The sequence below is a fragment of the Emydura macquarii genome, unplaced genomic scaffold (assembly GCF_026122565.2).
Source record: "Emydura macquarii macquarii isolate MOO-44397 ecotype Brisbane River unplaced genomic scaffold, CSIRO-AGI_Emac_v2 contig_3451, whole genome shotgun sequence".
Taxonomy (NCBI): Eukaryota; Metazoa; Chordata; order Testudines; family Chelidae; genus Emydura; species Emydura macquarii.
The window spans coordinates 850,587-922,675 of NW_027133588.1; the positions used below are offsets into that span (position 1 = coordinate 850,587).

Below are 72,089 nucleotides of genomic sequence, written 5' to 3' on the forward strand. Positions count from 1 at the left end.
ATAACATTAGCTTTAATAAAATGTTTATATCAATAGAGACCTAACAGAATTTGGAACCTGGGTTGTACTGAACTGAAGCCACACTGCCTTCACACTCTGCTTTACTTGGAGTCATTCTGCTGCCAGTTCGTTAGCAAGGTTAAAAAGGAGCAAAGGGGGCAAATTGCAGGGGGGGCAAGGTCTGAGCAGGGGGTAGAATTTTACTGGCCTGGGGTGTCAAGCAGCTGGAAGCAGATGCAGGAGCGGGGCTGAGGAGCATACCTAGGGGGTATGAGCCAGGGTTTAGCCCAGGGGTGAGGTGCTGCCAGCCAGTGGCAGATGGCAAAACCCCAGCACAGGTAGGGGCAAAGGAGGTAACAGTTACCCCGATTGGCCAAGCCTCCTTTAATTTTACTTAACAAAGGATTGGCTAGCAGTGTCATCTTTTGGGTAGGATGCAAACTCTGCTGTGACATCCTGCACCTTATAGTATAATTGTGTATTGTTTAATGCAAAGTATGTCATATAAGATGTCTTTTCCAGAGGGGTAGCCGTGTTAGTCTGTATACAGCAGAAACAATGAGAGTCCTGTAGCACCTTAAAGACTAACACATTTCTGCGGGCATAAGCTTTCGTGGGCTGCAACCCATTTCATAAGATGTCTTGGGTATGCTCATCATGAGGTACTGATCATTATTGTTATGTTAATATGTTTGTTGCAATTTCATGTGTATGGTTATGACTGAGGCGTCACTATGTAATATTCCCAAAGATGTGTCCTCATGGCTTGAAATGTGTCCAGGCAAAACTCTCCAGGAGCGGAGGGACAGTTCACACTTCATCAAGGCGTGTATAGGATAAACCCAGCTCAGACTTCCAAGAACAAAGGACGGGCTTGGTTCAGTTGGACTCTTGAGCAAGTTACCTCCCTTCCGTTGGTCATTTTGGAACCATTATGAGGTAGTGCTCCTGACTCAGGACATGGATGAGTCCATATAAGGACATTGTTTGTCACCTGACCCTGAGGAGAGGTGGTCAGGTGGGTCTTACTGGGGATCCCCGATAAGATAAGAAATATTATAAGAAGGGGAGACATTTATTATTGCCAATGCCATGCTCTCTGTTCTACCTCCAGTCCTCCATCTACAAACACCACCAAGGAACTGAAGTGCTGACGAAAGGGGGGAGCCTGGCTGAAGGCAAAATAACCAGCCTGTGGTGAGAATCACCTAAGTTTGTAAGTTTGCTGATAGTGTTAAGCTTAGTTTAGAGTGTGTTTTGCCTTTGTTTCTCTTGAGTAACTGTGATTTTTTATGCTTTCACTTATATTTACTTAAAATCCTTTTGTAATTAATACATTTGTTTGTTTGTTTTACCTAAAGCCATGTGTTTGGTTTGAAATGTGCTAGAGACTGCACTGTATGGTTACTTTCTGCTTAGAATCATAGAATAGAATCATAGAATCATAGAATATTAGAGTTGGAAGGGACCTCAGGAGGTCATCTAGTCCAACCCCCTGCTCAAAGCAGGACTAACCTCAGCTATATCATCCCAGCCAGGGCTTTGTCAAGCTTCAGCTTATAAACCTCTAAAGATGGAGATTCCATCACCTCTCTAGGTAACCCATTCCAGTGCTTCACCACCCTCCTAGTGAAAAACTTTTTCCTAATGTCCAACCTAGACCTCCCCCCTTGCAATTTGAGACCGTTGCTCCTTGTTCTGTCATCTGCCACCACCGAGAACAGCCTAGCCCCATCCTCCCTGGAACCCCCTTTCAGGTAGTTAAAGGCCGCTATCAAATCCCCCCTCATTCTTCTCTTTTGCAGACTAAACAAGCCCAGTTCCCTCAGCCTCTCCTCATAAGTCCTGTGCTCCAGCCCCCTAATCATTTTGGTTGCCCTCCGCTGCACTCTCTCCAACTTGTCCACATCCTTTTTGTAGTGGGGGGCCCAAAACTGGACACAATATTATAAATGCGGCCTCACCAATGCCGAATAGAGGGGAATAATCACTTCCCGCGACCTGCTGGTAATGCCCCTCCTAATGCAGCCCAATATGCTATTAGCCTTCTTGACAACCAGGGCACACTGCTGACTCATATCCAGCTTTTTATCCACTGTTACCCCCAGGTCCTTTTCTGCAGAGCTGCTGCCTAGCTCATCGGTCCCCAGTCTATAGCTGTGCATGGGATTCTTCCTTCCTAAGTGGAGGACTCTGCACTTTTCTTTGTTGAACCTCATTAGATTTCTTTTGGCCCAATCCTCCAGTTTGTTTAGGTCACTCTGTATCCTATCCCTACCTTCCAGGGTATCTACCACTCCCCCCAGCTTAGTGTCATCCGCAAACTTGCTGAGGGTACAATCTACCCCTTCCTCCAGATCATTAATGAAGATATTGAACAAAACCGGCCCCAGGACCGACCCCTGGGGAACTCCGCTTGTGACCGGTTGCCAGCTAGACATGGAGCCATTGATCACTACTCGTTGAGCCCTATGCTCTAGCCAGTTCTCTATCCATTTTATAGTCCATTCATCCAACCCATACTTCTTTAACTTGCTGATAAGAATACTGTGAGAGACAGTATCAAAAGCTTTGCTAAAGTCAAGGTATATCACATCCACCGCCTTCCCTACATCCACAGAGCCAGTCACCTCATCATAGAAAGCAATCAGGTTGGTCAGGCATGACTTTCCCTTGGTGAATCCATGTTGACTGTTCCTGATCACCTTCCTCTCTTCCAAGTGCCTTAAAATGGATTCCTTAAGGACCTGCTCCATGATTTTTCCAGGGATTGAAGTGAGGCTGACCAGTCTGTAGTTCCCTGGATCCTCTTTCTTCCCTTTTTTGAAGATGGGCACTATATTTGCTTTTTTCCAGTCCTCAGGGACCTCCCCCTGTTGCCACGAGCTTTCAAAGATAATAGCCAATGGTTCTAAAATCACCCCAGCCAACTCCCTCAGCACCCTCGGGTGCATTGCATCCGGCCCCATGGACTTGTGTATGTCTAATCCTTCTAAATAGTCTTGAACCCGTTCCTTCAGCACTGCGGGATGTTCGCCTCCTTCCCATTCTGTGCCACCCAGTACAGTAGTCTGGGAGCTGATCTTGTCTGTGAAGACAGAGGCAAAAAAGGCATTGAGTACCTCAGCTTTCTCCACATCCTCCGTCACTAGGTCGCCTCCCTCATTCTGTAAGGGGCCCACACTTTCCCTAATCTTCCTCTTGTTGGCAACATGCCTGTAGAAACCCTTCTTGTTCCCCTTCACGTCCCTTGCTAGCTGCAACTCCAATTGTGCTTTGGCCTTCCTGATTTCATTCCTGCATGTTCGAGCAGTGTTTTTATAATCCTCTCTAGTCATCTGACCAAGCTTCCACTTCTTGTAAGCTTCTTTTTTGTGTTTCAGTTCGCCAACCTTTCTAAACCTTTTCCATGCCTCTCATCATTATGATACTGAGTGCGTATGTTATATGGCTTTCTTTATTTCAGATTCCTCAGAATTGCAGAAAATTGTTATCGCCAAAAGAGCTGTACTAGGCAAAAATTATCTGTGATCCATATCATTATGGCAGGCAAGGAGTGGGTTTCAATGTATTCTCTTGTTTTCTGAATACATTCTACATTGTCTTAAAACACCCCTGCTTGTTGTTTTTTAATTAACATTTTTTGGCTCTCATATTATTACGAATGTACAATCTTTACAATCTTATAGGTGATCTAATGATTTACAATGACATTTGATCTAAGACTGCCAGAATCGGTAAAACACACATAGCTCTGATTCACTTATGTCTCTCTTGTGATTGGCCTCATAATGATGCTTTGTACATATTGGCTTACCCTGCTTATATGTCTGCAATGCACATGTGCTACCTGATATATAAAGTCTGATTATATGGATAGTTAATTCATGTTTGTAATTCTGCACATGTTAACATTGTTAAATGTTTTCTTCTGTGAACAATACTCAGGGAAATCATTTGAGGAAAAAATTGCACAGGTTTTGGCACATAAGACAAGTAACATATCCAGAAGGAATGAATAAAGGATGCCGATTTAATCTATGTTGATTTTCTGCAAAATTTTCTTTGGAAGGCAAGGAAGTTTTTTTTTAACATGTACTACTCACACACCCACACACACATCACTATGGAATCTTCCACATATAATGGAAAATATCCTTTGCTTCTTATGTATGTGATGCCACAAGTATATTTGTCACTTAACTTACCACTGAATACACATTCGAAATACTACCCAGAACCCCTGTCATGTAGCTTTATTTCTCAAGTATGTTCTCCAGTGTATCCTGCAAACAGCAACAACAATCCATATTTGTTTCCTGAGCAATTATTTCCAGTGTCAAAAAACAAGTCAATCTCAAATTCTCAACATATAGTGACATTCCCTCCCACCTTCAACTGAAGCCGTGACGAAAACATACTGTACACATCTCTTTTATATGCATATGCCTTATAATGAATCAAAATTATATTACTTTAACTGCAACATTTGATGTAATAATCATGTCTCATTCTTTGATTACCAGCAGGAACACTTTTCCATTCCGCAAAAGGAAGAAAGGTTGCAGTTGTGAACACCATGAAAGAAGTCCAACAGCTCTTTCAACACTATCATGACAGTGCACTCGCTGGACATCAAGGAATAATCAAAACAAGAGTTGTGCTCAGCTCAAGATGACAAACAACATTGCAGCTTGGGTACGCAAAGTCATAAAACTAAAGACTGAAGTATGTAATGCACAGTTGTAGCACAGATTAGAATTTTACAGAGCAATGGACGATACGTATACATTTGGTGGGAAAATGTCAACTCTTTTCCCTTGCAATAATATTTTCATACAAGAATGGTAATGTTATCATATTGTTCCGTCCAAACTAGATTGCATGATGTCCGCATTGTCAGAAAGCGAGAAAGGAATTAGATGTGGATACCACTTTGGAACACGTGAAGGTACATTTTGTACAGTGGCACATCTACTACTTTTCTTCAGAAATTCAGAATATTTTCCATGCTTTCCCTTCTCAGTGCCAACAGCTTAGATGTGACACAAAGTCTTCTTCGCTTCCTTAAAAAGCAGTAACAAATGTTTGAAGGATGGTGTCACAGATATTTGTCAAGCATTATCCCTTTTTATTATGGCTGCACGGTGAGGCCTTGATTTCTCTATAACGAGCGCTGTGCGTCCATATGGACACACTGATGCCATTCATTAAGAGAAATGCAACGTATGATTCTCAGGGGTTCTCAACCTTCTTTTGCTGGGACCCCCCCTTTGAAAATATTTCAGGCTGTGACGATCCCCCCCATGCCATCCTTATCAGCATGCAGGGATGCTGACAGCTCGTGACCTTGCAACCTCCTGAGGGGTCACGAGCCCTGTAAAAGCCTGTACCCCTGCCTGGAGGTTGGCCGCCCTGGGAATGGTTGGGCTGGATTTAACAGGGCCATTGCCGGAAACAAAGCCGGGATGCCAGCGTATAACGGTCATGCCCACAGGAGCAAGGCCAGCCACAGCCGGGCGCTGACAGCAGCGCTGCTGCCCTTCCTACATCCCCCTTCCCTGACTTCGCTCTTCCTACAGCTACTGGCAGCGGGGCTTCCCCCGTCACCCTGATGACGTCATGCGGGGCCCTCGTGATGTCACTGCTGTAGGGTGGGGGAGGGGGGCGGGAAAGTCTCGCCTCAGCTACCCCAGGGGGAGGAGCGCGCGCTGCGGGCCCTCAGGCGGGCTGAGGGGAGAACTACATCTCCCACAATGCTCTGCTCGCGGCCGCCTCCGGTCCGGTGCAGGGAGCACTTCCGGCAGTGTGGGGCCCGGCCCACCAGAGCAGCGGGTGAGCCGAGCGGGACGAGGTTTGGGGAGGTGGGGGCGTGACGTCATACAGAGGCTGCCCGCGGGCCCAGCTCGTGACCCTCCCTATCAGGGGGGCGGGGGCCGGGGGCCGGGGGCCGGCTCCGCAACGCTCCGGTAACGACGGGGGTGGGTCGCCGCTCCGCCCTGCCCCTCCCCCGCCCCCGCCGTAGGGCTGGGCCGGCAGAGCAGCGTGTCGGCCCTCCACCCGCGCACACCCTGCGGGGCGACCGCCCAATTTCCGTTATATCCAAATATCCCTCCTTAGCTCTTGGGCATTTCCATACTTCTCCCCCTTTCTGGGCACACGGGGGGCGAGTGAACCCTCCCCGCCCAGTGCGCACCGCAAGTGCTAGGTGCTGGCTAAAAGCAGAGGCCGCCCTGTGCTTTAGCGCTGCTGCCCGCTGGGGTTCCGAACCAGCAGCAGCAATCAGTGACGTGCTGGACGCTGAATGGTCCCCCGAGATCTCCGGGTAAGAATCTGTGTTTAAAGGGATCTAGTCTGAGCACTACAGGAGCCCACGGAAGTGACAAAGAACCACTTGAAGCAGCCTATTATTAAATTGCAAGTTCTTCAGGCTACCGTCTATCCTTTCCTGTGCCGTTCGAGCAGCAGGGAGCACCTTGGGATGCTATCAGAATACAAGTGATGTATAATTATAATGCACACAAGCAGGAGGGGCTGCTGCCCTTTTGCACACAAGTTAAAGATCCGCAATGATTTTTCTTGTCCAACTAGACTGACACTCGGCTGTTTTCTCAATTTGCTTTCTGTTCCACATGTGCCTGCAGTGTACACACCACACGAATAAACAGATGAATGGACACATTTTAAGAAGGCTTGCAAGGATTATTGAAAAAGGTCACAATTCTCTTCTGTGACACCAATGTAATTGCTTTCATGTTGGTGGGGTGGCATGGGTGGAAGTGAAAGCAGAATTTGGCCCAACCTTTTTACATTTATAAATATAGATATAAAGAAAGAGACATTATTTTAAGTTCTGCTGTTGCGGTTTTACTGGTGAATTCAGCCCTGTTGAGAAGAAAGGGTACATGAAACCAGCAGTGTTTCAGATGGAAGAGGATTCATCAGTAACATGAGCACTGTTATTCTGTAACTGGTAATTTAATAACCTCATGGAGAGGGATACCCAGGAAAAATTTTTGCTTGTAATTCCTTAAACAGCTACAGACACCTAATAAAAATAACTTCAAAAGGCATTATGTTTGGACCCAGTTCTGCTTCACTTATTTTATTTCTCTCCTTTTCTTTGAAGAGACTCCCATCCTTAAAAAAATAAAAATGCTATAGTATAATATTGTGATGGTCCCCAAACATTGCAGAAACCAAAATTACATGTATTGTTGTGGAAATTTAGATCCTGATCCTGCAATGAGCTCTATGTAGGCCAACCTCTACACACATATGGAGCCCCACTCAAGTCACTAGATTGCTGCATGGGTTCAGTCTTCCATGGAGCTCATTACAGGATTAGTGCTTTACTGCAAAATATTGTTGTATTTCTTTAATGCATTTTGCACATAGATATTTGTTTAGCAATTTGTCTGTTCCTGCTCTTGTTTTTTAGCATTTCCTAATCTTTGACTAATTGAATTTCTGATTTTAATATTCTTTGAATGTAGTTTTTTATCTGCAGTTTCCTAGGTTTAACACATGCCAGCCCCGAATTCCATTGAACCATATTGAGTTCCCCACCTGCATAGGGCATCAGCATGGGTTCAACCCAAGAGTTTAGATCCACAGCACAGACTTCTACTGCTTGAACTAAAGGAGTAGCAGATAGCAGTAGTTGGTTGCTGTCCTCTGTGTGGACCTACCGTTAGAGGGGAATATGACACATTTTGCCAGTAACTTGCACAGTTATTTGTTAAATATTAGTGGATTGTTGGGAACTGATATTGTGGAATTGCATCCTTGTCTATGGAGATAAGAGAGATCTAAATGCTTACAGAAAGCACAGCCAAGCACATAAGGCATATTTATTCTGAAAGCAACATGGCTAACTGGATGAGATTTTGATCATATGTTTTAGAGACACATGGGACTGTAAACATGTCTCTAAAATGCACCTCCAAATGGGAGTTAGGTGCCTAAATATCTTTGAGGATCTGGCCCACGGTTCTAGTCCCAGCTCTGCCTGAAGTGACCTTGTGCAACCTGTTGGTTTCTCCATCTGTACAATGGGGCGAGTTATACTTGTCTGCCTTCTAAATTAGGGGAATGAGGCCTTGCTCAATAATAATGACTGTGAAGAATATGGAATTATCAACACCAGCTGATGGAATAACTGAGACAAGAACTCCTGGGCTCTTCTGGCTTTTAGTTGAGCATGCCTTCCCGGAGGGCCGTAGGCCAAAGAGACAGCAGCATTTGTATTACAGTGTTGCCTAGAAGACCCAACAGAGATCAGTCCTATTGTGTTAAATGCTGTACAAACACTTACTGAGAGAGTGGGTATGTCTACACTGTGGGACTATAGTGGCATAGCTATGGCTATTGTTAGTTAATGGTGGAGATCCTGCAAGATCCTGAACCCAAGTTGTAGGGGCCACAGACTACTCACATGAGTAAAGTTAAGCAGGTGTTTAAGGGCTTTCCTGGACAAGGGTCAGATTGCTCATCACCTTGCATGATCGAGCCCAAAATTGGGTGACCGACTTTAGGATCTCCTGGGATCCTTCGACTTTTTAATAATATTGATAATTTTGCTTCCGTTAATAACACTGGAAGGGATTCCTTACCTTGTGCCTCTCTGTTAATTGACAATCATATGGGATTCTGCTAAATATTTTGAAATGTTATCTCAAGACTGCCTATTTTACTTCCTGGTAACCTGTAATTACTTTTGCCATCTCACTTTCACCAATTGGGCTATTCCGGATGTGGAAATAATCCCATTTTGCTTCAACGGGAGGTGGATCAGAGTTCCTGGCTGAGGATTTACTTGTTGCAAATGTACCCCACTAGTGCGTGTGTGTTAACTGTATCCCTCCGTGCCCAATCCACAAAGCATGTGTGTCTGTTACATCCCCAAACTACAGAACCTGACTCTTTAGCTCAAGCTGTAGCAACATACCTATTTAGCTATGGATCAATTTCAATCATCCAAAATGGCAGCCATCGTTCACATAACCCTTGGCCACATGCAGTCTCTATTGGTGAATGCACATTGAGTGCTTTAAGCCATAGTACTTCATATTTGTAAAATTGTTCTTTCAGTTAATTTCACCGTTAACCCTGATGCCATCTTTAAAGTAATAGATAACTGCTGGGGAGCAGAATGTTATGGTTACCCTCCCACCTGATTACGGAAAGAAGCGTGGCACTTCATGGATCATTGTATATTGTTCTGAACTGAAGAGTGTTTTGAGGCCTCTTATTGGTGTTCTGTGTAGGGAAGCAAATCAGTAATTTCTCTGCACATCTATCATTGAGTAAATCCAGCCCAGAGTTTGAAGGAGGGCTGGTAAAATCTGTTTTTCCTTGTTTGTAGATAATGGAGCCCCTAACCCTTTCAGAGCCACAGCCTCCTCCACAAACCAACTTGCCCACACCACAAAAGAAGTATCATGTCCTGGTGGGTGTTACTGGAAGTGTGGCTGCCCTGAAGTTGCCTATTCTTGTCTCAGAATTGCTGGAGATTCCTGGGGTGAGTAACTTATGCTGCAGTGAATTAGAAGAGCTACTGTAAAAATGATATCTTCTTTCCTTTTTATCCTCTCTTAATGGAGTGGAGATCAGATTGGGTTAGTTAGAAGTTTAAAGCTGATTCTAGCGGCTGGTTCTGGAGTCTGAAAATCAAGCTGTGCATTCTGCCGCTTTTCCCGTTATCGGTAATAAAGAATTCACAAATTCTGACAGTTTTGTTGATCTCACACAAGACATGATGGAAATCACCTGTGTCTCTCATCACTATATGGGCTTTGCAGGGCTAACTGATGTATTAAACTTAGATGTTAGTAAGTCAGCAAACCTGAATTTATGAGATACATAGAATAAAAAGTGGCATATGCTCTCTAACATGCCAGATCTGTAGTTAAGATCATGCAATCTAAATAAATCTCAGTATCTGAGTTATAGAACTTAAAAGCTGGACATTAGTGTGAGACGGAAGAGGACAAGCTATAAAAATAAAGAAGTGTCTGTATGTGCTTTTAAAAACATTTGTTATTGCCTGGAGTAACTGATTTGTCCAGCAGATGGCAGCATTAGTCAGGAGTGAATAGACATTTCAAAAAAGGTTAAATGCAATGCTTTTGCTTTAAAGTAAAAGGAAAATTCAGAGTAATCTCACATTTCAGAAACGATCCAGTTATCATTGTTCAATGAAAAAAGAGAGGGGAGGAGAGAGAGAATTTGTGGCACCTTCTTTCTTAAACATAGGCCAAATACATAATTCATTTATATTGCCTGGGTTGCTAGATAGCTTTGTTTAATACCTTTTGGATGAATCATATATTTGGGATTCCAGAGCTCCAGGTACCTAATGAGATTTGGACAAAGGAGATGATATTTTGGAAATGTAATTGTGAAACTGATTGGTGGTGGTAATAACAAAACTGGGAAAGGCTGGTGAAGGTACACAGAGCTGTCAGGGTAGCAGCTGTACTGTCCATCTCTCCAGCTGTTGGAAAGAAAGTTCAGCTGTCATGTTAAGGGGGCAGGAAGGGCCTTAATTAAGCTTTTCCGTTCCAGTAACTGAATGAGTGCCAGACCAGACTGAGAGGAGGAGTGCGAGAACGGTCAAAGGAAAGTGATGTAGAGATAGGAAGAAGTCATGTCAGAACCTCAAGTCATGTGTTGTTGCATGTTTGGAATGTAGGTTATGTGGGGATTGTCCATTCACTCATCCCCAACCTTCTGGATTTCCATTTTAGCAACAAGAGATGCCTGAATCAGAGCCCCCAGCATGCTCTCTCTCCCCCTACCCCCACATCCTCAGCTGGTATCCATACAACCTCCACTTTGTAGGTGACAGGAAGAGAGAAAACTACCCATTCTGTGGGAGTCTAGATCAAAGCACATCCCTTTCTCGGGGAATATATTCATAAACAAACATTGCAGCAAACTGGATCTAAATTTGATAGCAAGGCTCCTGGGTTCTGTGATTCTCCTGTGCAGGAGCCTGCACATATTGTGGCAGCTTCATTTACATTTAAAAATAGAGGTTGTCACTGAATGAGATATAAAGAATCCATTCAGTGTAGGAGCCCTGGCTATTTATTTTGGCAATAAATTCAATTTATTTTCTACTGTCTGTATAATTTCAAGGCCTGAGCCAAAGCCCATTGAAGTCAATGGGAATCTTTCAAGTGACTTTAGCGGATGCTAAATCAGGCCCTCGGTTTTCAATTTTGTTCTGACAATGCAGAACTGTCTTACAAAAGTTGCCAGAGGAACTTGGGCAGAAAACAGCTGATGTTTATGGAACCTTAAGAGATGTGACGAGAGGTTTAGGTTTGTAGGATAAGCATGTTAGATAGAAGTTTCTGCTAAAATGATCCACAGTGAAATAGTTGGCAATTTAAATATCAACATTGTAATCAGTAGGTGTTTGATTCAACCACACATTGAGGTGAATGAAGTAGTTGATACATCTCATATACATCAGGTTAGTTTCTTTGCAGACTCAGGAAGTCAACTGTGCATCAGTTAACATTTTAAAGATTTTCTTCACAACCATAAGGACTGTTTAAGTAGAAAAAATGGTGTCTTATCCATGCCACTGGAAAATTCTGATGGTCACTTACGTATTTGCTCAGGGTTACTAATATATGTCAAATCACTGCTTTCTTGACCTTTTAAAATGGCACAAGCAGGTAGACGTGAGCAAAAATAAGGCTGGCAGAGCATTGGCTAGTGGTCTCTATGTAGAGACAGCGAAGCTGGAGGTCCAGACTTAGCCCTGGATGAAGTCTGACACTCCACAAGCCCCTCTGGGTGTTTGCTGAGTCTCCCCATGTAAAACATACACCTTGTGACTCCATCACACTTATTTTACCAAGTGACGTATACATCAGCTTGTTTAGCAGTTAAACAGAGGAGTCACATGCTCTTTTTCTATTTCAGCTGTTATAAAGACAAACAGAGGCTGTTACAGGTATATAGAAAGGAAAGAATACTGATCTCTTTCTATCTCAGGTGGAGGGACATGAAAGTCCTGCTTAGGATGAGTAAGCAACGAACCCATCCTCACAGAAAAAAATTTAATAGTGAGAATAATTAATCACTGTAACAGCTTACCCAGCGATGTGTCAATTTCTCCATCACTCTGAGTTTTTAAATCATGATTGAATATCTTTTATAGCCCATAGGGCTAGCTTGCTTGCTTGCTTGCTAGATTATATCCTTTCTTATGGGTTTGTTGTTTGTTTTATTATAATAGATTTATAGGTTTGTATTAGAGTATTTTTGATAGTAGCACAAAGAACCTACAGACCACATCCTGTATGAGGAGCTAAATCAAGTTATCATACATATGTTTGTGACCTTTGGCATAGATAAATGGCCTACCCATTGTCCTTTATAAACTTAACACATACACCACAAAGAACATGGAAATAACTACGACCAAACTGATTCAGGCCAGAAATAACAGATGTTATTCCACGCAGCTCTGAGCTGCCATGGGTGGCGGAGGAACCCTGAAGCTCTGAGCTGTGACAGGGGGACCCCAGAACTCTGAGCTGCCATGGGGGGACCCCAGAATTCCAAGCTGCTTGGCTCTAATCCTCCTTCACCCCCTTTTCGTCACAGGTTATTTTTAGTAAAAGTCAGGGACAGGTCACGGGTATCCCTGAATTTTTGTTTATTGCCCGTGATCTGTTCCTGATTTTTACGAAAAATAACTGTGACAAAATCTTAGCTTTACCCATAATCAAGTGTATTACTATCCATGTGCCTACACGGAGATTTTCCTCAAATTGTCACACCACCACATCTCCTCTGGTGGAAATAATGGTAGGAGGTGCTAGCATACGCTGGTCACCAGCAATTTTACCCACTGCTCAGAGGAGGTCTCGGTGCTGTGGTAGTAAAAATTCAGCACATGGGCTGTGCTAGAATCCCCATGTCGGGAGTGTTAAACTGTCCTGCAGTGACTCAAAAGCATGAGTACCAACCTCAAGGCAGACTGTTAAAAAGCAGGGCACAAACCCCAAATTGGGGGTGAGTTCTATGCTTAGATTTCACTACCCAATTATCAATGTAAACGCCTCAGGCACTATAACAGCCTTAATGTGTAGTCACTGGCAGCTCCCTTGGATATTCCAATCTTTCTTGCCACCTAGGTAAGTTTACTTTTGTGATAGATGGTTTCTTACACCAACGATCACAGCAACATTCAAGTTATTCCCTTTTCCAAATGATCACTCGCTTACTCCAAGTCAATTGAACTTTAGCTCTCACACCAAAGAATGCTTGTAGCCAATCCTCTAATAAACTACCTAAAAGCTTATTATATAGGAAAAGAAAATGAGAATTATTTAGGAGGTTGAAGTAGGTAAACAAATACACACAAATGGCTTCCACTCTTAAGTTTCAAAAAGTAATAGAAGTGTCTATAATAAGTAAGCTGTATGGGTACACCTACACAGGGATAAAAGACCCGTGGCACGGCCATGGCTGGCCCGGGTCAGCTGACTTGGGCTTGGGCTGCAGGCCTAAAAATTGCTGTGTAGATGTTCGGGCTTGGGCTGGAGCCCACTGGGAGCCTCCATCCTGCCAGAGTCCCAGGGTTTGGACTCCAGCCTGAGCCTGAACATCTATACAGCAATTTTTCAGCCCGAAAGCCTGAGCCCTGCGGGTCCAATCTGCTGACCCAGGCTAGCTGTTGTCTTTTTTATCCCTGTGTAGACATAGCCTATATGTCCCTTAGAGCTAACCCAGGCTAAGCACTGGCATCTTTTGCCTATGCCTAGTAATCCTCTCCCTCCTTCCCTTCCCCCCACTTAGAGTCTAAGCAACATCAAGATTCAGTTCTTCCTTGTTAGAGTTTTTATTCCCTTACCCCCTTCTGCTTTGAGCTGCAAACTCATCTGGCAGGAGGAATTCACTTGCAAGACTCATCTTGGGGGCGGGGAGGAGTAAATAACCAAGTCTTTAAAGTTCCTCTCTAGTCTGTCTGTGGTTGTTCGGCCTTCCTCTTCGACCAGGACGTAAAGCTTTCTGTTGGAGACCAGCACTTTACACTTGTTAACGTCCTTCCCCTGTCTGGTGATTTACACAGTTACAGAGGCATACAATGCAAACACTCTAATATTATCTTATGATATGGGATACAGATGTTACAAGTGAGATGAATGCAGGCCGTAACTTACAAGCATTCCATAAAGTCTAAACACTAAATGCATTTGTATTCTAATACCTATTTTGACGGTACTCATGCACAGACTGATTTCAGACATGTATTTTGAGTATTCAGTTGAGGGATGGGGATCTTGGCATGAGCTGGCACCTGGTCTGCCAGCGTCACACCCCATCATTGGTAGTAAGTGTGGCTCCTCACTGGTGCTAGGACAACCGCGGGAGAATTTGAGCAAAGCCTCCTTGTAGATAAGACCATCGTGTTATACCCATAATCTGCCACAGAAGACAGACGGTTTGCATGCAGTTTGATTGCTAATGCAGCAGGTGCAGTTAGACATAGATGGATGAACAAAAATTCTGTCAGGCAGAAATAACCTTGGGAAACAAAAAGTTTTCTTATGGTGTCTTCTTGTCCATAGCCATTGGGTCCCATGGTTAATGGGGCCTTCCAGAGCCAGGCATTTTCACACCCTGTTTCCATACACATCGCATGATCAAACAGGATCTTGTAGGGAGCTTTGTTTTTCATGGCAGAACTGTTTTCTAAACCACGCCTCTCTTCTGTCTCTTTCGGTCATCTTCACTGGCCCAGCTGCTGGTTGGTTATTTGCATATGCAAGGAACCAAATGACTAAGGCCCAGCCTGCTCATGTGAAGCACTGAAATGAGTATCTGGATTGCATTGCACCTGTTGGTGCCTGACCTTTCAGCAGTGACTGAAAGTGGTTATGCAAATATGAGTTGTAAGGTGAAATCTTCTTGGTGTTGGGGCCTGATATAAAACTCTTTGCCACCCAAGTCCTCCTTCCTTTGCATCCTTAAGGTTTTTATGTTATAAACTGTAACGGTTTGTCTCTCCTCCCTCTTTTCTCTCATTAGCTGGAAGTGCAGGTGGTAACAACCGAGAGGGCAAAACATTTCTACAACCCCCAGGAGATTCCCATAACCCTCTACAGTGATGCTGATGAATGGCAGGTCAGTTTCCCTTCCCCCACCCCATCTGATCCACTCTCCATAATTGCTGGGCACACCTAATTCCCATGCCAGCTCCACTTTTTATATAGGATTTGCCATTCCAGCTCAAACTGTTTCTTCATGCAGTTGGCCTCATCTTTCAGAAATGGCCAATAGCTGATGCGTCAGAGCAAGGCAAACCCCTGCCCCCCCCGCCCCCCCCCATGATGGCCTTGGCCAGTTGTGCAGATGCTGGATGTGAGGTAGTCAGAGAATTCCTTCCTAGTCCCCTGCTAGTGATCAGTTTTTCATCCTGAAGCATGAGGCTGACAGACTGATTTCATTCACTCTTACAGTGCCTTGGAATCCAAGTATGAAATATTAACAACATACAAATAATATGATGTTACCTTCTCTGGGGGGTGATGGTGATATTATTACTGTAGTGCTTAATGGTCCCAACCAGTGTCATGGCCTTATTGTGATAGGCACTGTACAAACACTCAGTAGTAGATAGACTGTCCTAGAGCTTACAGTCTAAATAAACAAGAAGGGCTAAGTGTTGAAGAAAGGAAGGATTGTTCATGGGTAGTGCCACAACCTGGCCCAGTCCCCCTCTCTGAACAGTAGGCTGTGAGAGGACCCAACCACTGGATCCCCTGTGCTTCTAAGACTGCAGGGTCTGTGTAGGGACTGGTCACTTCTTATATCTGGGTGTCTCAGACACACTGCCAGGTGCAGAACCTGTGTCTGATGTCCGTGGTGCATGTGGCAGCTGCCTGGACCCCAAAACCAGTGCCCCACCCAAGCTCCTAGTTGCTTAGAAATGTTCTCTCAGAGTCCACTCTAGCTGTGGGATCTGTGGTTTCTCAACTAATCCTTTAAGGAACAATGTAGCAGGAAAGCAAGGAACACAGGCTTGCCAAAGAAATTTCTCTTATGCAGCACTATACAGGTACAGATCTTTGGGAAATTACAAACCATTCTGAGATGCAGCCCCCAAGTTTGATCTCACCCCTTCTGTGAGTCTGAGCTTGGTCAGCATCTGCAGGCCACATAGTCATTCCTGCCTTCTCTCTCCTCCAGCTCTTTCTTTTGACATGTTGAGGGGGACTCCCCTCCAGAGAGAGCATTCTTGCTTAAATATAGTCTCTGATTCCTTTAGTCAGGTGGTCAACTGGAGAAACTATGACTTTTCCAGCCATGTGTTTCCTGGGGAAGTTTTGGGGTCTAGCCTGCTCCCTAGTCAGCTTCAGTGTAGAAAGTAATTCAGTGTTGATGGCCTTTGAGCTCTCTGTCCTTGCTTCTCAGACAGTCTTTCCACTGCAGGATGCTGTAAACCACAGTGGTAGTCATAATCGAAAGGGAAGGCTACAGTGAAGGTTACGTGTAAAACGACATTCACAAAACAAGATGAAATTCACACTCGGACACAGACATATACCCAAGGTGTCAGGGGTAACACAGGAGTTCTTCTTTGAGTAGTGCCCCTATGGATTCTCCACTGTAGGTGTGTTAGCGTCCTTGCACCTGGGATCGGAGATCTTCAGTAGCAGTACCTGTTGGGCCACACGTGCTCCTTCCACTCTCACTGTACATATACATTTATAAGGCATTAGATTTTTAGAACAAACCCCAAATTTTAACCGAATACTAAACTAAATAAGTACACTGAAGGCTACTAAACTTGAGTGCTGCTGGATTGTCAAGTGGAGTCATTTCTGATTCCCTCTACTGACAGTTCAATTCCAGGTACTACAGCAAGAGCGTCCCAGTGATCTTAGGGCCTGTCTGCACTATAGATCTAATTGTACCAGTGCACAGGTTTCTGGCGTGGTTAGGGGACACCTGAATGTTGTCACATTTTTTGTTTGTGGTGACCTAGGACTGTAATACAGTTCCCGAACCACCTGGTCTCAACTACGCTAGAAACCAAGTATTAACACAAAGGTTGCCTTCACTCTGCCAGAGCACCACATGTCACAAAGGCAGACTTGGGAGGTGGTGTAGAGTGAGAGGTGGTCTCTGACCACTTAGGACTTAAGAACTGTCCCCATCTCCCTGAAGACCAGCAAAGTGAGTAGGAAGCCGCTGAAGATCTGTGGGCGCAGATGTTATGCAATCATTATGCCTCGCCCAATTTAGAGGGCAGCAGCGTGATTACCCCTATCATTATCTTAGCTGGCAAATCTACAGACATTATTAATAGCCATCAAATTATCCAGCCCTCTTTAAAATCTACCTTCAGCATATGACTCAGTAGCCTCCAGCACCAGTGAATTTCCCAGGCTTATTGCACATCACATGGAGTATACTAGAAGTTCTAGCAGCTTCAGAACTGAGGTCTGGGCATCAGGAGAAAAAGTTCATATGTGCCTTGTTTCATTGCAGAGTCCTAACTCATTCGCAGCTTTAGTGATTTGTTGTTTTGGATGGGTCCCTCCCATTCATTTTCCTCTTGTAATTTAATACTAGTTAGGACCCCTGATTGGAGACCTGTGGCTCTGAACAGCCTTTCTTCTTAATCCTGGATCATAACATGAAATCCATCCAGTCAGAGCAGATGGCTTGTGTGATGAAAAATAGCTCCAAATTGCATTTCTGGCACCTGGAGGCAGCAGTTTATACTGCCTGAATGAGTTTCTCTGTACCATTCTTTATCATCTTGTGATTAGGGCTGCGAGACTAGAGACCTGGGTTCTATTCCTGCCTCTGCCCCTGACTCATTCTGTGACCTTGGGTGAGTCACTTCATCGCTCTGTGCCTCAGTTTCCCCTTCTGAAAAATGCTTCCCTACATCACACGTGCATTGTGAGCCTCAGAGCTTGTCTGCACTGAGGTTGTTTGTACTGCTATAGCCACAACAATGTAAATGCACTGGTGCAAAACCCTAGTGTTGTAGGTGTCTTGCACCAATCTAAAATGCAGCTTGCACTAGTGTAAGCTGAACTGGGGCAAGTCACTTTTTACACCAGTGCAGTGTGTCTGCATTAGGTGTTTGCACCCTGTCATGACAACGGTGCAAAACCTCCCAGCGTAGACAAATCCTTAGTTCATTAACGTTTGCAAGATGCTCTGAGACATCTACAGATACAAGCTGCTAGAGAAGAGTCAAGTCAGATCATGTGGATTTAAGTCCCATTTCAGGACCTGGTCTCTTCCAAGGTGTCTACACTGCAGCTGGGAGTGTGCCTTCTAGCCCGGATAGACAGGCATGCTAGTGAGGCTCAAGGTAGAACAGTAAGAATAGCTGCGAGAACGTTGCAGCTCCTGCAGAGGGTTGGGCTAGCCACCCAAGCTCAAGTCTAGGGGTTGGGTGGGCTTGAGCTGGAGTGTCTAGCCAAGTGTAGAAATAACCTTAGTGACTTAGTGCAGCACTGTGGGAGAGGGATGTTTTGTCAGAGGTACATTCCTTTAGGAGAGATTTTAAACCAAGATCTCTTTGGCTTATCTCTGCTGGTTCTCTGTGAACTAAAGTTCCCAGAGCAGTTTTTAGTCAGAGTAAGGGATACAGTAGATGTTCAAATTTGCTAACATCCACTTAGTCTTTCAGCCAGCTTCTCCCATTCAAGACAGTGTGTGAGTTGTTGCCGAGTGCAGAATGTCTGCTGTTTGTCTTGTGTTTTGTAAAGCACTTTGAGATACCGTAACTGCAAAGGGGTGATTGAATGAATACCCACATTCTATTCTCTGCATCTCCATTCTCTCAGCTTTGCAGTTCTCCCACTTTGAGTACAACTGAGTGAGTACAAGAGGACCTGCTCATCACCATGTGAGCAGTCCTCTGCTTTTGCACTCACAAGCATACGTTGTTTCCTTCATAGAAAGGCATGTTAGTGGGAACGAACAGAAAGTTTTCCAGTCATTTCAGAGATCATTGTGGTGCATTGCCAGAGCTCTGTTGGGGCCCATGTCTGGAATAGCAGGGGGGCTGCAGATCAAGACTGAGGTGCATTGGCTGTGCTGTATGGGGTTGCAGTACTGGAATACAAGGGAATTCTGCAGATCAGGATTAAGATGCATTGACAGAGCTGGGCAAGGAGCGTTGCAGGTCAGGACTGAGGTGCATTGGCAGGGCTTTGTGAGAGGAGCCTGCACAGTTCATGCTTGCATTAAACCTGGCTCCAGAAGAGTTAAATAAAGTTATTTTAAAAAGAAAGCTAGAATCTTCAGTGTACTTAAAAACTAAAAAAAAAAAAAAAAAAAAGAGTGAAGAGCCCTACATTGGGAAGGGTGGGGAGCCCTAGCCGTTCCGAATGCTGTTTCTATGTTGTGGTTGTGTGTGACTCATAGAGTGAGCAGTTTGTGGCCCTGACACACACCTCTCATTGGCCTGTGGCTTTGTGTGGCTTCTGGAGGTAAGACACCTCATCTTGTTTGCTGCTTCTCTTGACATTTTACCAACTCAGGTGCTCAATGGAGGTCAGAGTGTGACAGATATAGCAATTTCCTGCAATATCTTGGGCAAATGCGGTTGAATTAAGTTAAACCTTTTTTAATTAAGTTTAAGTATCTTTGGAGTCTATTATATTAAATATGTGACATTTATATACTATTGTGGGATTGTATGTAACTTCTCTTGGGGGAGACATGGCCAGTGTAAACCTTGGGAAGTGTTACGAGTTTCAGAGGCCTATTTTAAACAATGTGCCAGACAAACAAATTTAAATGGGGTTCTAGGAAATACCTGGGGTTGGTGAATGCATATGACCTCTTCAGGTTGTACAGAGACCCAGCCTTTTGAAGCTTCATCCTGAGGAGGTGACCACTGTCTGACTGAATACGTATTCATGGTCTCTGCAGATCAAAGACCCAATCTGTATAAAAGGGTGACTCTCAGATTCAGGGTGTGCTTTTTCTGAGCTAATAGCTGATATGAACATGTGACCACAGAAGACCCCCTTGGTGGAATTTGAAGGACAAACCACCTGTCAGAGTCCTTGTGGAATTGGGGTGATTGCTGGTAAGCTGATTAGCATGCAGCATATGTGTAATTTCTTTTACTTTTTTTAATGTGTTTTCTCACTGATGCTTTCACCTTAAGAATAAATGTGCTTGCTTAGGCCATGCTGTGTTGTAATTTATACCTATTGGCAATTATGCTGTGTACAGCCTCTGATGCAAAGACAAAGCAGGCCAGCGTAGGCAGTCTGACTTGCTGGGGAACTCACAGTGTAGGCAGAGAATGGTGCAGGCTGGAAAAACCCCAGTCAGGAGATAGAGACGTGTGTCTCCACCCAAGGGAGGTGGTGGCTGGGAAGCCAGCAGCCTGTGAGTGGGTGCCTTTGCTGAATCATAGAGGGGAATATAGGTGCGGTTGCCCTGAACTGTGACGTACACACCTTCCCCCAGCTACTTCTTAGTAGCCCTACTTAACTTTGTCTGGCACATTGTTTGAAATAGTTCTTTGTTGCTGATAGCACTTCCCAAGGTTTACACATCTCCACCCTAGTGAAGTTACATACAATCCCACAATAATACCTACATTTTGCATGTTTAATACAATGAGCTGTAAAGATATTTAAACTGAATTTAATCAGGTTTGTCCAGGGTATGGCAGGCAATTGCCATGTCTGTCACACACAGAACTTCCAGAGCAGCATAAACCTTCTGTGTAAACTAGAATGATCAGAGTTACAAAGGTTGGAGCTGGAAAGGCCTAGCTGGTCCCATCTAGTCCATTCTATGGAGATTCGGCCAGGGTTGTTCAATGCAGTGTAGTCACCAGGGCAAAATTTTCAGGAAGCTTTTCTAAATGTTTCTGTGATTCACAGATGCCCTGGGAAATGGGAAGGGGAAGCCTTTGCTGGCATGCAGGGGGATGTAGATGTCTGACGTAGATTGGAAGCTCCCTGCGGCAGAGACTGTTTCCTTGATGTTTGTCTGTACAGTGCGTAGCACAGTGGGGCTCTGGTCTGTGATTAGAATTCCTAGGTGCTACCACAATATAAATAGTAACTATAGGAAGAGCAAAGTAAGAGAAGGGTGAAGTCTGAAGCAGCAGCAGTGCTGCTCTCTCAGAGCCGCATTGTGATTGGGCCTTGCTCCGTGTGGGCATTACTTTTTCCCCTCGGTTTGATGTGGCTTTATGCATGTGAGGTTGGCACACTGCCAAGCACAATGCCTGTGAGTGAGTGTGTAAGGAAGATTCAGTGATCCAACCTTCTCTGTTGTCTGCAGCTGTGGAAAGGGCGTACGGACCCAGTCCTGCACATCGACCTGAGACGCTGGGCTGACCTGATGCTGGTAGCTCCTCTTGATGCAAATACACTGGCAAAAATAGCAAATGGCATCTGTGACAACTTACTGGTGAGTTACTGTCTGGAGTTACTGTCTGCATCTGGGCCATTAGTCACACTGAGTACTGGTTGAGGATATCTCTCATGCTTTCTCTTTTCTTATCCCTCTCTTTCTTCCACTGTGCGTTTATTCTCTTTTCCTTTTCATGCAAACTTTGGGACAGGGACCATGTTGTTGTTCTGTGTTTGTACAGTGTCTAGTGCAGTGGGGTTTGGATCCATGACTAGGGCTTCTAGGCACTAAAATAATACAAATAATCAATAATAATAATTATGTCCTCTCTTTCCCCTGTCTCCCTCCTTAAATCTGTCTCTCTCTTTCCCCCATATATAGTACTTCTCTCTCTCTTTTCCTCTCCACATCCTTCTTCATCTCCCAGGCCCATCGCTCACAGTTTGCTCCCCCCCACCCCTCTCCATACATTTCTTCCTCCTCCTTTATCTGATGCATGGTTCTTCTTCCTCGTTTGCACCTTATATCCTCTCTGTATCTCACACGCACACTTTCTAACTCTCCAGTTCTCCTTCTTTTCTGTGTTTTCGATGCAGTCTGGAAAGACACGTGTGAGATCAGATATGTTCGTTTACTTCCTGCCAGTCCTCACTCCCTCACCTAAAAACATAACATGAACATCCACACATGCACACTCGCACATTTATTTATCTTCCAGTTTCAGCCACAGAGCTTTTTCTGGATAGTGCTGTTTTTCTGGTATCTCAAGTTGCTTGCGGAGGGTGGAAAAAGGGAGTCAGCTGCTGCATTTGGGGAAGACAAACTACCCAAGAGCCTCTGTACACCCAAGTGCCTTGGGACCAGAGATAGGTGCTCATTATATAGGGAACGTCACAGAATTTTAGACACCTAAGGAACCTTCAAAGAGAATGCGAATCTGCACATGCAGCACTGGTGTAACCTGTTCAGTGCCCCTCAAAAATGGGTGGAGGGTGGGCAGAGCTAGGGATTTAGGCACATAAAATCTCAAAAGGAAATCTGTGTGGACAGGTGCCATTCTGGTCAAGAAACTCTGAATGTCTGAATCCCAGTGCTAAGGAAAACCACAGTGCCTGTAAATGAGTAAGATACAGCTGGAGCGACAGGCCTCGCCTATGTGAGCATGTAAAATGTCTCTGGAGGTGTCAACTTAGCAGAAGGAGTGTTACAAGGCTCAGAAGGCAGATCCCATCAGTCAGTGGAACATAAGATTGCACCTCTACAACTGTTAGTCTTTTTGGAGGGGAAATAAAATAACATAGATGAATGAAACAGGCTTTTTAGGGTTTCATTTGGAAGCTCGGAGGGGATCAGACCAAACAGAATTAGACTTTGCCTGTGCTGGAAAAAGTTCACATCATACCGTACAAAACAACAAGTAAAAAGTTTATTGAACACAAGATGACTGCAACCGAGATACTATTCCAAGGACAAATGCAAGTTGTTCTTTGAATAGCGTCCCTATGGGTATTCCACTCTAGGTGTATCTGTCCCCCACCACCTCTAATCGGAGATTTTAGGTAGCAGTGTCCGTTCAGCCTGCACATGCATTCTCCCTCCCTCGTGGTCTGCCCCGAGGCTATCTAGCACTGAGAGAGCGAATTCCACTCAATTCTTTCTCAACCGCCTTTGGCCTCGAACAGAGTGAGCGGTTGTCCCTTCCTTATCTGCATCATTAGTATTGTCTCAAAGACTATCCAAGAGGGTCTCAGGTTGCATTAATCACTGCTATCAAGGGCACAACCTGTTGCCTCCATCTAGAATCCATGTACACTCCATGAGGTCAATTTCTGTATTGGTTGCATTCCTTAACAACGTCCTGATCTTAGAAATCTGCAGAACAGCGACTTGGGCCTTTGCCCACATTTTCACAGACCTTTATGCAATCACTGGAGATTTGGCCTCCGATGCCATCTTCAGCTTGGCAGTACTCTCTGTAGTCAGAGATCCGAAACCCCAGCCCTCCCTGGGGGATACTGCTGTGAAGTCACACAGTGGAGCACCCATAGGGACACTGCTTGAAGAAGTTACTCATCAGATGCAGCAATGATGGTTCTTTGAGATCTGTGTCCCTATGGGTCCTCCACAACCTGCCCTCCTCCTCTCTACTTCGGAGTTCTGCATAAGGGGCTCTGGGGTAGAGAAGGGACTGAGGGGAATTCATCCACGTAGTGCTCGAAAGCCTCAAGGCAGATCACGAGGGAGGGAGAGCACATGTGTGGGCTGAACGGACACTGCTACCTACAGTCTCCGATTAGAGGCACAGGGGCACAGATACACCTACAGTGGAGTGCCCATAGGGACACACCTCTCGAAGAACCGTTGTTACTGCACCAGGTGAGTAACTTCCTTTTGTCTTTAGGATGCTGTAGCAAACCCTATCTGCCTTTAGTCTGACATGATGATATCTTGTTGGTTCAAAGAGCCAGACAGAGAACGGGCTGAGCCCTCTATTAACAATCTGCACATTCTGTCGCTGGAGGTTCTGATGCAATCCCTTGTAATATGTAGGAGCTGTTTGATGGCTGGGACGCTGAGGGTATGTTTTGAAATAGGCCAAACATGTTTTTTCTACTCTATGCTAGTTACATCCATGGAAGATGGGATACTTCTTTTGATTGCAAGAGTGACGTGTCCAGTCGACACAGCACTTAAGCAAGTGACTCTATAGCCGAATGACCTGAAATGTGGTGTAGAGAGTTCCACAGTCTGGTCTGTGGCCACCCTCAGCTTTACCATGGAGGCGCAGCCCAAAGAGGCTGTCGGCCTGTTCACGTCGGGTTCCCACTTGATCTGAGAGGGCTGCTCGCTCGACTCAATAAAAGATAAAGCGTGTTCTGAGACGTGCATTCTTCGTAACCCTCCGCCCTTTTCCCTCATAGAGATGAGGCTGCTGCAACCTTCTGCCATTTAGTGGCAGTTTGTTGCAGCTCTGAAACTGCTGACAAGTTTCCAGTGGGGCTGGGCAAAGTTTGGGTGCCCCAGCCCTAGTGGTCTTCAACTTGGCAAACGGCTTGCGTGCTGATGCAGCAGCGTGATAGGAGAGACAAACGGGAAAGACAACAAACACACTAGGACCGGACCTCTTGTTATCTTTTGCAGACTTGTGTCATCCGCGCATGGGATATGACCAAACCCCTGCTGTTCTGCCCTGCTATGAACACAGCCATGTGGGAGCATCCTATTACAGCTCAGCAGGTGGAACAACTAAAGGGCTTTGGCTACCTGGAGATCCCTTGTGTGACGAAGAAGCTGGTGTGTGGGGATGAAGGTCAGTCCTTAGCATGCCCTCAGGCTGCTTCCCTGTGCACTTTCTCCCATTATGGTCATGGAACTGTTACATTAAAAGTGAGACAACCTCTCACCGTGTGAACATCCATGTGCTGGACTGAGGTGAACAAGTAGAGTTTGTGCTGCAACCCTCCATTGCCAAGTTTTTTTACAGAAGGGTTTTGAAATTGAGTCTCAGACCAGCCATGGAGAAAATATTTTTTTCTTGCAAATTTTGAAAATCCATTCCCACACTGTGAGATGATACAAATCCAAAAAAGAATCAGGAGTTGGAATTTGGAGTTAGCGGGTTGGGTTAACTTCAATATCTCAAATCAACCTAAGATTTGAAAAATAAATGTTGCCAACTATTAATCCATGGCAAGAGCAGGAGAGAAAGAGGAAGGGTGGCCCAGGGGTTAGGGTGCTATCCTGGAGCTTGAGAGACCCAGATTCAATTCTCTGTTTGGCCACAGGCTTTCTGTGTGACCTTAGTCTAGTCTCTCTGTGCCCCAGTTTTACAAATGGGGTAATAGAAGAGAACAGTGCTTCCCCATTTCAGAGGGCAGTTCTCAGGATAGATACTTTAAAAAATGGAGGCACTCAGACACTACAGTAATGAGGGCCGTATCTGGATAGGGAAGGAAAGCTGTATTTTGGCATGTTTTACATATGTGTAATCGAGTTATGTATAATTGCAAATCATCTGTAGCACCTCTATAGAAACATGTTTGAACAAGCACATTTATGTTAATATTTTAACAACTCTGCTGGGTAGTTTGATATCAAACTCTCCGGTGTGCACTGATACAGTACATAGCAATCTGTCAGGAAAATGACTCGTTTAAAAATAGCCTTTGTGGCTGCTGAGTAGGGCTTGGCTTTCACACCTCCTGATCTCTCAGGTGAGTAGTGTGCATCTATAAAAGAGAGGCCTTTTGGAACTGAATACCAGACATATTTGTGGTTGGATAAACCCATTTGTAAGTTATTTAAATCGGTAAAAACACATCAGGCCATAACCGTTCTGCGAGGTGATGTCGAATTTCTCACGTCCATGATTAGTTTAAATGGAAACACCCAAACAAGGTCAAACCACACAACAGACTTTGGCAAAAAGGAGCAGGCCATCTGGATCAACAGGTCTTCCATTTTTTATCTTTTCCTTTATTTACTTAACATTCCCCATTACCATAGCATCTGAGCACCTCACAATCTTTTATGTATTTATTCTCACACACCCTTGTGAGGTTGGACGGTGCTATTATACCTACTGTACAGCAGTGGTGTACCGAGGGGGGGTCAGGAGGCACAGGAGGCTCTGAGGGGCACCCTCTAGCGTTTCCCCCGCTTCCCCCTGCACGTCATGAAGGGCTGGCCTGGAGCTCCCCCCACCCCAGGCCCGGCAGGTGAGGCTGCCCCATCCAAGCTGGCACCGGACTGCAGGGCTGGAGTGGTGGGTAAGCACCGGGCCAGCCCTTCACAATGGGTAGGGGGCAGGGGACGCAGGAGGCTCTGAGGGGTGCCCCTCAGTGCCTCCCCCCCACGTATCATGAAGAGCTGGCCCAGCCCCCTCCCGAGGCTGGGGCATTTGGCCACCCTGTTTGAGCTGGTGCCGAACTGCAGAGCTGCAGTGGGAGAGGCCAGCGGCGGGTAAGTGCGGGGAGGGAGGTGGTGGAGCCAATCCTGCATTTGCATCCCCCCCAAGCCTCATGCCCCCCCATAGGTATAGATCCCCCCTCCTCAGGGCAGCTGGGGCGTGGCGCCGGGACCCCTCCTGCCCTGCACGGGGGGGCGTCAGGCCTGGGGGGGAGGTGTAAATGTGGGTTTGGCCCCCGGGCGCTGTAGACCCTTGGTACGTCACTGCTGTACAGATGGGGAACTGACCACAGAGAGGATCAGTAATTTACCCAAGGTCACACAGTAAATTTATGGCAGAGCAGGGAACTGAAACCAGGTCTCCTAAGTGAGCACCCTAGCCACTAAACCATCCTTCTCTGTTGCCCTTACCACTGATACCTTACACCCTTCAATCACTTCCATCTCCAGAAACAATTCTGGTTTTTAGGTCTTGCCCCAATCCCACCCATTGGTGACCAGCAAGGTTCAAACCCGCAGAGTAGCAAAGGAAAGCTGCAATTTGCACCAGTCACAGTTTTGCTTGTCTATGCTGCAGATTTGTGTTGGTGCAGTTACACAGATGACAGGCTACTGATGGCTGGAATCGAGGCAAAACCTGAGTGTTAGCAAGGGCTTCAGTGCACACAGTCTTTGCTTGCATTATTTTCCCTTGTAATTTATCTCCCCCAGAAGTCTCTAACCTTGTCTATACCTGGATTTTTGGACCTGTAATTCCCAACAGATTCTGCTTCCCCAGTGGATGCTGTAGTATAAACAAAGCTTTAATGAGTTCAGGCATTTTTATCACTTTTTATCACCATATCTCCTAATCTTTCTGGGACATTAAGACAGACTAGCCTGCAGTAGCTGGCTCAGGCAAAGAACTTCCTATTTCTGAAGTTTTTCATCCTGTTTAACCAATATTCTGTATAATGAGCCTACCAGTAGATCCTACCTAGCTAAACTTTTCATAATGATTAAACTGAAGTGTGTTTCTATTCTGTTTCATGGTTATTTTGTTTTGTTATTTTGTTTGCCATTATCTCTCAATGGTGCCCAGGTTTTGTGGATTTCACCCTGTATGAATAACTTGTGGTTTCGGGACACACTACTTACCAAGGTTTTGCATAGCTAAAAAGTCCAGATGTGACTTGCCAAAGGTAGTAGTTGGGGCAATACAGGCAGGTCTTGAAAATGTTATTGAAGAATCATTAAGATTAATGGCTCTGTATGCAAAACTCTTAAGGAGGCCATCCAAGAGGATGTCTCTTGTCCATATCTGTTGGGTGCTGCTCCACCTGTTCTGGGTTAGACAGCATGGAGATTAAAGACACACAAGCCTGCCTTATGTGCAGTGCAATCCACTAGTAGGAGTTCACCTGTAGGGAGTTATGGGTCTGAAAAATCCTAGTGGAGAAAGAAGGTGGTTCTTGTTTTGTAGGCAAATAGTTCCTTAGTTCTTCCAAAACCATCATTCACCAACAAGTACTGACAATTATGGTGCCTTCCTAAAACAAGTCTAAAGTAACTAATTTCTAATTAGGAACTAGGTAACTAACTAGAAATTAGGTAACTAAATTTTAAATTAGAAATAAGGCATACATTTTCAAAAGTGAAAGTGATAAACATTTAGAACAAATTACTAAGGAAAGCGATAGATTCTCCATCTTTGAAGTCTTCACATGAAGACTGGTTGCCTTTCTGGAAGACATGTTTTAGTCAAACACAAGTTATTGATCTGAATTCAGGAGTAGCTGGATGAAATTCTATTGCCTGTCTTTGACAGGAGGTCAGACTACATTATCTAATGATCCCTTCTGTCCTTAACATTTATTAAATTTGTGCATCTGTGAAAAAAGACTTCAGGAATGAAAGCAACAGCACCATTGAAAGATTTAGTGCGCATCTGGCAAATAACCAATCCTAAAGGAAGAGTTTTTACATTTTGTTCTTTTTACATTTCCAGTTAGTTCAGGATACAAACCAAAGCAAAATCAGGACAATTTTCACTTTAAAATAGTCGTAATTTCAATATGCATTGAAAGCATACAAAAATTCAGTTTTTGGTTTTGACATAGAAAAAATGGCCATTTTGCAGAAATTTCACACACACATTTTTTTTCTGGGTTGCAAAATGAGAAGTGAAATGAAAAAAATTATCTCACATTAAATTGTTTTGGTCATTTCCACACAACTTTTGTAACCAACCAGTTGGCCTTTAACTAGGACACACAATCCACCTAGACCCTGGAGAACTGAAGAGGCTCTATGGCCTGTTCATCGGGTATTTTTCAGCTGTCCATATGGAACACCGTTGCTTTCGGATATTCAGACCACTCTGGGAATCATGTGGGCCACTCATGAGGACCCATAGTTTGTGGCAGCATCTGGCCCGTTGGACTTTGGCAGTGGGAGCTGATCTTCACACTAGCCTCGTTGTGTCCTGCCAGCAAATCTGCTCTAACTTGCTGCAATGCACTGCTTAGAAAATGCACTGGCACATTGCACTGCTATGTGGATGGGAAGGAACAAGGCCAAATTTGAGCAGGGCTTGTGGTATGTCAGTGCTCAGTAATTGTGCAGCCTCCTTAGGACCAGAGTTTTACTATATATGTGACCTTGCTCTCCAGGTCGAGGTGCCATGGCGGAAGTATGGACCATTGTGGAGAAGGTGAAGGCGATCCTTTCAGAGTGCAACTTGCCAACACAGAGCTGATTCCTTGATGCAAATCACATTTCCCCCCCTTCTTGACAGTTTTTCAGGGTGAGGATGGAAACAATGGGGAGCTGAGTGCCCCCAAGAACACTGCCATCAGCTGAAAGAATAAGGTGTTTAGATTTCAGTGCCATCAGCTGCTTTGATATTAAAACCTCTTACATCATTAGAGACCTTATGAAACTGAAGTCAAGTGTATATATATGAGTGTGTGAGGGCCCTCTCTTGTACCTTAAACACAGTTCACATACAAACATCTGAATAGAGAGGGACTTGTATCATACTAGGCCATTTGATCCTGTGTATTTTATATGGAATAGTTTTTGAAACATTGAATAGAGAATTTCTAAGTTGCTCTTGCTTTAGCATCAAGAGGAGTCAAGGAAGAGAATGGTGTAAAAACCTTTGTTATGGAAATGCTGCCAGCCTCTTCCAGTAAAAGTCACTGTAGTGAATGTTGTAAGAGGACTGCCTGGTTTTGGAAATTTCCTGCAGCAGCTGCTCTTGTCTTCACCTTTCCAGCAGGAGTCGCTATACTGTCAGTATTTCCCTAAGGAACTGTAATGAGAAAAGGCTGCACGTCTACATTTGAAGGCCTCTTTGACCAGTCTTTGAATGTTTTTGGTGCCTGATGTGCACTTTCTAAATTACTTGAATGTTGTTTTTTAACATCACAGGAGAAGAAAATCCATTGAAAGAGAGCACACAAGGCCTTGTATTGACCTTTGTCCTTTTGTATCTGTTGATGTGTGGAGGTGCAGACGTCAATTGTAAACCAAAATGAACTTTTGGCTCCTCCTGGCAGGGTGCTGCAGGTCTTGGAAAGTCACTCTGGGTATCCTGGGGACGCTGTTCCTAAGAGACTTTGATGCTCCTTTTGAAATTGAAAATTAACTGTGTGATATGAGGCAATTGGGAAATCCTGACCATGGACACCAGGGGTTAGACCTGCTGGGGCCCCATAGTTCTTCCACCTCCTTTGAAATGTGATCCTTCCACCTGAGTGGGATGGGAGTGGACTGGGGAGGGTGCTGCAGTCAGCACACCACAGGGTGTTTACAGATCTTAGAGTTTATTTTTAACTAGTCTCAATCAAATATAAGCCCTTCTGCACAGAACCCACATCCTACATATTGGGCAACCTTTGAGCTCTTTAGCACAAGCAAAAGGTTATCGTGGAGTGTTTGGTTTCCTTATCGATGCTACACAAATAAAAAGGCTTCTGAACTTTCCCACTCTGGCTTCTTTACTGATGTGGAGCGGGCCCCATGGGGGTCCAGAACTGTTGGGGATAAGGACAGAAGGGATGTTAGTGTCACAGCCTTAAGAAGAGCAGGGATGTTCATCTGAGTGATACTGTTCCACAGCAGCAGTAACAATCCTGGTTTTACAGTGGTGTCTTAGAATCATATACTATTGGGGTTGGGAGGGACCTCAGCTGGTCATCTAGTCCAACCCCCTGCTCAAAGCAGGGCCAACCCCAACTAAATCATCCCAGCCGGGGCTTTGTCAAACTGCACCTTAAAAACCTCTAAGGATGGAGATTCCACCACGTCCCTAGGTAACCCATTCCAGTGCTTCACCACCCTCCTAGTGAAAACGTTTTTCCTAATATCCAACCTAAACCTCCCCCATTGCAACTTGAGACCACTGCTCCTAGTTCTGCCATTTACCACCATTGAAAACAGCCTAATTCCATCCCTGGAATCCACTTTCAGGTAGTTAAAGGCTGCTATAAAATCCCCCCTCATTCTTCTCTTCTGCAGACTAAACAAGCCTAGTTCCCTCAGCCTCTTCTTATAAGTCATGTGCTCCAGCCCCCTAATCATTTATGTTGCCCTCTGCTGCACTCTTTCCAATTTGTCCACATCCTTTCTGCAGTGGGGGGCCCAAAACTGGACACAGTACTCCAAATGAGGCCTCCCCAGTGCCAAATAGAGGGGCATAATCACTTCCCTTGATCTGCCGGCAATGTTCCTAGTAATGCAGCCCAATATGCCATTAGCCTTTTTTGCAATAAGGGCACACTGCTGACTCATATCCAACTTCTTGTCCACTGTAACCCCCAGGTTCTTTTCTGCCGAATTGCTGCCAAGCCAGTTGGTCCCCAGTCTGTAACTGTGCATGGGATTCTTCCGTCCTAAATGCAGGACTCTGCACTTGTCCTTGTTGAACCTCTTGGTAGCTTCTAGTCCTCTATTCTGCCTCCAGCCTGGACCTGCCTCTAGCATTGCTATACTGTGATGGGGACTGACTTGTGGGGTTTCCCCATGTTTGTGGAAAATGTCTCACACCGTTAGGCTATTGGAATATCTTTGTGATGTTGACACAGGGCCAGATCCAAATCCCATTGAAATCACTTGAAAAGACTTTCATTAACTTCCCCGGACTTTGGATCAGGCCCTCACTGAGTGACTATCAGGCCTTTGAAGAGAGAATGTGTTTTGCTGGTTACAGTGGAATGGAAATCGGGTTCTGTTCCTGGTTGTGCCGCTGATCTGCTCTGTGGGATTGGAAACGTCACTCACCCTCTCTGTGCCGCAGTCAAAACTGGAAATATACAAAACTACTTTGTGAGGCTAATATAATTAATGTTTGTAAAGCACTTGCAGATCTGTGAATAAAAAGGAATTTTACAATTTCAGGACAATGAGAGAGAAACCAGGTCAGTGGAGATTATGTCAGTGGAGTTGTATAGGTAGAACGTGACTCATAGCGTGAGGAAAGAGGGCAGACAGTGAGATGACCAGAACTGCCTGAAAAATAAAGCATGGAGCTGAAAGGACCCTACTTTGTTTTACTTGTGGTACAATATCAGACATCAATGTGCCAGTGTGCGATCCTATGCATGATCACTGCTTGGAAACCCAAGTGAACACTTCTTAGAGTAGCTTCTTGTTGGATATGGGGCATGGTGTCATTATGGGTTGGTTTAAACTTCGTTGAAACCAGTGGGTGTAACAGCCGCTCTTCATTTGAGATAAATGTAAGATAGTTCAACTCCTTTATGAAACCACATAGCTGAAACAATAACAACTTCCATCCAAAACACAGGAACGTTTCACCACCCCAAAAGGTACATGTGGGCAGAGTGGTTTTGCTGGGTATCGTTTTGTGAACTTTCGTGTGTCTGTGAAAGAGAGGCAGAAAGACCAGAGAATCAGAGAGAGAAGGCAACAAGGAAGCATCAGATGCAACAACAGAAGCATTGGTAGCATAGACTTGAAAAAAAACCTGAGAGGGTGCTTTTGGACTGAGTTCTGTCTAGAAAGGGACTTGAAGCTGTGATTAAAGAAACTGTTTCCTGCTGTTTGATTCTTGGTGTGCTCGAGGAAACAGTACTTTGTACATTCTTTATAAATAAACATGATTGCATCAAAGACATCTGCTCCATTTCAGTTTCTTCCACTAACTGAAACAATCTGCAGGACCCTGAATTTTAGCTAACTGCTTAGGTCTAAAAGGGATAACAGTATGTTATGTATCAAATGAGGGATATCTCATAAAGGTGATCTTAGAAAAAGAAAAGAAGGAAAACTGGACTCTTGCCCCTTTTGCTTCTTTCAGATGTATAGAGGACCTGAAATGTTCGGGAGGGAGTGTTTTGTTTTTTTGACTTTATAAATTCTGGTCTGGTTTGCCCTGTTTTCCCTGAATATCTCTGTGGATGACTGCAAGATTAGTATTATTGTGACATCACAGAGGCATGCAAGTGAAACCTGATTAACTCAGAGTGTTGTTTGTTCACATTCTTTGTTTAGAAATCTTTTTTTTTTTTTTTTTTGGTGAGCAGCCCCTGTTTAACTCAAATGCCTGAATAAGTAATTGGAACTAAAGCTCTTTTTGTTAAAGACTCAGTGACCCTATCCCTTTTTTTAATGGCTGAGAAAACTCAGGATCCATATCTGTGGCCTTTATCTAGACTAGGATTTGGAAGGTTAGCTAACATGTATGAACTGACTAGTGCAAACAATTAACACTTTAATACTGGCTGAGTTAAAGCCTAGAAACTCATCCAGTTTAATTCGTATTAAAGGGTGTGTCTTCACTGCAGAGTTAACTCAAGTTATCTACACTCAAGTTACTTCTCTTGAATTAGCCTAGCTTAAGTGAAGTTATGGGCTTGTCTACACTTGAAACACTACAGCAGCACAGCTGCAGCATTTCAGCATGGACACTACCTCCACTGATGGGGGAGGTACTCCAATTGGCATAGGTAATCGGCCCCCCCCTCCTCCCCCAAGAGGCAGTAGTTAGTCTACACCGGGATTTAGGTTGGCTTAACTATGTTGCTCAGGAGTGTGGAATTTTCACACCTCTGAGCAACATAGCTGGGTCAACTTAGCTTTTTAGTGTTGACCTGGCCTAAGAGTGACCACTCTGTGAAATAACACTTGAGTTGCTGTGTCCACATTGGTGCTGCAGTCACTTGTATGGGGTATTAAGATTTCTGGGTGCACAACCCATGGTTCTTTGTGCTACACTAAGCATTGTCTGCTGCTCTGCGAGTCCTTTCCTAGTACATTATGGGAGAACTTTTCTGTTCTTTCTGGGCATGTGGAAGAAATTGTGGGAATCAAATGAAGCTAGCCTGCATCCACACCACTGAGTGGTGACATTAGGAGCCTACGAATTGTGCCATCTCAGGCTCTAGCCTATACCTTTGTTTAGGCCAGCCAACTCCAGATAAAAGCACCATCACACTGGAGTGAAGGGTTTTTGTGTGCGGACAGGACACAAGTTAGGGACAACACTGGTGTTATACCTTGAGGTAACTTTCCAGTGAAAACAAGCCCAAAGGTGTCTACCTGGTCTACATGAGGCTGTTAGCACATTTGAGCAAATGCCTTCTAAAGCTTAATCTAGCAAGTCCTAAAACCTCCAAGGAGACCTCTAGCAAATGCCAGGCAACACAAGATGTGATATTTCTGATATTACTAAAGTGAAAAAAACAAGCAAGTCAAAAATAAATCTACTGTATACACACTTTCTGTTACTACAACATGAACTATAATAATTAAAAAAAGAAGCACAAATCCAGTTCTTTGGCCTTTGCAGGTCACCTTTATCTATAAGGATTGATCTGTCTGTCCATCCGTCACCATGGTATCTGGTAGTTACCAGGGAGGAATATGATCCGAAATATTTTTCCTCTACTATCTTTTGCAGGTATTTATAGGGTGCCTGTCACCATAATAAATTACGTGAAGTATCCTTTTTAAGAGCCCTGACTCCAGAATTTTGTGTGCATAGGCTCTGGGGTTAACACCTGACTGAGGTGGGTGGTGGAGTTCACACTTCTGCAGCTGTTCAGCTGGAGACGCTTTTCTGCAAGCCAAGTTAACAGGGAAGTGGTGTGGCTTACATCTTCGAAAGCTCTTTGAAACAGGAAGTGAGGTACTTTTATTTTTGAAGAGAGCAGATTTTGCAGAATTCAGCAGCAGGAGCCTCAGCAAGAAGCAGAGAGACTTTAACATCACAGGGGGTGCTTTCCCTGCAGCTCTGAGTGGGCCGCGACTTTGGGAAGAAGCACCAATGGCGATAGATTATTGGTGATGATTGAGAATAACACCTATCCATAAACATATAGTCTTCAGCTGTTGCATATCCGATAAAGGCAAAGCTGAATGTAATTAACCAGCAGTGTACTTGTGTTTGTTATCTGAAGTGCACTGAACACTGAGAAACAAGAACATCCTGCCTGTATGGGCAGATGTAGAATCCCAAAGGATTGTGTTATATTACGATGCTGCCACACATGGAAGTAATAGATTCCTTTTGCTTACTGCATCTTCTCCGCCATTGTTTATTTTACAGTGATCCATCATTGTGGTAGAGTGGCAAAAAAACAAAACAAGACACCCATCCTATAGAATGGGTTAGACAGAGTATTCAAGAACAGTGTCCCAGTATAGCCCCATAATGACATGGGATCACTGAAATCAAAGGGGGTGATGCTGGCACTGAGATCTTAAACAATGTTTTATAAAGGGGTTTGTAACAAGGCAGTCTGCCCCCTTAAGGGCCAGGAGTCCTTGGGCCAGCCAGCCCTGTTCAGTTAGCCCTGCCCCACTTCATCTGGGCTGCATGTTGGATTCAAAAGGAGGAAGGATGAGCAGTTGGAGACTGGCTGTAGAGGACAGCAGTTGATCTGAATTGGAGGGGAGAATGATAGGGGTAGAGGTAGCTCTTTGGGTGGGCCCTGAATCAAGGGCGAGGCTCCAGGTAGGCGGTCCCGTGGGCTGCTGTTCCTGAAGAGCAATGGGGAGCTGAAGAGGAGCCTGAGAAGGGTGAGAAGCTCAAGCCTGAAGAGGGGCAGAAGGTGCTTCAGTAATGTTTGATTTTGTTTGTAGTTTTAAGTTCTTCTGCGGGAGCCCAGGGAGAAGCCCTTGGCTCTGCTACCCTGAAGAGAAGACTAATTCCACTGAGTTTCTGCTTGATTTGTAAAGACTTTGCTGCCAGCCCAGATGAACCCAGCAAGGGACTTTGAAGGGGCCAGATGAAACCAGCTTAGGGTCTGATCAGTTGCAGCTAGACTTGGATACCCCGGAAGGGGATATATTTGTTTAGTGACTTGGCCAGAGGGAGTGGGAGTGACCAACCCCTGCAGGGAAAGCCAAGAGAACCCCCACCAGAAGAGTGAGGTAGGGAGTCTACTCTCAGAGAGACTGAGGTAGGGAGTGCCTCCATTGCCACAGCTGACCAAGAAGGGGTGTGGTGGGTCGACCTTGCCTGTGACAAAGAGGAATAATCATTTAAAGACACAGTAGGGCAGTACAGGAAAGATCACAGACTGCTAGCAAGTTTATGGAGAGGGAACGGTGTAAAGCTGGCCAAATGTAACAGGTGATTCTGCTGTATTGGCAGACCTGCAGGAAATACTGCAACAACAAGGGATCTGACAAGTTCTTTGAGGACAAGGCACTAAGGGACCTAGCGATAATGTTCCTGGAGCAGCTGCAGCTGGTGGAGCTCTGCTTCTGGCCTGAGAAACAAACATTGACTGGTGGGATTGCATCATAATGCAGGTTTGGATGATGAGCAGTGGCTGCAAAACATTTGGATGCGAAAGCCCACCTTCCTGCATCTGTGGGCTGAGCTTGCTCCGGCTCTCAGACACCAGAATGAGAGCTGCATTGACAGCAGAGGAGCGAGGGGCAGTTGCACCCTGGAGGCTTGCAATGTCAGATTGCTACTGGTCAGCGGGAAATCATTTTGGAGTTGGAAAATCCACAGTGGGGGCCGTTGTCATGCAAGTATGCAGGGCCATTAATTGTCTCCTGCTACACAGGATTGTGACTCTTGGCCGTGTGCAGGAAATAGTGGACGGATTTGCAGCAATCTGGTTCCCGAAATGCAGGGGGGAGGTAGAGGGGAAAATATCCATATTTGACGCCAACCCTCCTTGCCGCAGAGAACTCAACAGAAAAGGCTACTTTTGTATGGTTATGCAAGCATTGGTGGATCACTGGAGCACTTCGCCAATATCAGTGTGGGCTGGTCAGGGAAAGTGCACGATCCTTGCATCTTTAAGAACGCAGGACTGTTCAGAAAGCTGCAAGCAGAGACATTCTTTCCCAACTGGCGGGTTCCCATTGGCAATATTGAAATGCCAGTAGTGATTCTGAGGGACCCAGCCTACCCCTTGCTCTTCTGGCTCCATACACTGGTCACATTTACAGCACCAAAGAAAGATTCAGCTCTCAGCTCAGCAGGTGCAGAGTGACTGTTGAATGTGTTTTTGGTAGATTGAAGGAACGCTGGCATTGTTTCCTCACTACATTGGATCTCAGAAAGAAAAACATGCCAGTGGTTATAGCTGCCTATTGTGTCCTGCATAATACCTGTAAGGCAAAGGGGGAAAAGCTGCCTCCAAGGGGAATGGCAGAAATGGAGTGGCTGTCTGCTGACTTTGAACACCCAGACACAAGGGCCCAGTGTGGAGTTATGTGGCTGAGGGTGGCTCTGAAAGAGCACTTTAACAGTCAATCACAGTAGTGTCTTCTGCTGGAGTAATCTCAGGTCCTGAAGTTTTGATGCTAAGGATTGTGTAGTGCTTGCCGTAGAATTATAAATATGAATGTGTGTTTCCCTTAAGCTGTGAATTGTGTGGTGCCTTTAAGTTATGAATTATGCGGTGCTTGCTGTACATTCATAAATATGATGGGTATTTTCCAGAAGCAATGAATTCTGTGTGGCTTGGTGTACGTTTACAAGTACTGTTTGCTGTGACCACCGCTATGCATTCTGCAATGTTTGTTGGAACGAACAGATAATTTGGTTCTCCAAAAATAGAACTTTATTTGGTGGGAAATAAATACTGCAGAATAGTCATGTGCAAAAAAATCCACAGGCAATATTATACACATTTTTAACATAACTTAATGGAGTGGAAAAGGCATATCTTTATGCACATAAAAAATGCTTCAGATAGACTAATCTACCCTGCCTAACCCAACAGGGGAAAGGAAAGCAAGTGCCAACTCTACCTCTCTTCATTGTACCTCTACCTCTTCTCCTGCAAGTAAAACAATGAAAAGTTGATACCTTTGTCTTGTTGGCTTGGGGCTGGCCCCCTCCTTTCCTGCTCACTCTTCACAACAGGGGTCTCTGTCTCAGGCTTCTCCGAAGTATCCACAGTGGTCTGCAGGGTACTGGTGGGGTCTCTGCCAAGTATGGTATGCAGTTCCTTGTAGAAGCAGCAGGTCTGTGGCTCAGCACCAGATCTATCATTGTGTTCCTCTGCCTTGTGGTATCCCTGGCAAAGTTCCTGCACTTCCACACGACCCAGCTGCTGATCCCTGTTGTACCCCTCTGCCTGCATCTCCATGCAGTTTGCTCGTAGATGTCCACGTTTCCACAGCTTGGCCGTAGCTATGCTTGCACGGCCTCTTCTCCTCGCAGGTCCAGGAGTGCCAATATTTCCTGTTAACTCCAGGCAGGAGTGTGTCTAGTGAAACTGCTGGTTGTCCAGTTGCACACGACAAGGGCAAGCTGCTAGGTGTACATGCCAAGGAGGGCAATCAGGAAAAGGCATTTCAAAATGTGGGGAGTGGGTTGCTTTTAGCCTCTGACCCCTGTGCAGTGGAGTTTACAGTTGTGACCAGGGCAGTCACTGTTGCAGAAAATGGGGCATTGTGGGACAGTGTAATAAGCTTTGACTACAAACTTCAGTCCTCCTCTTGCCAAAGGGGGCTCTGTGCAGCTGCAAAGCCTGCTCCTCATTCCTGAAGACTCAGCAGAGATCTTTCTAGTGTCCAGACCTTGTGGAGGAAGACTCGAGTACAAAACTAGACTCGCGCTCCCCCTGTAGCTATTATTTTTATTCCTTTAGTGCTCTATTCTACACGTTAACTTCTGATCTGCAACTATTGTTCTTCTCAGTCATCTTTGTGATATTACTTTCCAGCTGCAGCATCCTTTCACTCTCAGGCCCCTTACAGGTCTTCCTCCAGTGGTGTGATAGATAAAAAGGCAGCTTAGCTGCAGAATTATTTGATAAGGGAAGTCCTTGGGTCTTGAGACTAAAAAGCTTTGTACAGACTAGTCAGCATCAATTACCGCGGTATCTCTGCTTTAAACCAACTAACTTGCAATTAAAATGTGCAGGTGCGATGATCTCACCCTCGCTCACAACCACAGTGGATCATTTAAAAAATTGATTCCAGAAATATTCAAGCTTGACTAGGAACGTGAACTCCCTGGGGACATGCTCCTCCGTATTAATACTGAGACCTGGGTTTGGTTTCCCAGTCTGGAGAGATCATTGGTGGCGGCAGTGAACAGAGCTGCTTGTCCCTGCCAGGGTTGTGCTTGTTGCTGGGAAAACCTCAGACTGAATAAATATGCAGATTGAGGCCCTGATCCTGCAAAGATTTACTAAGGGACTTATTGTAAGCCAAATGTGGTGGTGACATTTTTAGAGGAGCATATAGGCATGTTACAATACTGTCTGCTATAGGGTTTGGGAGGAGGATAGTCCAGTGGTTAAAGTGCAAACCTGGGGCCTCAGGAGACCTATTTTCAGTTACCTGCTCCACGATAGCCTTCTTAGATGACCTTGGGCAAATCATGTAGGCCAAGTCTACAGTCAGAAGTTAAGTCGACCCAGCTACATTACTCGGGTATGAAAAATCCACACCCTTGAGCAATGTAATTAATCCCACCTTACCCCCGCTGTCTAGACAGCGCTAGGTCAATGGAAGAATTCTTCCCTCAGCCTACCTACTGGCGCTTGGGGAGGTGGATTAACTGTGCCGATGAATGGGTTTTTCCCATTGCCCGTAGTGAGTGTCCACACCAAAGTGCGCCTGCAGCAGTGCAGCTGTGGCGCTGTCGTTTTTCAAATGCAGTAGATCTAATCTACTGGGATTTCAGTAAGGCGGTTGATTCAGATTCACATGGGGAATTATTAGTTAAACTGGAAAAGATGTGGATTAATATGAAAATTGAAAGGTGGATAAAGACCTGGTTAAAGGGGAGGCTACAACAGGTCATACTGAAAGGTGAACTGTCAGGCTGGAGGGAGGTTACTAGTAGAGTTCCTCAGGGATCGGTCTTGGGACCAATCTTATTTAACCTTTTTATTACTGACGTTGGCACAAAAAGTGGGAATGTGCTAATTAAGTTTGTAGATGACACAAAATTGGGAGGTATTGCCAATATGGAGGAGGACCAGAATATCAATCAAGAAGATCTGGATGACCTTGTAAACTGGAGTAATAGAAATAGGATGAAATTTAATAGTGGAAAGTGCACTATGGATGCATCAGACAAGGTATTTCCTGTAGAGATAGGGAGGTGTTAGTACCGTTATACAAGGCGCTGGTGATACCTCGTCTGGAATACTGTGTGTGGTTTTGGTCCCCCAAGTTTAAGAAAGATGAATTCAAACTGGAACAGCTGCAGAGAAGGGCTACTAGGATGATCCACGGAATAGAAAACTTGCCTTATGAGAGGAGACTCAAAGAGCTTGGCTTGTTTAGCCTAACCAAAAGAAGGCTGAATGGAGATATGATTGCTCTCTGTAAATACATCAGAATGATAAATACCAGGGAGGGAGAGGAATTATTTAAGTTCAGTGCCAATGTGGACACAAGAACTGATGAATATAAACTGGCCATCAGGAAGTTTAGACTTGAAATTAGATGCAGGTTTCTTATCATCAGAGGAGTGAAGTTCTGGAACAGCCTTTCAAGGGGAGCAGTGGGGGCAAAAAACTTAGCAGGCCTCAAAACTAAACTTGATACATTTATGGAGGGGATGGTATGATGGGACAGCCTAGTTTGGCAATTGATTGATCTTTGATTACCGGTGGTAGGTATGTCAATGGCCTGTGATGGGATATGACTTGGGTGGGTTGTGAGTTACTACACAGACTTATTTCTGGGTGTCTGGCTGGTGAGTCTTGCCCACATGCTCGGTTTCACTGATCGCTATATTTGGGGCCAGAAAGGAATTTTCCCCCAGGGCAGATTGGCAAAGGCTCGGAGTTCTTCGCCTTCCTCTGTAGCACGGGGCACGGCTCACTTGCTGATTGATTCTCCGTACCTTAAAGTCTTTAAACCATGATTTGAGGACTTTAATAACTTAGAGGTTTATTACAGGAGTGGGTGGGTGAAGTTCTGTGGCCTGCATTGTGCAGGAAGTCAGACTAGATGATCATATTGGTCCCTTCTGACTTTAGAGTCTATGAGTCTATGTCTCTCTCACCAACAGAAGTTGGTCCAATAAAAGATATTATCTCACCCACCAGGTCTCCCCCAAGAGCGTCAAGTCGTTTTCAGACCCAGCCCAACTCAAACCTGACATTCCCCCCAGAACTATGGTGACCAGATAGCAAGTGTGAAAAATTGGGACGGGGCGAGGGGTAATAGACACCTGTATAAGACAAGCCCCAAATATCAGGACTGTCCCTATAAAATTGGGACAGCCCTATCCCGAACTGGGGTCAGCTCTGTTGCTTCGTCCTTGGGACTTGGCCTGGTGGGGGCTTCCTGCTCTCCATGCCCGTGTCAACTCCTGCCCGGACGGTCGGCATGGAGTCTGTGAGCTGAGCTCCTGCCAGCCACTGCCCCCTGCTGTGCTGCATGCGCTGTGGCATGAGAGGCTCTGCGACTCATCGGCACACTCTGCAGCGTGCATACAGAGCCGTGAGGTCATGGTGGCAGTGGTTGGCACGAGTGAAGCATGCAGCTACTGCAGCACTGACCCCGCTGACAGGAGGAGGTGATCAGAGGCGACCCAGCCTGAGCCCAGGAGGGTTGGATTGTTTTCAGACCTGATCCAACCTGAATCTGACACTTGTATTCAGATCTTGTTGGGTTGGGTCGGGTTGCAAAGCTCCAACACAGCCATTTCTGGGGTAAGAAGTCCATTCAAAGATGCATCACACAACCAGGTATATAAATTACACAGAGGGCATCTTTATGATCTTTACAAAGTAGAGAATCTAGGCAGAGGACAAGTCATCCTCATTTTCTTCTTACCATTTGGAAGGAACTGATTGAGTGTGAGACAACAATAAGGAAGCTTAGTGAGTAAGATGCGGTAGGGGGAGGGGGAGATTATTAATATTCTCAAAAATGGAAGTAGGTTGGAAGACCCTAAAGGACACCCTCATCAAATCTCATAAACGTCATCTGCAAGGACCAGTAGCCAATATGTTGTGAAGAAGGACAGCTCAGAGATGTGAGGTGACAAATGACTTGAAATGGAAACAGGAAAGGACACGAGAAGAATGCCCCATCAGTTAAACGTGACTTGCAGAGCAAAAACGACAACTGAAGTACACCCAGGCACCACTGCCTTCAGATGTCATGAAAATGGTGACATTAGAAATACCCAGAAAGAGAAAGAAAAACCTAGATAGTACTGAATAGCTGCATGAGAACTACCAGACCCATAGACCCTTTCATCCAGTGTCCCGGCTCAGACAGTAGCCAGCACCAGCTGCTTCAGAGGAAGGTGTAAGAATCCCACAATAGACAGATGTGGGGATAATCTGCTCCCCATGACGGTCTCACCCTGATCCCTAATACTTAAAAGCTGTCTTGAGCCCTGAAGTAAGAGGTTTTATGTTCCTTCCAACATTTGTTATCATTAATTGTTATAACTCGGGATATTCTTTTTATTCATATAAATATCAAGTTCCCTTTTTGAGTCTTGCTAAATCCTGAATGACATCCCGTAGCTGTGACTTCTACAGTTGAATTGTGTTGTGTGAACGTCCCCACTAATTATGCTGTAGAAATCATGAAATGTACAGAACGGGTTTACTTTTTAAAAAATTCCTTTTCCCCACAAAATCCTCTTGGTGTTTCCTGAGTCAGTGAAGAGGTCCTACAGTGTCTCTCAGTTTCTCCATCTGTAAAATGGGTGTAGCGATATTGACCTGTGTAAAAGTGCTTTGAGATGTACTGATGAAAATTGATGTACTATTATTATTTATTATTACAATGTGACCTCACATATATCAGAGGTCTTATTGCAGCCCGTGCCATGCACAGTATTTATAACAACACATAATGATGCATTCTGGGATACCTTTAATGAACAAAGAAATACCAAATCCTTGTCCTATTGAAGTTTTGCTATTGACATTGACTTAAATGGGGCCAGGATTTCACCTCAAGAGTGTATCACAATGTGTGTGCATTGAGGAGGAGCAGCAGCAACAATGCTGCACTGGCTGAGTGGGGTAAGCGTTGATGACAATGATTCTTTTCCAACAAATTTCTCTGATTCATTAGAGCAGTAAAGCGTGATGGGACATGTATTGTTCTGTAATCACACTCCCAGGGTGTGTCTGGCAACCACTTACGAAGGGTAATTATGGTCAAAACAAAACAAAAATCTCATGCCCTCGAGTGTTAGATTGTGATGGTAACATAAATCTGTACTGGAGAAGGTAGTGGATTTTTTTTATACTTCTCACTCTGGGCTTTCCATTTGCAATACTTCTGCTGAAATAGCTTTTTACATATAAAAGTAACTTTTTTCATAGAAGTATTTCCGCTACGAAAAAATAGTTGGAAGGAGAAGCAGGGGGGAGGAAAGTCTTTTACAAAAGGTATCTTGGTGCAACCTCAGGGAGGTGGGACTTGGAAGAGTGCTTGCCCACAAGACGCATCCATGGATGTCTTGTGTTCACGGCCCGAGCACAGAAAAGGACTAAGGCCTCATTCTCATTTATACTAAGGCCCCTTTACTCCACTCTGGCAGTTCAAAGGGGCCTTAACATGGCATAAATTACATTTATTCCCAGTTTACTGCCAGGGCAGCAGGAAGGGGCCTTAGTGTAAAGTGACCATTAGGGCCATGGTGCTCCAGCTGCTCCTATCCAGACTCAGGAAAGTATATTGGAATATATGGGCACTTGCCACCCAGCTAAGGTCCATCCTACTTCTACACCCTTGAAAGGATCAGAGGGCCTGATTCTCACTTACTCTGTTCTTGTCTGGGAGGCAGGAAGGGCTTGTAGGCTGTCTTTGAATTCTGTGTATTACGGGGCCTTACAGGGACCTCCCCTGTCCCTGGTATAAGTGAGAGCGGACGTGGGGAAACGCTGAAATTGCACGTTTTTGAACCAGGTGGAGGAGGATGTTACTTGAGCTGAGGTGGAGTGAGCATTGATGTTTGGCGGGAGAGGCTTATCAGTTTGTTGGTAACACAGCAAGACCCTTCTCCGCATGTTATCTCTTACCCACCCCCATCTCCACTCCTCTTCAGGGACCCGTCTCACATGAGCCTGTTACAAACCGAAATGACCTCACTGCTTTGTCTAAGAGCCATAGGAGGGGTACCTAGGGAACACAGGGGAAGAAGCTTGTACTCCTAATATTTCTTTATCCAAGAGAGGAAGGGACTCCTCCTCCTATCCAAGATCTGAGGAGACTCAACACAAATACTCCACCTCAGATTCAGGATGGTCCATCATCCCATCTCTTTATGCTCAAGTCTGGTTCATGGATCTAGAAGTGCAGGACACCTTCTTCCACACAGATACTTCCTGTGGGCTGGATGGATGACTAAGATTCACACTGGGGCCCAAACCTTACCTGTACAAGTTTCTGCCATTTGGACTCTCCATGGCACCAAGGGTGTTCACAAAGGGCCTAGTGGTAATAGCAGCATATTTCAGAAGGAAGGACATTCACATCTATCCCTACGTGGATGACTGGCTGATCAAGGGCAGATCCCAATAGGAGATGGTGGCAAGTCTGGAATACATCCTCTTGCTGTTCTCTCACTAGGCCTCCTGGTGAACTACAAAAATGTTGTCATCTCATCACAAACCATAGAGTTAATAAGGCCTTTATGCTCTCTCATAGGAGCATGAGGCAGCACAGTTCACCTGCAGGGCCCCAACAGAAACTGCCGTTCCAAAGAACCCAGTCTCCTGGGCTTGAGGCGCATGCATGTCTATACTGGGATCCACATTGACTACAGCTTCCCAAAGAATCACCCTTATTGTAGGGTAAGGAACCTTTTCCCGCCCCATGTGCTCCCTGGGATGCAGAGAATATCTGTGAAAAGGCATTAGTGTAACTGAACATCAAGCTCTGGAGAATTTAAGGGAATCAGAACTGGAATTTTCAGCAGCAGAGTCACCCATTGCCTATAGGGTTTGTTAGAGATTATGACTAGGAGATCCAGCCCTTGGTGGTAAGATTCTGTGGAGAACAAGGTGCCTTCTTCCCCACAGACAGCAAAAGATGAGCCAAATCACAGCATGACTCAGCTGATTCCCTCATGCAGAGGAACTTCCTGATCCTGTGAGATCAGGAACCAACATTATCAGGACAAGATCTGCCAAGCATGGACCTGGAAAAAGTGGGAGGACCCACTCACTGGTCACTAATGCCCAAATGGTGGAGCTCTTGACTAGAATAGGGAGGGAGATTTAATTTTAATTTTTGCACTGAGCAAATCTGAGTGACTTGCCATAATTAATTTCCTCAGTTTACACAGGCAGCAATAAATATCTGCACCTGACCTATGATGTTGGTAGCTTCTTATGGTCAAGCAATGTATATATAGAAATCTCAAGTGAAGAGTCAACAAAGGTAAAAGTGTGCTACTGCTGGAAAGCATATGAAAGGAATGAAAACATGCCAGAAGCGGTGACTCAGACATGCTGGGAAGCACTAACATCATATTTCATTCCAAAGAGAAACCTGTCATATGCCAGATACCTATTTTAGAACCCAGCACAGCACTAGACAGAATCTATAGACAAAGTCACCACACAGCTAAGAACTTTAGGAAAGGCTTGCAGGTTTGCTGACCTGGAAGATGAAGTCAAAATAGAAGATAATTGTGATCTATCTTAATTATAATGATGATAATTATTGTTAATAATTAAGATTATTATGATTATCTGTATAGTTAGAGATCTGATGGAGCGCCAGCAACACGTCTGAGGACTTGAAATCTTGGCACTTCTAGCCAAAGACAATGAATCAGGCATGAGCAAATTGCAGATGTGCCGTAATGAGCACAAATCACAGAGCACTGAAAAGACAGAGAATCTTTTGCTTAAGGCTTGTCTACAAGGGGTAATTGACTAGAATAGCTATTGAGGAATAAGCTATTACTCAGCAGCTATTCTGGAATGGCACCTGCAATGGGCTATACAACTCTTACACCTCCTTGGGGAAAAGATGGGTGCCCTTTTTGTCTAGGACCTCCTTCCCTGGACAACAGCGTTCTTGTAGATTGTTGTCCGAGTTCAGGGCACAGCCCTTCTGCTGTGGCTCATAGGGAATCTCCCCACTCCCCCATGGGGTGTAAAGTAGTCCAAATGAAAAAAAGCAAAATACTTCCAACCTGCAGTCCCACATAGTGTAAGGGAGAACCCGTACCTGGGAGATCTGCATGTGTCCAGAAGCCCAGGGTTGAGCCTCAGGACTCCGAAAAGAAAAGAAAAGCTGGTCCCCCTTCTTCCTCAGAGGGCCTGGGCACCTAGGGCTGTCCAGCTGTTTTCCCAGTAAGTAACCCTTGTTTACTGGGGCTGGGAAGCTGGGAACTCTAGCTCTGCTTCCAGGTGCTACCTCTCACTGAACTGGGATGCTCCTTTTAAGGGTCTGCCCTTCCCAGGCTTGACAAGGCTCATAAGCAGGATGGATTGAGGCTAACTGTGACCAGAGGAGCTCTTTAATGCCTTCCTAACTGGAGTGGGGATCTGCCCCATCACAGTGTTCCATGTGGTCATTATTATTCTGGAATACGAGTGTCCACATGGAGAACTATTCTGGAATCATTATTGTGGAATAGTTTATTCTGCAATAGTTAGTCCCTCAGTTTCGCTGTGTAGACAAACCCTTAGAAAGAGAGAGAAGAAAATCATACTGCAGATCTGGAACATCAGAGTCACAGCAAGATACCTGCCCTGTAATAGGAAAGCCTGCCGACTACAGCAAGAGAAATTCAAAAGAGACAATGAACTAGCCAATGCAAAAAGAATATCATTCACGGCCTGATTCTGATGGCTTCACTCAGATTGAGTAGCACCTTTCCTCCACTAACTATTCATGGAGTAAAATACTATCCAATGTGAATAAGAGGATTGGAACCTGATGTTTGGGAAAGGCACATAATGATATGCACTTTCAAAGTCTGTGGTCTGAATTTCCACTGCAATTGGCAAATGGTAGCGAAAAACCCTCTCCCAAAGCAGAGCTCACTTGCAATGATTGTTGCAATGTTCTCTGGGTACTCAGGACTTTGGGTCCCCTTGTTACCCCCTGCCTTTTGTGAGAGGGAATCTTTCTTGTGGTAGCTAGGTATCAGCTTCCTGATGCTGCCAGACCTTCAACCACTCAACACCCTCTTCTGGCTTATGCCTGCCCTTCCTTCACCTTTCTGCTTAACACTAGGTGCACCCTATGATGGAGTGTCCACCCCACACAGGACTGGCAGGGGTTAAGGTGGCCAGGTAGGCCTGTTAACTTACAGGCTGCACCTGGAGGAAGAGCCAGGGAGCAGGGAATTGATTGTAAGCAGGTTCAGCTGTGCAGAGCCTATAAAGTTGTGAAGCTGGCAACAGACAGGAGCTGCTGCTGGGAAAGGGTAGTCACTCCTTAGGAAGAGGGAGTATGGGTTAGAGGCTGCAGAAATGTGTAGGCAGCAGTCACTCTTTGGGAGGAGAATTGGAGCTGTTACGCCAAGGGTAAGGAGGGGAACCAGGAAGGAAGCAGCCCAGGAAAGGAGCTGGGAGAGTAAAGCCCGGGAGTGCTGGGTTGAGAGTCCCTGGACTGGAACCCAGAGTAGAGAACAGGCCCAGGTTTCCGTACCTGCCACTGAAGGAGTGGCACCTGCAGCAGTGAATGAGAAGCCTGCCTAGGCCTGCTGAAGGAAAGACTTAGGTATACCCCGGAAGGCAGGAACGCTGTGTGACCTGGCCAGAGGCTGAGTCATGAAGAGGATGCTGCAGCTCCGAGAGTGAAAGAGTGGCCGCAGACCAGAGAGAAAGGAGGCGTGACTGTGCAACTTCAGGAACGGGCATCAAGATGATGAGTTAATCCCCAGAGAGGCCAGGAGGAAGCGCCAGACTAGCGGGGAGTGGTGTGCTCTGTCACACACCCCAATCCCTGCATCCCTTTGAATTGTTCCCCTGTGATATCCAGTCTCCGAAGTGGTCTACTCCCAGAAATCCAGATCTGCTGCACCCAGAAGTGGTGTATCCCAATTCACCAGTTTTACCTTACCCCGCAGCCCCTGTAGACCACACAGTACTTAATGAGCACTTAGACTAAACCAAAGTAAGGTTTATTTAAGAAAGAATCAAAATTTAACTAGAAATTAGTGGTGGGAACAAGTGGTTATAATATAAAACACAAAATGCAAACCTGGGTCTATGCTTGGTTAGCAGTAACCTTTCCTATCTAATAAAGTAGGTTCCCTCCCGCTCAAAAAAAGTTCAGTCTTTTGCAGAGCTGGCTGATTTCAGACAAAACTGGATCCAAGCGTTCATGAATGCGCCCCCGATCCCAGCTCCTCAAAGGGTTTCCACAGTGACTGGATGCAGGGTGTCCTTCTTCTCACTCTGTTATACTGAGAACAGTCTTTTGTTCTATTCATAGACGGGGTGAACCCCTATCTTGTTGTAAAGTTTCTTATTTACTTTTAAGTGGTTTTGACTGCTTGTCCTTGTCTCTGATGGTTTCCCGTTGATAGTCCGTATTGTGCAAGGCTAAACAGATGAGCCTAGCATTGCGTCACTGGCCAGACAGCAGGGTGACCACACCCTCTTGCCAGAATAGGCCGTTACTGAGACATCCTGGTGACTAATCTTTACTTTTTACTCCAAATCCATAAAGCATATTTTCAATATAAATACATTGTCCCTTAAGTATTTCCCATACATACGTCTCACAGTGACTGAGTCTTGACACGTTATGAACTTTTTGTAGACACATCATGTGATATCCCTTATGGATAAATACCCTGCAAGATGTGTTTGGTGTGATGAGTTTGTCAGGTCTGAGGTGAGAACTGTTTATAAAGAACAGGGAACCCTTTGCCAAGGGGTCTCTGTCACAACAGTCTACAACTATGAAACCTCTCTAGTTGTGCTATTTCATATTAACAAAAGTGCACAAGGCAATAAGCAGGATAAGAAGCCACCAACAATCCAGGTCTAATTTAAATAGTAATTTTTGGTGAACCAATTAAACAAAGACCATATGCACATACTACAGAAGACATAAATAACCTGATTAAATAATGTCTTATTTCAAGAATCATCAGGTACATTTTTTCACAATGACCAGACTGATATTCTGGAGACACAAGGACACCATCATGTATCATTTCAAATGTTGGAAACAGATTGACAAATAACCTCAGACCTTGGTGAAACTGACCATATTTGGGCTATCCAAGCAGTTGGACCACTGAATTTCCATAGTTACCAAAACTGGAGAGCATATAATTGCTAGCATTCACCAGGAGAAAGAGATGCCTGAAGACAGCAATCAGGAGAGAATAGGTGATCCATAATACCAACTCCAAATGACATTTGTGTTACGGTAATGCCGAGATGCCTTAATCCGTACTGGAGTCACCATTGTGCTGGACACAGGACACACAGAATACACACACCAGGTGTCTGGTAGGAGCTTCTTCTTTCCCTTTGCTTGGAGGAGGAACAAGTTCTCACTTCCTGAATTGAAGGAAGCAGGTATCCACTTCTCCCCTCGTCTTGGGGAGTGCTTGATGGGACCAAGAGCTTATTTGAAAGACTGTATGGCAACTGATTTCTGGAGCACTCAGAATTTGAATATTCTCTGACTAGGTTATTCACCAGGGCCTAATTTGTAGGTTTGATAATTAGCACGGTGGTGAAGTGGTCACCTGGTGGGAATGCATATGCTTGCTCATGGGCAGTGGAATTTCACAAGGCTTCATTGGATAAAGGTGGGCTCTTCCGATGGATAGGGAAAGTACTATGCACATTTAGGGTGCTGGGTACCCAATAACATATCAGAAATGACTAACCAAGAGGTTGAGAAACCTGAAGACATCTCACCCCCCAAAAATGGGAGGTGAGGCGGGAATTTTGCTGTTTCCTTCCTGAAAGCATTTTAGCCTTTCCAGCCTGTTGTTGCTGCTAAGAGGCTGGTCTTTTGTGGAGCTATGCAGGTGGGGGATTTTATAGGCTCTGTGGGAAGACGTGGTCCAAAGCTCAGAGGCAGGTGAAGGCTGTGTTTGCAAATGTCAATACCACATGCAAATCATTTGTAAACTGGCCATGCAAATTTGCTACTGTTTGTTCTAAGCCTTTATAAAATGTGAGATGGTTTGGTGTGAGTCTCCAGGGATCAAAGGGGAGACCAAGCAGATGGAGTTGCTGGGTCACCATCTGAGCTTTTGGGATTTGCATATTGTACCAGGCCTTCAACATCCCAATGACCTGTTTGCCCAGATGTGCTGAGGAGCAGTTTGTGGGCTTTGCACTATTTTATTTTCCTTTCCCGACTAAGTGTGAGGATTAAATATATCTAAAGGCTTAAAAGCTCTAAATACCAGTGTAGGAAGGTGCAGTGGCCTTCCTCAGAGCCTGGGCCCGAGGAAGGGCCACAATGACCAGAACAAACACTGCAAGGGCCGGCAGTCCAGTCTGCCCAGCAACCAGGGAGCCGGCTAGTGATAGGCCCCGCTGGCCGACCAATCTGGCGACAGAGGGGCAGAGCCTCAGCCGGGGCTGGGAGTATAAAGAGCGGGCCCCGCAGCTCAGTCAGGGACAGGCTGCCGCCGGAGGCAGACATGCTGTTTTGCCGGCTGCAGCCAAGGCCTGAACCCAGCCAGGCCACTGCCCCAAGTGAGCACATCCCGAAGCCTAGGACCCAGGGACAGCCCAAATTACCCAACCCTAAGGGTTGGATAGGACCCCCAGACTCCTTAGACTGGCCTAGGCCTATGGGCCCCCAGGACTGGGCCAGGCCCCTTGGCCCCAGTGACTGGAGCGAGTCCCCTGAGCCTGAGGGCTGGGAGAACCCTCCCCCGAGGCTGGACCCAACCTGGAGGAGCTGCTGGAGGCCGAGTCATTCCCCCGAGCCCTGTGACCTGGAGGAGCTGCCCCTTGCTGTGGAGCTCCCGGCCTTGCCACCTGTGGACGAGGAGGGATTGGCGGGTCTACCCCGGGCCGTGTACCTCAGCAACCCCGAGGACTCGGCGGACACAGGTACCTGGGGATACAGGGAGGAAGTGGCCCAGGGACAGCCATAGCCGTGGCTGAGACAGGGGCAAGCCCCATCAGCATGTTGCAGCGGGAGCCTCGCCGACTGAGTGGCAATGCCTTTGCCACTGCTAGGGCCCTGGGCTGGGACGCAGTGGAGTCGGGTAGGCCTGCATCCCCCTCCCCTCCCCCTTGTCCTCGCCATCCAAGGAGTGAATTACGGTACCCTGCTTTCCTGACCGGAGGACACTGCTTGCTTGCCCGCCCTGCCTGAGGGCCCAGTCTGCGACTTATACGGATGCTAACCTTCCCCTTTTTTGGATGGTGCAGTGGCCTTCCTAAAAGCCTGGGCCCGAGGAAGGGCCACAACAATCACACCAGGCCGGAGCCCGTACTACAACCAGGAATTGGATGGCTCAGGCACTATGGAGCCTTTTTCCTATAGTCTCTTTGAATTTGGTCCAGGTCTGTAGTGTGTGTAACCTGCTGCCATCTGGACATTGTTCGGTGGACTGTGTGAAATGAGTTTGGTGGATCTCAGCCTGTTTCCTCAGGTATAAGTGTCTGCTTCGTTTAAAAAAAAAAAATTTGGTCCCTTCATTGGAAAGTTCAGGAGATAAGCCAAATATCTACTTAGATTGTAAACTTTAGGGAGCATGGATCATCTCTTTGTTTTGTGTTTGTACAGCCCTTCGCACAATGGAGTCCTCATCCAATACTGGGGCTTCTAGGTACTACCACTATACAGATGGATAGTGATAATAAAAACAATGAAGATGAATTGAGCTACACACTCTGAACTCCATCCTCCTTGAGGTGCCCCTTTCAGTCCTAGAGGTGGCCCTTTCAGAACATGGTTGAGGTCCACTGGTGGAATAATTTTTAGACCAGGGATGTCAAACTCATTTGCTATGGCAGGCCAGATTTCAATTAAATATACTTCAGAAGGGCCAAACATACCATAAATGGAAATACTAGGCACAACCATTTTTATGTAGTATTATATTTTATTTGCTAGATATCAGCGATATAAAAATGCAGTAAATTCACTTCTACAACTACTACTATTTTACGATTAAAAGCATCGATCAATGATTAAGAATTATAGTACTGCGTGATGCCCCAAGGGTGTTCTGAGTTTAATGTGCTGTACTTCTAAACTTTAGAAACTCTAATGTCATTGTTTGAAACATTTGATTATTAAAATGTGTTTATCTAGTTTTTCGATGTGTGTTGTACCACAGATTGGCAGAAGCGTGGGGAAAGCTTAGCCACGGTATCAGGGTTAAAATGTAAAGAGGCTTTAATAGGCTTTGGAGCTGTGATTTGAACTTTGGTTAAAACTTGTAACAATTGGTTTTCAGTGCTGAGTCCATTTAACCAAGCTGAATTTGTAGATTTAGCTGGCATAAGGAAAATCCTGAGGTTATAAATCCTCAATCAAACAGACAGCCACCTTCTTAGATTTCTATTTGGATATATCAGATTCTGGGCTGTGTCTTTGAGAGCTCTGGCACAGAACTCACAGCCCAGTGGAGTGGGGACTGAAATGACTTTAAGCTGCCTTAACGCCCTCCCGTTCCTGGGCTGCTCTGGGGCTGGGTCCCTGGAATAAATAAGACAGCTCTGGGGCATCCTCCACCGAGGCAGGGAAAGGTACTTTTAAAAAGAAATAAATCTTGGTAAGTGCAAATATAAGAGACCTGGCAAATTCTTAGCCTGTTCTCTCTGCCATTGCTTACCCTGAAATTGTTAAGCGCAGAGATCAAGATGTTCAGGCAGGTTTTGCTTGACAACGTCTAATCTTGCAGTGGGGCAGCTCATAATGGCTGTGCAGCCATTTGCATTGCCGCTTTTGAGTATGCTGTCTTATCGCACCGGTGGCACAAGAGAGCCAAGTCTCGCGGTGTTTTACTCTCTGGCGGCAGCGTGTGAAGCCGCGAGATCTGGTGGCAGCACGCTACGCCACCAGAGAGTACCACACCGCAAGATGTTGAAGCAGCGCGCACTGCCGCCAGGGGCCGGACCAAGAAGGTTGGCGGGCCGGATGTTTGACACCCCAGTTTTAGACCAATGTTTTATTTGTTGGTTTAGGAGAGGTTTTTATCAAAGATATCCCTGTGTGGTTTGCAATGGACACTTAACTAAGGGAAGTTGAGACTGAAATTCCCAAGCCACCCACACATGACACACAACTGTGGCTTTCCTCCGTGAATATTCAAATGTGGCCTCCACTTCTCTGTGTGTGTGTGTGTGTGTGTGTGTGTGTGTGTGTGTGTGTAACCACTTCCTTGCTCATTTTTGAGCACTGTCCCCTGTGCATGCAGGTGACAAACGATCACTTGTGTGCACAGGTGATGGTACTTAGAAGCTCATGCATTTAGCTTCAGAGGTCCCAGGTTTGATCCCCACTGCTGACGCACACGTGTGGGTCAGTGTTACACAAGTTAGCATGTGCAAAGCTGCGCAAATGGAAGCCAAGTTGAAACTCCTTTGAAAACTGGATCCAAAATATTAGTATGCTCGCTGTACAGGTGGAGAATTTGCCCCTTGCCTGGAGGTTGCTGTCCAGTTTCACTGGCTGACTACACACCTGTGCAGAGTTGAGCAGTTCTTGGTTCTGTTTCCCCAGGTGAACATTGGTTGGAAGGGGAGTTACAGCCCACAGGGAGTGAGAACTGGGAGAAAGCAACAGGAAGTGCATCACGTGCCACGTGGCATTGATGGCACGTAATATCCTCTCATTCATACAGAGAGTTTTTAAATTAAAAGGAGTAATCAATACTTACATTAACACTAATTCATTAATCCCTACAGCACCCCACCTCTGTCATGCAATAGGGAGTATTATTGTTCCCATTGTACAGGTGGAAAATTGAGACAGAAAGGCCAGATTTTCAGAACTGCTAAGCACCCACAGCTCCCATTGGCTTCAATGAAATCAAAAGGGGGCAAGCTAAAAATGGATCAAAACTAATTCTTTTTCATATGCTGCATTGTTAGACTGTGGAACTCATTGCTCCAGGATGTTGTTTAGGCGAAGAACTAGGTAAGCCTCAAAGAAGGATATCAGCCAGTGACACTGCAGCTGGTAAATTGCAAGCTGTGTCCCATCCCAGAGAAGATTTCTATTTCAGTAATGAGTGAAGAGAGCCTCCAGTGTATGACTGTAGAAACACCTTGCAGTTCCAGTTCTTTTGTGTGGAAGGTGCTGACTAGACATGAAGTAATTGCTGTATCGTAGTTACACAAAGAAGAAAATTGTGGCTTATGACTGGCTAATGACAGTCTTGTGGCAAGTCAAGTCATTGTGGTTGTTTATTTCCATAGGAGTTGATGGTACTAAGAGCTGGAGCTATGTTAACCTATAAGCTTGCAAATTTAAATAATAATACCTCATCTGTAGACTTCAAAGCATTTTACAAAGGAGGTCCGGATTAATATTATCCCCAATTTACAGAGGGGGGAAGCGGAGGCACAGAAAGGTGAACTGACATGCCCAGTGTCACTCAACAAGCCAGTGGCAGAGGTAAGAAAAACCCAGGTCTCCTGAGTCCCAGTCCAGTGCACTTTTCATTAGGCCATGCTGCCTCTCATCAGTGAGTGAATGGTGATCATTTTATAGCTGAATGAAAATGATTACTTACCACTGATGAGACAAAATTGGACATCATATGCAAATTCCTGCTTTTTGATGGCTTCATCAATGCTTTTTTTATGAACCTTAGCCTTCTCTATGCTTTTAAATGACAGTTTAATTGCTTTTTTTAATAGTGATGCTCAAGAGCTTGATCAGAAATTTCTGATAAAGGAAGCTCAAAGCCAAATTTTCCTGGACACCTCGAATGACTTTCTGAATTGGAGGGGTCAAAGCTGTGCAAGCAAACACCTTGTGTTTTCGCGTACCTACGAGGAGTTGTCAGTCTGCCAGATTTGCATAGCAAAATATCATTTGCCTATGCAAACATGGGCTTTTTGCATGTACAAGAAATCATGGGCTCAGATTTAGAGGTTTCTACTGAGAATGTTGCCCCTGGAATGTACGTACCAAAATGTATTAGATCAGCTCCTGTTCTCCACCGCAGCCACTTTCTGCCAGTCCACCAGCTCAAAGTGCAGGAAGCTGGCAGGTCTGGCTCCCTGAGGATTCCATCAGAATGGGGAAGTCCCCAGATGGTTTACAGCTGGCATACTGGCTCCAACTCCTCGCCCCTCCCAGCATGTGTAGCATGGCTGGCTGCCATTGCATCCAGCTGAACCCTGGATGCTGGAGCTCTCCCTACTGGCTGTTGGTAGCCAGCACAATGTAGAGCAGCCCCAAGGGTCCTCTAACCTCATGGACTATAAGGTCAGAAGGGACCATTATGATCATCTAGTCTGACCTCCTGCACAGGGCAGGCCACAGAACTTTACCCACCCATTCCTGTAATGGACCCCTAGCCTAAGACTGAGTTACTGAAGTCCTCAAATAATGATGTAAAGACTTCAAGGTACGGAGAATCCACCAGCAGGTGACCCATGCCCCATGCTGCAGAGGAAGGTAAAAAACCCCCAGGGCCTATGCCAGTCTGTCCTGAGGGAAAATTCCTTCCCGGCCCCAAATATGGCAATCCAATAAACCCTGGACATGTGGGCAAGACACCAGCCAGACACCCAGAAATAAGTCTGTGTAGTAACTCAGAACCCACCCCATCTAACATCCCATCACAGGCCATTGGCATATCTACCACCGGTAGTCAAAGATTAATCAATTGCCAAACTAGGCTGTCCACTTATACCATCCTTTCCATAAACTTATCAAGCTCAGTCTTGAAGCCAGCTAGGTTTTTTGCCCCCACTGCTCCCCTTGGAAGGCTGTTCCAGAACTTCACTCTCCTGATGGTTAGAAACCTTCGTCTAATTTCAGGTCTAAACTTCCTGATGGCCAGTTTATATCCATTTGTTCTTGTGTCCACATTGGCACTGAACTTAAATAATTCCTCTCCCTCTCTGGTATTTATCCCTCTGATGTATTTTTAGAGAGCAATCATATCTCCCTTCAGCCTTCCTTTTGGTTAAGCTAAACAAGCCAAGCTCTTTGGGTCTCTTCTCAGAAGACGGGTTTTCCTTATGTGTGCCTTTGGACCAGACTGGCAGTTTAAGGATTGGGGTTGTTTAAATCCTCGGTTGACTACTCTCTCCTGAACGGCAGTGTGTACAGAAGGATCAGGTCCTAGGATCTGGTCTATTTTGAGAAGTATCAAGATTTATAGTCCCTGTAGGTAGTCACTGACCCTCAGCAAAAGGTCCAGTCTTTACCTCTGTGGTCAATGAACCCTGATGGTTACTTCAGTGGAAGTCAATATTTATTCTTCTTAATCATTTGCATTTATTGGGACTAAAATAAACCGAAGCAGAACAAAGTATTTGCTGTGTGCCGCTCATTTTGTTAGGCACAGCTTGGGTCAGAGCTGAATTACATGGTCACTGTTTCAGCAGTTGGTAGTCACAAGAGCTGACACCAGCCTTGGGAAAACTGCATGTCAAGACAGTGGCATACCATGGGTCTCCAGCACCCCCACTCATTGGCACCCCCCCCCACCGCAGGGGGGTGTCTGCAGGCCCATGTCCCACTCTCCCTCCTCTCACCTTCCCCTGTCGGTGGCAGCAGCAGCGTGGGCAGTGCCCCATGGAGGAGGGTGTCTGCGAGCCTGTTTCCTGCTCTCCCCCCACTGTTGGGGCAGCGGGGGCGAGGGTGGTGTGATGGGCTCTGGTCCCCGCGGCTCCCTCCTTGCACCTGAGGAGCTGGGAGGACGCCCTGGCTGCCTGCAACAGGGCGTGGGGAAGCTCCTTTTCTGAGGGTCTGGCTGGTGCCCCTCCCCAGGCTGGCGCCCGGGGGCATTCCCCACCCACCACTGATGTCAGATGGGATGCTGACCTTGCTGGTTGAATTCCTTGCAGTAGCTTTGCACGCATCTGTATGTTTGCTTATTCTGGTCACTTCCTCCTCTCCCCCTGAGGAGCTGATGAATCTACGTGGGAAACACATGCTCGTCGGTTTGGAGCCCCTGAAAGCTTTTTCATCTCAGCAATGAGTTGATAAACATTTTAAAATCTCTGATTCATCCAGTGTGTGAAAAACTGGATCAGGAGCCTAAGAAGTGACTCCAAAAAAGAAGGTGGAAGTACAAGATGATGCCCTTCACTGTCACAGGCTGGCATTTACATCTGGTGTGAGACAATATTCATATTGGTAAAAAAATAAGTATTGTAATAAAGGATGTCAAGTGACTTTCTAGGCCTCCAGTGCCATTTGAATCCTTCTTCCACTGTGTATGTCGGTGCCTGTGTTCTGTATCTGAAATTCAGAGAACAATTTGTAGGACTACACTCCTGGCTGATCAGTGGAGTTCACACCAGGAATGAATCTGACCTGGAGTTTATTGTGGGCCTAGAAATCCAAAGGAACCTTCTCTTTCCTGTGCCCTCACTTTGTCCTGCTCTAGTCCAGGAAGCTTCTGCCTTAGAATGTCAAAGATAGTGAAGGGCATATCCCCTGACCTATTTTGGTCACCATTTCCCACCCTCCTCTTCCACCTTATTTCTCTGCTTTGTCTTTAGGGTCAGGAAGGTCTTTTCCTAGATCACAGTGACAGCAACCTTGAGAGGGTTTCACCTTCCTCTGGAGCACTGAGCAGAGCTCACCTATAGGACTCAAGTTGGTATATTACATTCATCTCAGGGCAAAAGAGTTGGGGCATTGGTAAATCTTGGTCCTTCCCATCTTTGTCTAGATCTCCAGCTATCATGGGGCAGACAGTTCATTTCCTGGGCCAGTGCCAAAAACTAGCAGCTGGGGGTGCTTTCTCTGGGATTTTCTATCCCTCCACATATTTTTCAGGGGCGTAGAGGTCTACCAGTGCAGCATATGGGAACTGGTGGGATTTCTGTGGTTAGAAGCTGGAAGTAAAAACTGAGGTGGTTTGGAGACTAGGCCTTGAAATAGGGAAGGGGGAGAAGCTAAGAGGAACCAAAACTGAACCTCAGAGGAACAATCATAGACCCTAGGGAGAAGTGAAAACAGCTGTGATTACTAAAAGCAGTGATGTGAAAGAGTGGGCGGGCTATTTGTGTTTCTTTCACTTCGTTGTCTGGGCAGGTTTTCTTGGTTCAGGCCCTTTCCTGCAACCTTCACTACAAATTCTTTCCTGCCCTGGGCTGGGCCATTGATGTCGGTGTATCTTACTCCCTCTCACCATCAAGCCCGCCAAAGGCATGGAAGGGTATGGCCAGCTTCTGGAGATGAGGGAGGGAGAGTTCCAGCACCTGGTCTAAACTAGTTCATTAATTAAACTTGGTGAGACTGGAACCATTAACCTGTCCAACCTAAAACCTGGAGAGGGCGGGCTGGGAGGGAAGGGAAGGGTCTTCTCTTCCAAGGCCCTGGGCTTTGGAATTCTCCTCCCGCTCAGCATACATTCAGTGGCATCTTCCAGGGCCAGGTCCCAGACATTCTTTCAAATGCCGTTGTAGGTGGTGATTTCAGCCTCTTGTATGGTGTGTGTGATGTTGGGCACTGAACATTTCCCTCCCACTCTGGGATGTATCTGGGCGTGCTCCCGTGGTTTATCTTTTGTGTTTTGTTAAGGTACTCAGAGGTGACTCTTACTGTTGTTCTAGGCATGACAATCACAAGGCATGACAAGGCAAATTTGGGGTGGAGGAGCAGGAGGGAAATAACACTTGCTTTGTAAAGAAGCTGAATTCAGCTGCCCAAACAAGAGAGTTGGAATGGTCTGTGCTGCAGAGGCTAGTTCAGGTCAGAGAGCTCTGCCACGCACATCATCGCCAGGCTAGAAAATAACAAGCAATACCTCATTAGAACCACCAAACATTCCGAGCGTTATTTCACTTTCTCACTGCTCCTTTTTGCTGACAGATTCTAGAAACTTTCCCAGTTGGACCCTTCACCCGTCCCCAATGTGTGGGAAAAGCCTCCTTCCCTTCCCCACACAGCCTCTGTCTGGCAAAATCCTTCCTCACCAAGGGGCTGGGTTTTGCTCCTAAGGCAGGACAGGGTTGGGTTTACTCCTCATTTTACCTGTGTGGAGTGGGCGTGGCTGGCGTTCTTCATCTGGCACCATATGAAAAGGAAGGTGCTAGGGTCTGATTGCAAGTCAGACCACAGCGATCACCAGAGATTTTACAAACACAGAATGCCAATCTGAAGAGGAAGGTTTGAGGCCTTTTGTTTCTTGGTGTTGTGAGAAAATATGTGCCAAGCCAATTTGTTGATGTTGGTTGTTAGCTTGTTTCTGTACTCGCCACATTTTTTTTTTTGGCTGCTCATTTGCTTTTGCCCAAATTATCTTTCTTCTCCTCTTTTCGGAATGGACCTGTAATTGCACTTTGAATGGGAAATGATCTGCTTTGTGGTGTTGACTTATTAAAGCTTGGCCTTGCCTTGTGCTTGAAGGGGCTCAATTCTCTGTTACCATGTCCCTGTGCTTGTGGCAGAGACAGATTGAGGTACAGGTAACATTATTCTGGGGCTGTATAATGCCCTACCTCCCCCACCTCCCAAGAGTATACATTAGAGCAGCGTAGAAGCAGCTCTAATTTACACTGTTTCCCAGGGCCTCCTATTGGCCTTGGGAACCAGACAATACCCATAGTGCAGCGTACCTTGGCCGTGCCTCTGCACTTTATGCTGGGGACTGGTTTGGGAGTAAGGCTGATGTAGAGCCCTTTCGCCAGTTGCACCTCCACAACTAGCCTGTGTTGTTAAGGCCTCTGGGTGCATGTGCATAATTTAAAAAAACAAAAATTAATAATGGACAAAATACCAACTTGAAAAGCACTCTCGCCAAAGCCCACACATTTAAGAGATTCATAGATTCCGAGGCCAGCATTGTGATCATCTCTTCTGACCTCCTGTATTACACCGGCCCAAGACCTTCCGCAAAATATTTCCTAGAGCAGATCTTTTTTTGAAAAACATCCAATCTTGATTTAAAAATGGTCAGTGATGGAGAATCCACCATGAACCTTGGCAAGCTGTTCCAATGGTGAATTACATTCACTGTTAAAAATGTGTGCCTTATTTTCAATTGGAATTTGTCTAGCTCCAACTTCCAGCAATTGGATCGTGTTCCACCATTCTCTGCTAAACTGCAGAGCCATTATTAAATATTCGTTCTCATGTAGGTACTTATAGTCTGAGGTCAAGCCACCCCTTAATCTTCTCTTTGAAATGAAACTCATCCCAGCCAGACCACCTGCCCCACGCAACAAAGGCCTGAGTGGTCCATTCCTATTCAGCTAAGCACTTAAGTGTGTCTGAAGGGAATGAGGATTCAAGATTGTCGAATAACAGGCTGAATGGAAATGATTTAATCAAAGATTATCAATCAGAGATTAGTACAGCACTGTACAGAATAGAGAAAGAATAGATACATTACCACACTTGATGTAAGATAAAGAGTTGGCTCTGTGTCTCTTCTTCGCTGTAACTGGTGGGATGCGCAGTTTCATTCCCCAACTAAGTTCCAGAACTTCTGTCATTATATAGGGTTTTTAGACAAAGAGACCCCTCTTTGCCAGAAATAATCTCCCAAAACCATATGCTCTGATGACATTTAATATCTTTCAGTGGGTCCTTCTTCCTCCATAATCATTCTTCCCTGTTGATTCCCCAATAGAAAACATATATAAAGGAGATGGTGTCAAGGAACATCTGGAATTCTATAGACATGGAGACGCCAAGGATTATTAGAGACAGCCTAGTGCATAGAATTCCTGAATAGGGCTACTTACAGGTTAAGGACCAGTGTTCTGGGCTTTAGAATTTAAACATACTCCTTGTTAATATCATAAAGATTCTAAAGAATAATTAATATATAAATGAATCAAATATACAGAAAGAAAAGGACTAAAAGGGTTAGTAACTATTAACAGGTACTAAACAACGTGACATAAGCCCATTAATTTCTGTGGGACTTAAGAACATGGTTTGTTTAAGCATGTTCTTAAGTGCTTTGCTGAATATGGATGGGGTTAAGCATGTATTTTGCTGAATTGGGGCCTGAGTCAGCAGAGAGCCCTAGCAAAATGCTGTGAAGTCAATGACAAAGTCAAGCTCTGTCAGACCAATGAGGAAAAGGAGTAATTCTAAGGACTGGGACAGGGAGCACCCAATAAAGTGGGACTTCCCAGGGGGCAATAACCTTTAGCTGTTCTAGAACACAGTGCATGGGGACAGATTCATCCCTGGTGTAACTGCACTGAAGTCAGGGTAGTTACACCAGAGAGAAGTTGGTCTCCTAGTAAATGTTCAGGCACATGGAGCAGCTGATCATCTTGTGAGTGAATGTAGTGTCTGATCCAACGTCTGTTGAAATCGCTGGGAGCTGATGAAGGGTGCTGGACTGCCAGGCACAGGGAGAGAATATAGCTCAGGTGGAAGCAATACAGGCTTCCCCCTATTGACGTCAGTTTGCTTCAGCCTTGATCTGCAAGGAATCATCGCTTGGGGGTGGGACGGAAGGGGAATTTGGTTTTTCTTTGGCCTTTCCATTGACCCTGCCAACTGTTGTCCACTATCGATTCATAGATTTTTAAGGCCAGAAGGGAACCATTGTGATCATCTTGTCTGACCTCCTACATTACACGGGCCAGAGAACCTCACCCAGCAATTTCTGCATCAAGCCCAGGACTTCTGATTGAGCTAGAAAGACGCCCAGCCTTGGTTTACAGACCAGGGTGGTGTGTTTGCGATGGGGATGGGGCTTATTTGGCCTTATCCTTTTCTGAATGCCAATTTAGTTATCTGCTCCTGTGCGCTTGAAAATAACACCACTGCTTGGGCCAGAAACCCAAATATGGGTTTGGGACCATGGACACTACTCTCAATTTTACCTCACTCTCCTCACACCATGAAGCCACTAGATACCTTTGAATGGCTCGCATTGGTTCAGAAGCTAATGATTGATTGTTCCCAGCTGTTTCAGGGAATTATTTGCAGCCTGGTCATGTGTCAGCACTGTAATTACAGATACACGCGCTGCCTGGCAGGGACATGGTGACAAAGAGGCCTGGAGAGTTGGCAAGCCGCTCAGCCTTGTGAACATGCCATTGTTTTCCCAAAAAATATTCCCTCCTCAGATTGCTTCATCAGAAGGGAAAACAACTTGCTCCTTCTGCTTCAAAATCTGTTAATCCTCCTCACAGCAACCAGCTCAGCCAGCCAGGGTACTGGTCCAAGACAGCTATACAAGCATTTGTTTAAAACCAGTGAAATAAGAGTCAATGTGGTTTTTACCTCTGCTGACTCAAGGCAGTTTGTTCCTAGGCTCTGGTAGGGAGTAAAGAGAGCCATGAGAGCAATGAGTAGATAGAGTTGAATGATCCTTGATACAATAAGGCCATTAGCTAAAGTTTCACATGGAAAACAAAGAGGGTCCTGTTGGAGTCCTTATTGTTAGTGTACCCGTTGGGTAAGACACTCCTTTATTTGTGTGTGCCAACGGCAACCCCCACTTCTTTCACTCCCCGAAGGAATGGGCCTTCTTGCTAGCTGCCCGGATGACTTCAGACTTCAATTCCAGCTTGTGAGTTAAAACAGTTGTTTGCTCTCTGAAGTCGCTGTCTATGATCACTTTTTTTAGATGATGTTAGCAACTTGGGAAAGGCCACCAGACTGACAGCCCTGCAGACTGATGCCTTCCCTCTGTTCCTAGAACAGGTACAGCATATGTAGCAGCAATGGGAGCTTTCGCATCTCCCTGCAAAGTGCCTCAACCCTGGACAAGAAGGACCCAACTCTGGGGGTTGAGAGGAGAGTTCATTTCCCATGCCCTTTAAATCGTTGGCCCCTCCATTGAGCCTGCCATTCAGAGAGCCTAGTGGTGCCAACTGTGATGTCCACTAGAACTAGATTGAAACCAACAGCTTGTTTCATAGGAACACAAGAATTGCCAGAGTAGATCAGATCCAGGGTCCATCTAATTCAGTATTCTGTCTTCAGCAGTGACCAGCACCAGCAGCTTCAGAGGAAGGTGTAAGAACCTCACAGTACAAGATATGGGATAATCTGCCCCTATGTTAAAACTCCTCCTGGTCTCTAATACTTGAGAGAGAGTTAGTTTTTAAGTTCTGAAGGATGAAGTTTCATACCCCTTTCAAAATTGTTCACATTAACTATTATAATTCTAGATATGCCACTGTCCATGGCAGTCCAATGGTAATGATACCCAGTTATTACCTATCTCAACTGGAACAGAACAGGTAATCTAGGTCTCGCTCTGTCTTGCTACAGCACAACACAGGAAATCAGCCATGCCAAAAACTTCCCGTGGGGTCTAATCCTTATTGGGACATTTGGATTTTCACCATCACTGTGGTTCCCCCCTCTTGCACCACTTTTTATTGTTAATAGATTAGTTCCACGATACTGACCATCAGTTTTAATCACCCAAAGGCATCAATTCTTGTTACAGAGTGAGCTGTTCAGCATTTTACAAATTATTTAATCCTTTCTTGGTTTGCGATGTGATCAAATAGCAACCCCCACCTTTTAATGCGGTTGCAATTCACAATGATAAATTATACTGCTGTTGTCTTGCAGACAAAATCAGTGATCTCTTACCAGAGTTGGCAACGACAGTGTCTGAAAAGCTGGAAAAAAGAATGAAGGAACATTCCAGAAGAGGGAAATGCCACTATCCAGCAAAAATGATTCAACTCCTCCTGGAACCATACTATAGCACCTTGTCTCCTAAAGAATCCCAAAGCACAAAGAGCCCATTGAACCCACTGCTGAAATGCAGCAGTTATTTAACAGCTCACAGCAACGTTTCACAGCAGTTTAGGATGGGAAGTGAAGACGGATGCTGCATCTAAGTAAAATAATGCAGGGGGTTTTATAGAGGAAGAATGGAGTTATCCAAGCTGGATTTGACGAAGGGAAAGACCAACTATACCTAAACCATCCCTGACAGGGGTTGGTCCAAATTGTTCTTATGAACCTCCAATGACAGGGATTCCACAACTGCCCTTGGTAGCCTATTCCAATGCTTAACTATCCTTATAGTACTATATAACTATCCTAATGCTCCAGATTAAGCTGATTACTACTTGCCCTACCTTCAGTGGACATAGAGAACAATCAATCACCATCCTTTTTATAATAGTCCTTAAGATATTTGAAGACTGTGATCAGGTCCCCATTCAGTCTTCTTTTCTCAGGATTAAACTTAATGAGTTTTTTTAACCTTTCCTCATAGGTCAGGCTTTCTAAACCTTTTATCATTTTTGTTGCTTTCCTTTGTACCCGCTCCAATTTGTTCACAACTTTCTTAAAGTGTGATGTGCAAAGCTGGACCAGCTCAGGCCTCACTAGTACAAAATGGAGTGGGACAGTTACTGCCCATGTTGTATATATGACAGTCCTGTTAATACACCCCAGAATGATATTAGCCTCTTTTGCAACTGCATCACGTTAGCTCATATTAAATGTGATCCACTCTAACCCCCAGATCCTTTCCTGCAGTACTACTGCCTAGCCAGGTATTCCCCATTTTATAGTTGTGCATTTGGGTTTTTTCCTTCCTAAAGGTAGTACCCTGCACTTGTTTTTACTGAATTTCTTCTTCTTGATTTCAGACTAATTCTCTAGTTGTCAAGGTCATTCTGAATTCTAATCCTGTCCTCCGAAGTGCTTGCAACCCCTTCCAGACTGATGTCATCCACCAATTTTCTAAGCATCCTCTCCACTCCATTTTCCAAATCATCACTGAAAATGCTGAGTAGTATTGGACCCAGGACAGACCCTGGTGGGACCCCACTAGATACATCCTCCTCGTTTGACAGTGAATCATTGATAATTACTCTTTGAGTACGTTTTTTCAACCAGTTGTGCGCCCACTTTATAGTACATTAATCTACACAGCATTTCCCTCATTGGCTTGTAGGACTATGTCAAAAGTCTTACTAAAATCGAGATATATCAAGTCTACTGTTTCCCCCCCATCCACTAGGCCAGTAGTCCTGTCAGTGAAGGAAATTAGGTTGGTCTGGCATGATTTGTTCTTGATAACTCCACATTGGCTATTACTTATCGTTCTATTATTCTCTAGGTGCTAACAAATTGATTGTTTAATAACTTGGTCCAGTATCTTTCCAGGTATCAAAGTTAGGTTGACTGGTCTATAATTTCCCAGGTCCTCTTTTTCCCCCTTTTTAAAAATAGGTACTGTGTTTGCCATTCTCCAGTCCTTTAAGGCTTCACCTGTCCCCAGTGAGTTCTTGAAAATAATTGCTAATAGTTCCGAGATTGCTTCAGCTAATTCCTTAAGTACTGTAGGATGAATTTCATCAGGCCCTGCCATCTTGGATACATCTAATTTATTTAAATATTATTTAACTTGTTCACAGAATGGACAGCTTCCTGTATTGGTGCATAGCGGTTGCATTTGAGTACTAAGTACAGTATGGGTGTGACTTGACCGGTGAATGATGAGTAATTTGGCCTCTTTGGTTCTGGAGCCAAGGCTGGAGTCCATGCCACTGTACTGGCAATCCATGGAGATGATGGAGAGCAAGGAGATTGACAATCCAGCAGTGAATTAATTATTGGCTTGCTGGACACACAACAACATGGCCCTGGAAAATGCAATTGTTCATGTCACCCCACCTCTCTCATTTCACCACACGTAGTCATGGCTAAACCAGGTGTGACTCCACTGGATCAATGGTGGTGCCCTGCTATCCTCCAGCTTGCACCTGCTCAAGAGAGGAAGAGTTGATTATTATTTGAACACCCCAAGGCCTCAATCGGTGTCAGGCCTCCTTTGTGCTGAGTGCGACACCAATATAAAGTCAGTAGAAAAGCACTTGGCGTGTTGCCATGAATGAACCAGAGTGTCCAAAATTCAGTTTGGACAAACCAATGCTTTAGAGCTTTTCAAAAAATCATGAGCTTAAAATCATTGCATTTCTCAAAAAAAAAAAAAAAAAAAAATTACCCCCGCCTTTCAATTGTGAAAAGACCATTGGTTCCCTAGCAGGTTAGAGATCACACAACTGTTCAAATTTTACAACTGCGAATGAGTTAGTGGCTAAACTGAGGAGCAAAAAGGTGAAAGGGAGGTGAAGGCATCCATCACAGGCATCTTATCTCAAGCCAGGAGACTAGTGGAATCTGAACAGAGGAACATCTGAACCTAGATAACACAAAAAAGAATGAAAAGCTTGAAGAAATAAGGACTCAGTCATACAGGATGCTGAATATTGGCCAACTGCTGTTCTTGATTACAGCTGTGTAAATCTGGAATAACTCCTCTGAAGTCAATGGAATTATTCCAGATTTACATTGTGTGAACAGAATTTGTCTTCGTGTTTACTATCTAAATGACTTCTGCTCCATAGCCCTAGCCTATATCTCTTTTTATTGCTACTAAACGACAATAAGTGTTACCCACAGCATACATAGATGATAACTGGGCAGGGTGGTGCTAAATTATGCTAAGGTTATGCTAAATAAACATGTTCATAAAGACTGGAATCAAAACTTCACCCATACCCATTTCATTGAATACTTCCCTGGCTTTCCCAGTCAATCTGGTCATCGGGACAGGCATACACTTTACAACCGGAGTACTGTGAACTTCATGCAGACATTCAAAGGCAGGCGGAAATTCCTCTATATCTTCACTATCTTTGGCAATAGGACAAATTCTCCCCAAACCTTTGCTGTCGAGATGAGATGGATTCCCAGCTGGTGGCAGCTTCTTTTGCTCTCCCAGGACTTGGAGTTGGAGTGCAGTAGCTTTCTTTTCAGCAGCCAGTCATTCCATGTGCCTTGGAGCAGCGTTTTCAATTTCATCCTCTGCTAGATCTCAGTGGTAAGCTTTTTCTTCCGTTTCATCTCTTGCTTGCTTCTCCCTCAAGTTGATATCCACCAGTTTTGTTTCATGCTCCAACTCTTGTTGTTTTTTCACTGCTAGCATTTTAGCTGCTTCTGGTGTGTGGGGCAGGTGAAGATGGAGACTCTGTTTTTCTGGTCACTGTCTTTTAGTTTTCAGTTCTTGCTTTGGGGCCTTTTTCTTAACAGACAAATTCATTGTTGAGCACAACACCTCAAGGGTTTTTCTGTCAAGATCTTTGTGTGACCATGATCTCTGAGGGGGCCACATTGAGATCCTCAAAACTGGTGGTTATTTCTAATAATTAGATTCAACAATCCAGCAACAAAACACCTTCTATAATACTTTAGTGGCTACCTAGAACCCAAAAATACAGTTTCCCTTAAAGCAATCCAGCCCTGGGCTTCCACCCAGACAGGCAAGTCAAATATGATGAGGATTACTGAAAACCTTGTTCATCATATATAAAGTTCTATACCGAGAAATTGGACACATTACCCACTGGCTCAATGAATATTTCAGATCTTACCCAAATACATGCTTACAGTCAATTCTTATTCACTAATCTAAGATTTATTTAAAAAGGAAAGAGAGAGTGGTTAACGATAATTTTATTTACAGATATGAATAAAGTTCTTAGGTAAGTTTCACAGTAAATCAGTTCATAAGATTATAGTCCAAATAGGCAGTCTGTCAAATATCAAGGTAATCTAGACTGGAGCTGGAGTCCTCAGTCTTGCAACTTAACCTTCCCCTAACACAGCTTAAGCAGAGCTGAGCTGACAGGATGATCATAGAGTTCTTTTATAGATCTCTGGCAGGCTATCGATAGCCTCTAGACAGCAGGAATTCCCTGGGTGAATAATAGCTAATCACTATGGCTTTGAAATAAAACTTCCTATACACATACTGGTAACTAACTGCATTGATTATCATAAAGTAACTGCCCATCTCCAGCCATTCACAGGTAGTTTACTACAAACTTCAAAGAGAAATAAAGACAACAATATTACTGCACCCAAGTTTCATCTAAGTGTTAATATCCCCTTTTGATCTCTGAACCAACAGAGTATAGTGACAGACAGAAATTGTCTAGTTACACTGTTAAGGTCTAACAATATATAGGTAAACACAGACAAATACAATTATCATCTTTTTCCAATTCTCTAACAATACAAGTCTAAATTTCAAAGCTCTAGTCTATCTAACATGGTTTGTTAGGTATTTATAAGGAATGGCCCTAATTACCATTCATATATTCTTCTAATATGTCTCTAAAGGTTGAATTTGGCCCATTTAGCCTGCTAGTTGCTTAACCCTTTCTGGCTCCGTGTCACAGTTTGGTACGGAGGGTGACATACAGCCAAGAGCTAGTGGAAATTTTAGATTTGAACTGGAGATAGGGTCTCCAGCTGAAGTGGAAGAGAAACACTCTATGATGTGAGATCAGACTGAGCTGATAGGGTGGGACAGTTTCAGGGTGGGCGAGAAAAGGAGATTGTTCTGCCATGTTATGAGCAATATTTCAATATCCTGTAACAGGAGCACAGCACCAGCCTGTGCCATGCTTTCCATAGCATTTGATTAAGCATGTTTATTTCCACAAAAACAACGAGAGTTCTGTGGCACTTTAAAGACTAACAAATTTAATATTTGCAGGCATAAGCTTTCAAGAGACTTCAGCTCTCTTCTTCAGATACAATAATACAGAAAATAGGTAACACAGAGGCATCTTATAGATATCCAGGTGCATTGAGAACAATGGGGGAGGTGGAGTCCGGTACGTAAGACCTAATGATGACCATTGAGTAGGAGGTGAGAATGTTAGTCTCTCTATTTCCATCAAATTATAAATAGTGTACCCTTGAATTTGAGGCAATCTGAATTGGGTATCACAGCTGTTCATGGGAGAGTCACACATGGGTTCCTCAGAGAGAGAAAATGAGGGTGCAGACCCAGAAATGAGCACCAGGTCTTGGGCATGTAGAAGGCTTTGATATTCTTTCTCAAGCAGTGCCACAGGAAAGCATTATAGGCAGGGCTAGAACAAATGACCTGAAAGCTACGATGCACAGTCACAAGGCAATGGGGGACTGTCACTTAACAGAAGGTAAATTTCTGCTGTCTCTGGGCTGAGGTGAACTTTTCAAGACTGAGTTCCATGGTTTTATTTGGCTTCCTAATGAGAAATAGCAGCTGGTCACATGACAGGCTCTTTTGGCCCCACAGAATCCACTCTCTCGCTGGTCCCCCATAGAAGGGAACAAAAGGTGCCAGTTTCATATTGATTTTCAACTCTGCCATGTGAGTTCAGACAAACCCGGGACTCAAAATGAAACTGTGTGCATAGAAACCCATGAGATAGGAACCAGGGATGTGCTTGGGACATCACCCCAGTCAGTGATACCTGGGACATCTCCTAGGTGCCATACTTCTCTTCCCCACCCCAAAGAAATCCATCAATCCCATACTCTGCCCCCTAAAACATATCACTCCTTCAGTCACCTGCTGACCCAGGGCCCCTGAATCTGCTATGCTTTGCCCCTCTCAGCACCTCTTGGATGTTCCACAAGATGGCCTTCCTTCCAGGCCCGTTCCCCACAGCAGCAGTAGTAATGGCAAGTGGGGTTTCCTGACTGGCTGTAGGGTAACTGATTGGCTAGGGAGTAGCTGCTTTCACATTGGACTGGACGATAGGTTAGGAAATGGGTTCCCTTTATTTCCTGTGGTGGGTTGATGTGGTGGAAATGGGTTTGGCTGGAGGGAGTAGTTTCCTGTGGCTGGTGGGAAGATGATATCCCTTGGCTGGCACTAGGGTGGGTTTCCCCTGAGTGGTGACTGTGGATCAGGGAAGGTGGTGCCAGAGTTCCTCCTTGGACTGGAAATTCCACTTCTGAGCTGGCAGTGGCAGGGGGGAGGCAGCCACCCACATCTGCGCAGGGTGCACTGTAAGTACCCATTCACCAAGGCAGCCATAGCGAACAGTGTAAAAAAGCCAATGGACAATGCTGCCATTCCATCCCGTCTCCCCTGTGATGACACTGCCGGCTGTGTTGTACATTCTGAGACATCTCACCTTACTCCCCCGGTGCCCATGGCCTGGATGGCTATTGTCTGTTACTCACTTTTCATTCACAACTCTCGTCTGGTTCAGGCCCCACTGGCTGCCGGGCTGTGCCTCAGCTCTGCCATCCCCATCCCCCATCCAGTTCCATATCTCCCCACCTTTTAGCTCCTGAACACTCTCAATGCTCTCCCCCATCAGCCACGTGTGCTGCGGTTATGGAATTACTACTCTGCCCCCTTAGGCAGGGGCGCTGCTGCACTGCTCATGGCTGTGTTTGTGTCGCATGCAACACACCAGGAATGTCCTGCTAGCTCTTATGGAGGCATGTTGTCTTGAATCACCAACCTGAAGCCGACCTGATTATCAACTTGAGATGGGCCAAAGCCCCTCAGTGCCATTTTGTTAAACCTTGGGGCCTTGGTATATCCGTGTTGCACCCTAGCATGAAGGTCAAGCAGTCAAAAATCATGAGATTGACTTAAAATCATGAAGGTTTTTTTAAACGGTAATTGGGGGCTCATTTTATTTTTCTTCTTGTTTCTGAGTCTTTAGACTTGGGTCATGTTTTCAAGCTTTTGTATGTAACCACAAGGGCAAGACGCTTACCTTTTCCTTTTTTTCCCCACCAAATGAGAGCTGCGATTCTCATGTAAACACATTCCAAGTACTGGGACTTTGAGAAACCGTTTTAATATTGCAAAATTCACAAGAAAATCTTGAGAATTGGCAACACAGATTTCCCAGGGGCGTGCTGAGGTTTGAACTGTTCAGGTTTCTAAAGCGCTTTGCAGCCCTCCGCAAGCTGTGCTTCCAACTCTCACAACTTGATCTTAGGTCTCACAATAGTTGGTGCTTTTCTTAAAGCTCAGGGTTCTGGATTCATCTGATTACTGGAGAAACTCAGCTTTTTTGGGTGTGTGTTTGTTTTGTTTTAATGGTTCTAGCTCTCCTGGTTGATGACAGAAGCTTGAAAAAGTGAACCCAAAGGCACAATAAACCTAAAGGCAAGTAAAAGGACCTAAAATATATGATCCTACAACAAATCTCATTATTTAAAAGAGAATTTCATTATTATTTTCATGCCTACATATGATTTTTGAACTGTTACAGGTGCGACAGAGGGGTTCAACATTGTTCTTAATACCCCAGATTTCAACTCCTCCAAACTTTAGGAAATTCAGATCCAGTTTTCAAACTTTGCTCCTCACACCCATTTCTAATAATTGATATTATTTGGTCTGGAATAACAGTAATAGTACCCAGCTTTTACGCAGTGTTTTTCATCAGTAGCTCTCAAAGCACTTTACCAGTGAGGTCAGGATCTAGGGTGACCAGCTAGCAAGTATGAAAACTCGGGCCAGGGGGTGGAGGGTAATAGAGTGCCTATATAAGAAAAAGCCCCAAATATCAGGACTGTCCGTATAAATCGGGACATCTGGTCACCCTATCAGGAGCATTACCCCCATTTTACCAATGGGGAAACTGAGGCACAGGGAGCCAAAGTGACTTGTCTGGTGTCACCCCACTGGCCAGTGACAGAGCCAAGGATAGAACCCAGCTCTCCTGAGTCCAGTGTTTTGAAGTTTATACTTTGGTAGGGCTGAGTGGCATGGCAGTGCTGCCTGTGCCATACCTGCTGCATGGATAACAAGGACTCTAGTCTGCAGGGTTTTGAGGCAGGCACCTTGCACCAGCACAAAGTTCAATGAGATAGATATAGAAAGAAAATACACAGGCCCAAGCAGGACTTTGATTGCATCACACAGAAAGAGGCTCCTAAGCACCACTGGGTCATATGCCTTGGAGCCGATCCAGCCTCGACGGTGTTTAAATAGAAAGGTTATGTACGTGTAAGATTTATTTAATGTTTTAATTAGTTGCTTGTTTATATGACTCAGTAACTCTTTGGTAATGTTTGCTTTGCTGGCTCGGCGAGTCTTTCAAAATCCTGGATGTACAAATTCCAAGCCCAGCTAGTGTTCCAGGGAAGCCTTTGTTCTCAGCTCCTGCTCTTCAGTTTTAAAACAGACCAAAATCATGAAGCCCTTCTGAACTTTGCCCAGTAGGGGGTTGCAGCCAGGGCCCAAGCATATTTTTTTCAGGCCCAATACAAACTTGTAACACAGACCCCCTCCCACACACATACCACAATCCTTCATCCCATACATATAATCTCATGAGCCATGAAAAATGTTTGAATTCTGAAATTACTGTTACATATTCTACATTTCTGAAAAATGCCCCCCCTTGCTATTTTTCTTTAAGAACACCCAGCCTGAGGCCTGGTCTACACTGGTGGCTTAATTCGAATTAAAGTCCCTTAATTCAAATTAATTACTCCCGCGTCTACACTTGTGCATTGTTAATTCGAATTAAGGAACCTTTAAAATCGAATGAATAAAACCA

General features: G+C 45.1%; 1 protein-coding gene across 8 annotated transcripts; it reads left to right on the forward strand.

Annotated features, from left to right (window-relative positions):
• Positions 1-5,798: 5,798 nt before the first annotated feature.
• On the forward strand, positions 5,799-30,528 carry PPCDC (phosphopantothenoylcysteine decarboxylase). Of its 8 annotated transcripts, none has more exons than XM_067534723.1 (6): positions 5,799-5,835; positions 9,368-9,523; positions 15,061-15,156; positions 21,316-21,444; positions 24,529-24,697; positions 28,947-30,528. In XM_067534723.1, the coding sequence occupies exons 2-6, from the start codon at positions 9,371-9,373 to the stop codon at positions 29,030-29,032; spliced, it is 633 nt and encodes a 210-aa protein (XP_067390824.1). In that variant the 5' UTR covers positions 5,799-5,835; positions 9,368-9,370; the 3' UTR covers positions 29,033-30,528. The 8 variants fall into 8 exon arrangements, with proteins under 8 accessions (XP_067390824.1, XP_067390821.1, XP_067390818.1 ...); XM_067534717.1 differs by lacking the exon at positions 5,799-5,835 and adding an exon at positions 5,991-6,325; XM_067534719.1 differs by lacking the exons at positions 5,799-5,835; positions 28,947-30,528 and adding exons at positions 6,394-6,503; positions 6,645-6,714 and having other exon boundaries at positions 24,529-24,854.
• Positions 30,529-72,089: the final 41,561 nt, after the last annotated feature.

Coding starts and splice junctions, on each gene's coding strand:
- PPCDC (XM_067534716.1), top strand. CDS start 6,305: ATGGTCCCCCGAGATCTCCGG. Junction 9,524..15,060: donor AATTGCTGGAGATTCCTGGG/GTGAGTAACTTA, acceptor TTCTCTCATTAG/CTGGAAGTGCAGGTGGTAAC. Junction 21,445..24,528: donor GCATCTGTGACAACTTACTG/GTGAGTTACTGT, acceptor TATCTTTTGCAG/ACTTGTGTCATCCGCGCATG.